The 72,089-nt window shown below is 38.4% G+C and overlaps 1 long non-coding RNA gene across 1 annotated transcript; it reads left to right on the forward strand.

The window, feature by feature from the left end:
- Positions 1–9,109: 9,109 nt before the first annotated feature.
- Positions 9,110–45,004, forward strand: LOC120100982 (uncharacterized). Its single transcript, XR_005501435.2, has 4 exons — positions 9,110–13,515; positions 31,753–31,891; positions 42,641–42,697; positions 43,134–45,004. It is a non-coding gene; the product is annotated as an uncharacterized LOC120100982 (long non-coding RNA).
- Positions 45,005–72,089: the final 27,085 nt, after the last annotated feature.

Consider the following 72,089-nt stretch of genomic DNA (forward strand, 5'->3'; position numbering starts at 1 on the left):
GCCATGAAAGCACAGGACTATTTTTTCCCAGTTTATCTTTTAATGTTTTACTGATACCTATTTCTGTGTAGTCACTGCCCTTCAGATCTGGGGAGTTGGTTTCCACTCTGTCCTGTAGATTTTATCCTCTTAGTGTAGATTTTTGTCCTCTTACTGTTTGTAGTTCTTAGAGAATAAATCTATCTCTATTATCTCATTGCTGAGTTCATTGTTGTCATCTTTCTAGGTAGGTCTCATGTGAAAGTATACTACTCTCAGTAGGGTCTCACATGGAGACAAACTCCTTAGTACATGAGTATCATCAATTGTACCATTTTCTCCATGAGAACATTAAATCCAGCTTCAATGCAAATTCCCATTGGATAGTTTTCCATTGCCTTTCTCCCTGAAGCTTCTACCCAATGCATAAACAAAATTTCCTTCCTTCGAATGGTTTAGATGACACAGTGTATAGCTTCTCACACAAACCTTCTGTAGGATAGAAAGACAAATGTATCAATTGAAAGCTAAGTGGTGATGGGTCTTCATAGGACTCTCTTCATATGTCATGGAATTGAATCTTGACCTATGTCAGATAAACTACTGGCTACCCCACCCATCCTTGCAGAAGGAAACAATCTCTATGGATTATTGTCCAAGGGCAATCTCTTTCAGTCTCTGAGAAAGTTACCAATAAGTTGACTTTTATTTGTGGCTGAGAACCTTTCCCCAACCTGCCTTACTGCCATGATTCAAATAGAAAGCCGGAGTATATGCCTGCTTCTTCACATTCCTTTGAGACAAATACATCACAGTATGATAAACAGAAGACTTCCATGATGGTTTTGTTTGCTTACTACCAACACTGGCCAACTGCCCTTTCATTCCCCTCCACATACCCACAGAAAGACTATGGTGCCTACTGAAACTATGGTAAGAATTTTTCTTCAACTACCTTTATGTATTCTGATAAAAGGTATTTGTGATTTTTAGATTATATTCCCCACTTTAGTATCCATTTCATCATTCTTTAATACAATGGTAGCAAATTAAATACTGAAGGGATAACTAGACATTTTAATGAATAAGGAACATTCCGTTACGAGCAGTACTGATTTTCTGTTCCTATGCTTTCCTTAAGCAAATGCCTGTCCTGATGGTCCATTATTGGAAAAGTATATCCTCCTTATCTCAATTTCCCCCGAGGATGAACCATTTGCACTGTTGAAGAGTCACATGTTCAATGTTATTGACTCACAGTTGGCATTCAGTATCCTCTATGCACCATACCACTGTTGGTTGGGTGTCCTTTCATTCTCCAATGCTATAGGAATGCTCCATTTTCTGTAGACAGATCTAGTCAGATCCATCCTGCTTGCTCAGCATGTCCCCTTTCAGCTGTGTAAGTCTCTGCAGCCTTCACTGCAGCTCCTTTCCACATCTTCCCCCTTTCTTCCTCAATGGGTTCCTACTGAAAGTTTGCTGTCTTGCAGAACTTCTACATGTTCTCGACTGTTCATTGCCTCTCTCATCCTCCCATCAACTTCATATCATTTTTTTCCTTTAAAATGAGTACAAATGTTGTATTTCAGAAGAAGAAAGTATTGAAAAGATTATTAAATAAGTATTCTTATTTCAATGTCTTTGTCTTTCCCTATGAGACCCATTAAAGACAGATTTTAATTTTTGTAATTAACTTTTCAAAATATTAATCTGATACTGAGAGAGCAGTCATAATTTCTACACAGAACAATGATGGCAATTTGCTTTCTGATATTGCATCTTATTTTTATTCTTAATCAGAGTAATAACATCAAAAAGGAAACTTTGTAGCCAAAAGTTGCTTGTTTAAATGAATGTAGTTAAAAGATTTAAATAGTCGAAATTTACTTGGCCCATCCCTGATACACACTGTTCAGTGATCAACACATGTGAAAAACCATGCATGCTATTAAGTATTTCATGTTCTGCCTTGCATCCAATGACAGGAAGTACTAACGCAAATCTGCTCAACAACCAAGCATTCTTCATCACATGATGCTTCTGTTTTCAATTTTCTTTTAACCAAAGTTATGAGAGATAGGCTTGGCTAGGATGTGAAGCCAATCCTCGTTCAGTAAATATTTTCTTTGGCACAGGATCTTATGTATCCTAGTCTAGACGTAGGATAAGGATGGAGTTGAACTACCAAATACTCTGCTTCTACCTCTAGGTGCTGGGTTATAGGAGTATATTAGTATATTACCCCAGGATTTGTTATAATATTAATTTGTTGTTTAAATGTTTAGCGATATTATCGCTCATATGAATGCCTTCCACAGTAATCTGTCATAATCATAATTCTGGTCACAAGATAAAACAGTCTCTCTTTTTTTTTTTTGAGTGAGAGTTTATTTTCCTAGAGATCATAAAATGGAATCAGAAGCTGATCCTGTAGGAAATGAGGACACACTGTGAAGCCAGCCAACCCTCTGAGTTTCCCCTTAATGATATTTGCTCTTTTCTATCTCTAAATCGATGTAGATGATTGCTATAAACCAGGATTGTTATCCAGATAAGATGATATATGCCACTTTAATTGAGATAAGAAAAGACACAATCAACTAAGGTTACTTTAAGCCCATTTGTCATATTTATCATTAAAGGATCCTCCAAATGTACATTAAATAGCTCAAAGACAAAGAAATTCATTGTACATAGGTATGAATTCCCAGCACAATGCATTAAACACCTGCTATCTTGGTGTCAGCAGGAAATGATTATGAAGTACTAACAATAGAGTTTGTTACAACTAGACATTATACATACCCTTACTAAAATATCAATAAAGGAAAAATATATTAAATAATTCACTTTGCACTGGTATTAGCCAGCAAAAGAATAAGTAAGTCAAGATTCAAATAATTAGATATCTAAGTTTAAGAAAACTATTGTAAAGCTTAGATCATATTCACTGAACTAAAAATCAATATGTATCATTGTGTGTGTGTGTGTGTGTGTGTGTGTGTGTGTGTGTGTGTGTGTGTGTGTATGATTCATACCAATCTAAGAAAATAAATATTTCTGGTATCAACAATCTCATTAGAAAACTGGTATTTTAAAGAAAGTCTGAAGCCATTTGCCTGTAAAGAATAGGCTAGCTTTTAAAATTATTTCCTTACTTCACACTCTGGGCAGATAGAACCTACTATGAAGTTGGCATCATAAGGAATGAATAACTAAGCCAAAAGGTAAACAAAAAAGTTCCTCATTTTGTGTTGACCTTTATAATGAAAGATATTTTCTCATGAAAAGATCAAGATGTGTTTAGGCTTAGTCCTGGTGTGGGATTTTAAGGATGTGCTCAACGCAACTCGGTGATTATTCATACACATTCCCAAATGTCACTCACTGAAGGATCAGAAACTGTGAAGAAAGGGAGACACCATCCTTTAAACAGTGAGGTTTCAGTCTGATTTCACCCTCCATGAGTTCCCATTCTTCCAGGTAATGCTCGAATAATTTTATGCACAGCACTGCAAATAAAGGTAGAAAATTCTTGAAGTCTGTTTGACTCTGGGCTTAATTGAAATGCCTCTTCCACAATCATGGCTGCCAATTCAACCAGCAAGATGATGTGCTTCTAAATGATACGAAACCAGATAGTACATTGCATCTTGTAAACGATACATCACAGTGGTAAGAAAAAAATCTGTGTATCTTTAACCAATCCAACAGCTTCAGCCTCCGTAAATCTCTTTTATCTGCACCAATAATTACTACACTTCAGCAAGGCAGTTTTAATTAAATGTCATCCTTTAAAATCAAGAAACACTTACAAGGTCAAGTAGGTCTGGGATAAGAGTAAAGTTTGCTCTCAAATTATGAATCATTTGATACTCCGCTATAAAGAAAAATTGTAAATGGGGCATACATAATTTTCCTCACACAACTTTAATGAGATTTTGACCATTCTGTAATTGTTTTCAGGATGTAATTTTACATTTGTTAAAGGATAATGCTTTTATACTTTAGATTATAAAACACGTTTCTCCCAGAAATGTATTTCATGCAAGAAATAGGAGACATCCTAGTTGAGTTTCATGGCTATGAGTATGTATTGCACGGATAAAGAAAAGAACTTCATTTTTTTTTAGCTGCTTTGTAGAAGTTCAAGGTAATTTTGTTGACTTTTTCAACATGAGTGAATTACACATTCAAATGAATGTATAGTTCAACATTTTTAGTAACAAAGATACGTTGAAAACATTCATAAAAAAGAAACACCTAGATTAAATATTGTTTTGACTGTTTTTAAAATTTTCAAAATTTGGAAAAAATCTCAGAAAGTTAAATTCGTGGACTGGACAAAATAGGATTTCAGAGGCATTTGACATGAAACTTGATGTATGCACAGCAGTGCTGTCTGCTTGGGCAGTTAGTACTTCTGTCTTTCCTAAACTTTGAAGCTATAGCTTTGAGTTTCAGAAAGGAAGAAGACCTTTTCTTCTCTATCTTTTTCATATGACGTCAGATCTAAGTGAAAACCCACCCCAGACTCTAGAGTCTCTGTTTTCTTTAAACTCGGTTCAGCTGACACTTCTGTTTTCAATTTGTCTCTGAACCTTCTGTCTCTTTGTCCCCTTTTAGTAGCCAGGAATGTATGCAACTCAGTGCTCTGCCTTTGATAATGACCTGTCATCTCACAGGATAACTAATATACAATCATCTACTAGCAAAATGCCACTGAATTAATTCAAAATGGTGTATGGTCATTGTCCTTCCATTGATGCCATCCCAATCTTGCATGGTGCCTGGTGTGGGGAAAGAAGTTAGTCCATTCCAGTCTAACTTGGGGAATGATCAAGTAGTATTTTACTTCCTATTTGATATATGCCTGATAATAATCGAGAGAGCTAGTCCTGACTATGAGGCCCTTTGTGCCACTTTTATTCTTATTCTATTATTCTAGATGATCAGTCCTCTGGGGTAGTAGAAAAGTTAAAAAAAAAAAAGGAGCCAACTTTTCTAGTGGTTAATATGGAGACAGGCAAGCCGTGCAAAAGTATGAAACACAGGATTCAAGGAAGAATCATTATGTTAATGAACAAGGTTCTATTGGACCTAGTGGTTATAATTACAGCTATATAGTCATGAATTATCCTAAGCATTCATATTTTTAACTTCTTGAGCATTCCTGTGTTGAATCTTCAATGGCATTATAGTAAGATACTGAGTCAAAAACCATGATTAAACTTATCCTAGTGCAAAAAAGAAACTGTAGAAATCAAAATAAATGCTTGAATTAAAATGAGTATTTTGAAAAACATGGAACACTACTTTGACTATTACAAGCAATACCAAACTGACTGTTTCCAAAGAGAGCCAGGAAGATTCTTTTCACATAGGTCTGATCTAACCCAAACATAAATGGAAAGTACCAACTCCAGTGAGTTGCCCTCTGACCTCCACACACATGCCATTACATGCATGTGCCCACATTCACAAAGGCACTGACACTCACTAACAATAGTAAATAGGAATCTAAATGCTAAAAGGCTGTCAGAGAGACATTAATGTCCCTACCATAATGAAATGAAAGATAACAGAGGTTATAGGATGTGGCAAATAGTCTGGTTTTATTAATATGCAATATGTACAATTCTAAAATTATCATACATTACTCAATGTGCAAAACTACTGTACCAAAATCATAATAATATGCATATAAAATATATATATAATTACATTGACACATAAACATATTGTGAAGGCATTTTATAATATAACTACAGAAAATTGCAAGCTGACTACATTTTAACATGTTTCAAATTGTTCAGCTATCCACTGATGCTCATTTTCTGAGGACCACTCCATGACTCCTCAGCTCTTGGGAAAAGTCACTGAAATTTCCACTTCATTATGTATACTGCCTTTGAGAGACCATCAGATCTCCTAAAGAGACATGCAATCTATGAGTGAGAGCATTTCGACCACTCACAGATTGAAATGGGTCATTTTATGGAAATTGAGACATTCCTGTAAATGTTAAAGACCCTTTAAAGACTTTTGAGAATATCTTTAGGTTATTCGTATCTCTCTAGTTGTGTGACTTTAAATCAGGGCAGACAGTAACTCACTCAGCAGTGGACAAAGCGTTACCAGAACTGAACTCCAGACAAGTTAAACCTTTCATGAAACTAGAACAGTCCAGATCAAAGTTTTGCAGCACTTGCTCTTTATGTGAATTCAATACTGTTTATTCAACCTAAAGTCAAGGAAGAATTACATTTTATTATAAACTACATCTCTATGTTTTCCAGCATCCACACATGATATAATTTTTATTCTTAAGTGTTCTTTATTTTACAGTAAAACAAATATGTATGACACACAAGAAAAGTGGGTGCTATAGATGCTACTGGTTGTTCACCTGTTTTTAAGGAAAACTTTTTTAACCTTTTAAAGAACAAGAAAAAACACCAAAGAAGGCTAAGAATAAATCCTGGCAAGTACCCAGTAGGAGGAAGGAGAAGAAGAGGAGGAGGAAGCTGAGGAGGAGTCTGAGGAGGAAGAGGAGAAGGAGGAGCAGGAGCAGAAGGAGGAGATGATAGGGGAGGAGGAAGAAGAAAAGGAGGAAGAGGAGGAGGAAGAGGAGGAGGAGGGAGTCATGCTGTTTGAGTAAAGTGTGCCCACATAATTTGCCACATTGGAGGTTGTTAGTCATATAGTAGGAAAGGGAGTTAACTGTCTTAAGGTTTACACCACTGGGGTGAAACACCAAAAACAAGTTCAGGAAGAAAGGGTTTTATTTTGCTTATGCTTCCACATCACTGTTCATCACTGAGGAAGTAAGGGCAGGAACTCAAACAGGGCAGGAACTTGAAATCAGGAGCTGATGTAAAGGCCATGGAGTGGTACTGCTTACTGACTTTCCCCACATGGCCTGCTCATTCTGCTTTCTTATAGAACCCAGGACCACAAGCTCAGAAGTAGCACCATTCACCATAGACTAGGTTTTTGAACATCAATCACATGTCAAAGAAATGCCTGACAGGCTTGATTACAGCGAGATCTAATGGAATAAATTTTGTAATCAAGTTTCCTTCCCTCAGATGACTGTAGCTTGGGTTACACTGACAGAAAACTATCTAGAACAGGAGCTTTAGAGACTGTGGAAATATGGTTTTTGTGGTTTCTGGCTTTTAAGAGAGAGGATGGAGACATCATCTAGTGCTTTTTACATGCTAGGCAATCAATTATGATTTTCTTTCTTAAATTTTGAGTTAAGATCTTGCTAGGTTGCCCAAGGAAGCTTTGCACAAGCAGTCCTTCTGTTTCAGCTCACCACCTGGTCAGTGTCATAGGTCTGAGCTAGGCTAGGCTAAAGAACATATTTTATACATTAATTTAATTAGAATTGCACATGGCGAGCATATTTTTTAATTTTAAAAATGTAGCTGCCAAAAATATTCAAATCAGTAAAGCGAAATGAAATGATGCATTAATTTCCTTATTTTTCATAATTAATTTAAAAAAATACTGACAAGTATGGATAAGGACATTTTCGTGTGCATTTTAAGAACCCACTGATAACACTTTAATTTAATAAATATTATTCAACATCATTTTAATTTTATATTTGGAATTCTAATGTGGAAGTCATATTTCTTTTACTTTATATTAAATGCATGCCACTCAAGGTTCCATGTGCATCAAAGCCTGTACTCCGGAGAGTGTAAGAAATTCTTTATTCGGAGGCAAGTATTAGAGACCGTGGCCACATAGCATAGTTTTGAGGTTACCATGGAGGACATGTATCCCCAGGAGATAGATGATACAGAGGTTGGTAGCAAATGAATATTAAAAGGAATGAGAGAAAAAAAGTTTTGTTTTTGTTTTTTGTTTTTTGTTTTTTTTTTTTAGGTTTTGAGGTATGACCACCTGTAACCCAGGCTGGCCTTGAATTCACTGTACAGTCCAGTCAGATTTGGGTATCCTGATTCTCCTGGATCTCCATCCCAAGTGTTGAGATTACAGGTGTGCTTACCATGTCTGTTCTTTTGTCTCTTAATAACAAAAAATCCTTCTCTCTATAGTAGTAAACCATTAAATAGTCAATCATTTACAGTGCTCAGCATGGATGCTGCTCCCATGGAAACCCTCAGTTCAGGGTATGTGGAAAATGCACTGACCCTGTCTAAACTTAGATCGGTTGCCTGCTGGAGCTTTTTTCCAAATTTCTCTCCATTAAATGTTTTCCCACTAAAGGGTATATAGTTTTTCAACTTAGAAATAACTCTGCGATGAAATTATATTGATATCTATTTTTGATAGATCAATTAATTCCAACATCTTGTAAGATTTTACAATATGGAAATAATACTTCTCACCTACTAGAATGCTACTTTAAAAAAAACTGCAGTATAGGTGTCATAAATATTACTGTAAGAAGGACTTGTATTATAGAAGTACACTAAGAAAGAGAATGAGGGCTGGAGAGATAGCTCAGAGGTCAAGAGCACTGACTTCTCTTCCAGAGGTCCTAAGTTCAAATCCCAGCAACCACATGGTGGCTCACAACCATCTGTAATGAGGTTTGATGCCCTCTTCTGGTGTGTCTGAAGACAGCTACAATGTGCTCATACATACAATAAATAAATTTAAAAAAAGAAAGAGAATGAAAGAATAAGGCATCTTTAGAGGGAAGGGATTACTTCCCGTCTTACTAGAACAATTGTCACTAAAACAGTGCCATTTGTGCAGACACTCTCAGGCTCAGTGTGAAACCAGGAGAACGTAATTCTAAACAAAGGGAATGTCTATCTTCAGAGCAATGCCATGAGCAGATATGGGGAGAGTGTGCAGATTAGAGGAGTCATCTCCAGAATGGCTGTCTTGTCTCCTTAGCTTCTTTATCTTATCCTTTTTAAAAAATGTTTCCTATGCTCAGATTCAAAGCTGGGACCCACCTATGAGAGAGGCAATGTAGTATTTGCCTAATCTAATCCTTTCCAGATCCAGGCATTCTCTTGCAAAATGTGCACTTCCTTACTGTTGAATAAAGCTGTGCTGTGTTTGTGTGCCAGGCTTTCCTTACTTGGTGCCTATCTATGCTGATTTCATTTCCTTCCTGCTGTGAATACAGAAGCAGAGGAACAGGGATGAGGAGTCTCTGTGAGTGTGGCAGGATCCACTTTTGACTTTCTGAGGAACCTGCATACGATTTCCACAGTGGTTGCAGTACTCCCATCTCCAGTGAGTTTCTTGTCAACCATCTTCTTGCAAGCATTTGTTGTTATATGTTTTCTCCATCAGAGCCTTTCTGGCCAGGGAGAGATGAAATATCAAATTAGTTTTAATTTGTATGGTTCTGATGTCTGAGAATGTTGAATCTTTAAATTTTTACTGTCTTTTGTTTCTTATCTATAAAAATATCTGCTCACCTTGCTCTTTCATTAATGGGTGGTTTCCTGTTGGAGTATCTAATTTTGCAAATGAGGGGAGAGTTGGGTGTATATATGAGATGTCAGGAAGATAAAGTGGAACATACTAAAAACAGAGCTACCACGTGGCCCTGCTATACTACTTCAGGACATAGACACAAAGACAAAGGGACTCTTCTCATGAAGAGTAGGCAGCAAAGTTTATATTAGTCACGTTGTGACATTATCGACTTTTCATGGTCTTGAATAGAGATTAATTTTGATTCTTTGACCAGTAGGCTATGACTTAAGAGCCTTATAAAGCTCTGTATCAAGAAGTCAAAATCTGTCTGCCTTCATCTTTATTTCTGGGAGCCAAATTATCTTGTGTGTGCCCAAGTATTTTTGCAAGAAAGGCCACTTTAAAGTTGAGAGATTCACTTTTCTTACTTTAGATTACTATGGCTAGAGTAAAACAATCCCTGTAGGATCTGGTAAACAGCTGGCTAATTTGACCCAACCATTGTCCCATTGTCCTTTCTGGTATATTGAACATACCATTGTTTCATTGTGGACTCAGTTTATTTAATTGTTTGTATTTGTTGTCTTGGGGTTTTGGCTCATTTCCCCCTTTATTCTACTTTATTTAAGTAGTCAAAGAATTTTTTCATTGATATTTGATATTTTTATCTAGGACTTCTTGCTCCAGTAGTTCTCCCACTGCTCCTGCAGGAAGTGACTCACCACAGTCCAGTTCTCTATCTTCATCAAAAATACTTCACATTCTCAAGCGAGGACATGTTTTGAGCAACATAGGTTCAGCTCTAAAGAGCAACTTATTGCCTTTCTTTATCATGGACTTGTGAATGTGTTTTGTCACAACACTCTGAAAGAATACTCTGATGAATTTTAAATAGAGCAGGAACACAGGAATAATGATTAATTGTGTATCTGAAGTCGAAAACCTTTCTAAATATTCAGGTCACATTTTCAAATATGTTTTTCTTCCTATTATCAAATTATATGATATTTGATTAGCCCCAGGCCCAACCTCAGCTTAGAGAGGGGTTCCTGAGAGAGAAGATGTTTGGGAGAGGTGAAGTAAATGACTAAATGTCACAGCATGGGTCCAAACTGATGGCCTATGATCTGCTTGAGACAGCTTTCCAAATTGCACACTCTTTGTGTGGGTGTTCTACTTGAAACATCTTTCTCTTGCTATTCTAAAAACTCTCTTGGCAGTGCATTTCTTGAAGATCAAAAGCCCAGTCAAATGAGTCATTACCCTTTTGATTATACTATGAAAGAACAACCCACAGCCCCTTGGTTCTTAGAAAGAGAAAGCAAACAAAAACACAGACAATAAGATAGCTGGGTGGGACCCCACCTGGAAATTACCATTCCTACCTTACTGGAGACTACCTGTCCCAGGCTGACCTTGAACTGAGGAATCTGCCCGCCTTTCTAGCATAAACAACAACAACAAGAGCAGCAGCAGCAAAAACAAAACAGTTGAGTGGGATCTTGCCCTGTGATCACCCCTTCCTAAATTTCTATGTCCTTCCTTAGTATATTTTTAACAAGCTGGCTTACAATGTAGCTGCCTTTGTTCCTTTAGATCTGTTAAGCTCTTTATACGAATCATGTTGCATTCTTGCATTTTGTATAATTGAGAAATATATTTGTTAACTCGTGTTTTCAGAGTTCTTTCTTACAGCCTTAGGGGTGTCCTGAAGGTTACAGCATTCTACCACTTTGCAGATACATTAGACACACCCTCAGCTCCCAGACTAGTTCTGTCTTTGATTATCATGGTGCCATTAACCTTGGCACAGTGATATTCCTTGAAGAATCATGAAAATGTGTACATTATTATACAAATAATCTTTAAGCCCACAGTGACCATCAATATCTATGAAGACCCATGTCCTGCTGACTCTGTTCTAGAGACAGGAACCACATCATTCTATTCTTTATATCCAAGCAGGCATGATTGAGTTACACAAACAAAAAGGATGGAAAACAAACCCAAACAAACAGTTTTCTAAATCATACTCTAGATTCCAGGTAGAAACACAGATTTTATGGCTCTCATCTCTCCTTGCAACTAAGATTTCTCTCACATCCTGTTTGCCTTTCCTCTGTGTTTGCTTGCTCCTTCATCAAATTTGAAATACCTACCTTGTGGTAAACGAATAGCTTGCCTCATTTCTTCTGAGATTCTGTTTAGCTCAACTGCAATCTGTCTTAGTGTGTTTTCTTTAAAGTTGGGTCTGACTTATAATGAGTTTTAATCTACCAGGCTGAATATTTTACGTTTTTCTCTCCCATCCTGGGTTAAATCTGAGAACTGAGTGGAAGACCACAGAAAACCCCACTGTAATTAAGAGGGAAAACAGCACATAGACTTGACTTTCACATCTTTCCATCAAGGCAGTAATGATGTTGCCAACCCTTAGGTGGGCATGTGTTGCCCTAAAAGGTTTCCAGTAATGAAATTAATATCTCAAAGCTAAGGAGATGTTCTAGAGTTTAATAATAGTATTGTCAATTATTCTTCAAGTCTCAGCCCTACAAAATGAGTGGGAGGCAACCTGGTAAGACAAAGAAAGTCTCCCTGCCTAGTTATGAAGACATTTTTAAATCAATGATTGAACCGGATTTTCAGAGCGGTAAATATCTAGTGTGTTTCTCTGCTTTTTACATTAATGTAACAATTTGGCAGTCATAAAGCAATCTTGGCCATGTATCTGAAAGCATAAAACCCAAACACTTGTAGCTGCCAGGTGTGTAATTTTCTGCTGTTCACACTGAGGTGTATAAACTGGGAAGATAGTCTATTTTGTGTAACTCCAGCCAGCCACATCAGCTAAGGTGGAATTTTTATGTGACCTATTCCTATTTATAGACTCCCATCAGCTTCCTACTTTTATATGTACTATAAGGAACCAAAATACCCATAATCTGGCAAGAGAAAAAACACCAGAACCTTACCTGGAGAATGAATGAGTCTCCTCATAAATTTTATAGATTAAAAAATGATTCATTTGATAAAAGTTGTAATAATTTTTAAATGTAATCCTTTATGCGGCAATTAAAGTATTGTGTTGATTTGCAATCAATTTGGTATATTTAGAAATACATCACGAGCTAAAGAGACCATACCATCAAGTACTGTGTGCCAAGCTACAGCAGCACTCTCTGTCCTCTCTGAAGAGCAGAGTTGGGTTCTCATGCTTTGTGATTCACACACTGATAAAAGTCAGTGGACAAAAATGTGGACCTGCTCCCTCAATTGCAAGTTACATATATGCTACCATGTCAGCTGCCTCTTATAAGATTGTATAATGCATCATCACAGAAAAAATTCATAATGCCTGTGAAAGTTGATCCATAAAAGCATTGCAATGGAGTCTCAAGGGAGGAGGAGAAATTGTGCTCAACTTCAACAAGACCCATATCAACAAATGCTTCGTAGGTAGAAGTAGCAATGGGTTGGAAAGTTGCTAGGGCAAATAGCAGGGGTAAAGGAAATCTCTGATAGGCATACTCCACTCAGTTGTGCTGAGAAGACAAAGTTAGAAGTGGATGATAAAACTCAGACACAGAAGATGGACAGAAACAAAGAAAGATGAGCTCTGGTCCACTGACCTTAATTCTACAAGGAAACTGACAGTGAAACAAAGTTTAGGCTAGGCCAGTAGCAGGCTTAACCCTAATCAAAGCTGGATCAAAACCAATATCTATCAGATATCATAAACTTAGTGACATATATGATTAAGCTGAGGGTCTTCAGAATAGCCTGTATTTAGTAACTGATGGGGTTAAAATCAATGTCCAAATCCCTTTCTTTGCTCCTTGGTTTTGATCTGATTTTGGGCTATACAGAAAGAAAAATACCTCCACATTCCTTAAGGATGATGGCGGTATCTGTAACAGCTAAAGGGCATAAAAGATAACAGTTCCTAAAGAAAGACATCATTTGAGTAAATGTCTGAAACATCTAACAATTATTCTCTGAGTTTACATGTCTTGAAGGAGAAAAGTGAGCAAACCAGATCTTGGCTGTTGTTCCCGTACCAACTCTACTGGAAGTTTGAGTGGACCACAGTTTACCAACATTTTCAAAGCCGTGAGTAAATAAGGACAAATGAGATTAATAATGAATTTGCAGTTGACGAAAATCATTAGTCTACAGAGATGTTTCTGTGAATTCAGATCCCACCTGACATCCACCATATTAGTGCTCATGCCAACGTAGATGCCGGCAATTAGCTGTGAGCTGCTGTGGCCCTGTTAGCCGAAATACAGATCAATGCTGCTATTATGAAGACAAAATCAGGACACCAAAATGCTTTCCTCACGCTGTCTAACATCATCCATATTGATGTTTTCTGTCAATATATAATAATACACTGTCACACTTGATGGGACAGGAGGAACCGATTACACAGAAATTGTACTGGAATATGTTTTTAGACATTGTTTCTCAGCAACAGTGTAATCAAAGTGCTTATTGATTCAGAAACTGACTGCCTGTCCCCACACAACGCAGGAGGCAGCAGCACATGCTACTTATTCCTATTCATTTCACAGTTGTGTTTAAAGGTGTTGGTAAAAGGAAAAAATATGTAATTCATTCTTGTATTCCTCTCTTGTCTTTACTTCTTTGGCAAAAATCCATAATATTGTCCAAGATTCTTTATCCTCTCTCTGTAAACCTGAGAGTTTTGGGTTTTGCAATTCAGCTATGAATGATCCCATTTTCTTACCTGTTTTCCTCACCCTAGTCTGAAATATTATCTTTCTTATCAAGAGCTATGTTGCTGATATGTGCTTGCTACCAATGTTCATGTGGTCTCACTGAATTTACCAAACCCAGTATCTAGATGCTACACTTCTGTTCAGAATGTGTGAGCTGTACATACATACATACATACATGTATATATATACACATACATACCTATGTTCATACGTACATAGGTGTGTGTGTGTGTGTGTGTGTGTGTGTGTGTGTGTGTGTGTGTGTTTACAGTGGGGAATTCCATAATGGGTTCCAAAGCTCAATTCTTTACCATTCTCTGAATCACTTCCACCCCAGCATGTTTCATCATCATCCAAGCCCTGTCTTCTGTGACTTTCCTGTCTTTGAGTGACCATTTGACATTTTAAGACCCTCAAGGATACTCACTTCTCCCCTATATTTTTTGGTGCCTCCTACATACTTTAAAGTCAATTTTCTATTTGTCTGTGACAGTTAAGGTTAGGTGTCACCTCAGCCAGATGCTAAAATTACTTGGAATGTGGGTCTCTATGCATGACTATCAAGGATTTTCTTAACTGGGCTGATTGAGGTATGTCAAACTATCATGGAGTGGGTAGAAAGAAAACATGAAGCTGTACATGACATAGGTACCCATCCTCTGCTTTCTGCTCTTTAATGCCTTGGCTGCTGGCCCATGAGACTTCCCCTCAACGATGGACTAGAGCTTAGAATTTGATCTGAAATCATTGTCATCATCATTTTATCACAGCAACAGCAGTAGTAGCCAAGACTGTCTTTAAGTACACTGTTGTAAACTTCACTGATGTGTTCTACATTTTATTTCCTTCGTAGCAATTATGAAAATAAGGAAGAATATCATGTATGTAGAAGTTTTAGTCTTATGAATTATTCAGCTTTAAAGTCATAGCTGATTGGAGTTTTTGATGCTGACATGGTATGTCAACCCAGATCCATGAGCAGTTGTTCATGTACTACAAGTCCTCAGAACATGCATCATCTTAGTGACTTAACAAGTACTCAGTCAATAAAACACACATTGAAGTCTGTTTCAGTCTCCTCTCAGCACCATGAGAAATACTCTTGAAAACACCTTAAAGGGAGAGAAGCTCTATTTCTTTTTTTATATTTCAAATGTTAACCTCTTTCCTGATTTCCCCTCCAGAAACTCCCTATCCCATTTGCTTCTGTGAGCTTGTTCCTCCACCCACCCATTCCCTCCTGCCTCCCTGCCTTGGCATTCCCCTACACTGGGGCATTGAACCTTCACAGGACTAAAGGCTTCCCTCCCATTGAAGGCCATCCTCTGCTACTTATGCAGTTGGAGCAATGGCTCCTTCCATGTGTATTCTTTGGTGGGTGGTTTAGTCCCTGGGAGCTCTGGGGGCCCACCCACCCTTCTCACACAATTTTAACCCAGAATTGCTTTTCTTGAAAGGAAATACAGGGACAAAGAATAGAGCAGAGACTGAAGGAAAGGCCATCCAGAGATTGCCCCACATAGGGATCCATCCCATATGCATACAGGAAACCCAGAAATTATTGCTGATGTCAAGAAATGCTTCTTGACAGGAGCCTGAGATAGGTGTCTTTGGAGAGACTCTTCCAGAGCCTGACCAATACAGAGAAGCTGTATTTCTATTCATGCCTTCAGAGTTTCAGTGTATGGTAACTTAGCTTTGTTGGCTCCAGCACCATAGTAGAAGTTCATGGTTGGGAATATGTGGTGATGTAAAGTGGTTTGCTTTATGGGGACCAGAATTCAGGAGGAAGAGAATGAAAAATAAGTAGTACCTTGGAATAAGTGAAAACCCTCAAAGATGTACGAACCCACCAACTGCAATCAGGTACTACCTGTTCTGACCCTATTGGTGGGTTTTTCTCATCTCCATATAGCTAGAAGCTAGGGACTATATTCTTTTTTTTTTATTAACTTGAGTATTTCTTATATACATTTCAAGTGTTATTCCCTTTCCCGGTTTCCGGGCAAACATCCCCCTCCCCCCTCCCCTTTCTTATGGGTGTTCCCCTCCCAACCCTCCCCCCATTGCCGCCCTCCCCCCATAGTCTAGTTCACTGGGGGTTCAGTCTTAGCAGGACCCAGGGCTTCCCCTTCCACTGGTGCTCTTACTAGGATATTCATTGCTACCTATGGGGTCAGAGTCCAGGGTCAGTCCATGTATAGTCTTTAGGTAGTGGCTTAGTCCCTGGAAGCTCTGGTTGCTTGACATTGTTGTACTTTTGGGGTCTCGAGCCCCTTCAAGCTCTTCCAGTTCTTTCCCTGATTCCTTCAACGGGGGACCTATTCTCAGTTCAGTGGTTTGCTGCTGGCATTCGCCTCTGTATTTGCTGTATTCTGGCTGTGTCTCTCAGGAGCGATCTACATCCGGCTCCTGTCGGTCTGCACTTCTTTGCTTCATCCATCTTGTCTAATTGGGTGGCTGTATATGTATGGGCCACATGTGGGGCAGGCTCTGAATGGGTGTTCCTTCAGTCTCTGTTTTAGTCTTTGCCTCTCCCTTCCCTGCCAAGGGTATTCTTTTTCCTCATTTAAAGAAGGAGTGAAGCATTCACATTTTGATCATCCGTCTTGAGTTTCGTTTGTTCTAGGGATCTAGGGTAATTCAAGCATTTGGGCTAATAGCCACTTATCAATGAGTGCATACCATGTATGTCTTTCTGTGATTGGGTTAGCTCACTCAGGATGATATTTTCCAGTTCCAACCATTTGCCTACGAATTTCATAAACTCGTTGTTTTTGATAGCTGAGTAATATTCCATTGTGTAGATGTACCACATTTTCTGCATCCATTCCTCTGTTGAAGGGCATCTGGGTTCTTTCCAGTTTCTGGCTATTATAAATAAGGCTGCGATGAGCATAGTGGAGCACGTGTCTCTTTTATATGTTGAGGAATCTTTTGGGTATATGCCCAAGAGAGGTATAGCTGGATCCTCAGGCAGTTCAATGTCCAATTTTCTGAGGAACCTCCAGACAGATTTCCAGAATGGTTTTATCGGACTATATTCTTAATACAGGAGATTTGGGTCAGTCCATGTGTAGTCTTTAGGTAGTGGCTTAGTCCCTGGAAGCTCTGGTTGGTTGGCATTGTTGTTCATATGGGGTCTTAAGCCCCTTCAGCTCTTTCAGTCATTTCTCTGATTCCTTCAACAGGGGTCCCGTTTTTCAGTTCAATGGTTTGTTGCTGGCATTTGACAATGTATTTGCTGTATTCTGGCTATGTCTCACAGGAGAGATCTACATCTGATTCCTCTCAGCCTGCACTTCTTTGCTTCATCCATCTTATCTACTTTGGTGGCTATATATGTATGGGCCACATGTGGGGCAGGCTCTGAATGGGCGTTACTTCAGCATCTGTTCTAAACATTGCCTCCCTATTTAAAGAAGGAGTGAGGCATCTGCATTTTGGTCATCCTTCTTGAGTTTCATGTGTTCCGTGCCTCTAGGGTAATTCAAGCATTTGGGCTAATATCCACTTATCAATGAGTGCATACCATGTGTGTTTTTCTGTGATTGGGCTACCTCAATAAGGATGTTATTTTCTAGTTCCATCTACTTGTCTATGAATTTCATGAAGTCGTTGTTTTTGATAGCTGAGTAATATTCCATTGTGTAGATGTAGCACATTTTCTGTATCCATTCCTCTGTTGAAGGGCATCTGGGTTCTTTTCAGCTACTGGCTATTATAAATAAGGCTGCGATGAACATAGTGGAGCACGTGTCTTTTTTATATGTTGGGGCATCTTGTGGGTATATGCCCAAGAGAGGTATAGCTGGGTCCTCAGGCAGTTCAATGTCCAATTTTCTGAGGATCCTCCAGACTGATTTCCAGAATGGTTGTACCAGTCTGCAATCCCACCAACAATGGAGGAGTGTTCCTCTTTCTCCACATCCTCGCCAGCATCTGCTGTCACCTGAGTTTTTGACCTTAGCCATTCTCACTGGTGTGAGGTGAAATCTCAGGGTTGTTTTGATTTGCATTCCCCTTATGACTAAAGATGTTGAACATTTCTTTAGGTGTTTCTCAGCCATTCAGCATTCCTCAGCTGTGAATTCTTTGTTTAGCTCTGAGCCCCATTTTTAATAGGGTTATTCGTCTCCCTGAAGTTTAACTTCGTGAGTTCTTTGTATATTTTGATATAAGCCCTCTATCAGTTGTAGGATTGGTAAAGATCTTTTCCCGATCTGTTTGTTGACATTTTGTCCTAACGACAGTGTCCTTTGCCTTACAGAAGCTTTGTAGCTTTATGAGATCCCATTTGTCTGTTCTAGATCTTAGAGCATAAGCGATTGGTATCTTGATCAGGAAATTTTCTCCAGTGCCCATGTGTTTGAGATTCTTCTCTACTATTTCTACTATTAGTTTGAGTGTATCTTGTTTGATGTGGAGGTCTTTGATCCACTTGGACTTAAGCTTTGTACAGGGTGATAAGAATGGATCGATCTGCATTTTTCTACTTGCTGACCTCCAGTTGAACCAGTACCATTTGCTGAAAATGCTATCTTTTTTCCATTGGATGGTTTTGGCTCCTTTGTCAAATCAAGTGACCATAGCTGTGTGGGTTCATTTTTGCGTCTTCAATTCTATTCCATTGTTCTATCTATCTGACTCTGTACCAATACCATGTAGTTTTTATCACTATTGCTCTGTAATACTGCTTGAGTTCAGGGATAGTGATTCCCCTGGAACTCCTTTTATTGTTGATAGTTTTAGCGATCTTGGTTTTTTGTTGTTCCAGATGAATTTGCAAATTGTTCTGTCTAACACTATGAAGCATTGGATTGGGATTTTGAGGGAGATTGCATTGAATTTGTAGATCGCTTTTGGTAAAATGGCCATTTTTACTATATTAATCCTGCCAATCCATGAGCATGGGAGATCTTTCCATCTCCTGAGATCTTCTTCAATTTCTTTCTTCAGAGGCTTGAAAATCTTACCATATGGATCTTTGACTTGCTGGGTTAAAGTCACACCGAGGTATTTTATATTATTTGGGACTATTGTGAAGGGTGTCTTTTCCCTAATTTCTTTCTCGGCTTGTTTCTCTTTTGTATAGAAGAAGGCTAATGATTTATTTGAGTTAATTTTATACCCAGTCACTTTGCTGAAGGTGTTTATCAGGTTTAGTAGTTCTCTGGTGAAACTTTTGGGATCACTTAAATATACTATCATATCATCTGCAAATAGCGATATTTTGACCTCTTCCTTTCCAATCTGTATCCCTTTGATCTCCTTTTGTTGTCTGATTGCTCTGGCTAGGACTTCAAGAACTATATTGAATAAGTAGGAAGAGAGTGGGCAGCCTTGTCTAGTCCCTGATTTTAGTTGGGTTGCTTCAAGTTTCTCTTCATTTAGTTTAATGTTAGCTACTGGTTTACTGTACATGGCTTTTACTATGTTTAGGTATGGGCCTTGAATTCCTGTTCTTTCCAGGATTTTTATCATGAGGAGGTGCTGAATTTTGTCAAATGCTTTCTCAGCATCTAATGAAATGATCATGTGTTTCTTATCTTTCAATTTGTTTATATAGTGGATTGCATTGATGGTTTTCCATATATATATATATATTTTTTGGTTCTTTTTTTCGGAGTTGGGGACTGAACCCAGGGCCTTGCGCTTCCTAGGTAAGCGCTCTACTACTGAGCTAAATCCCCAGCCCCGGTTTTCCATATATTAAACCATCCCTGCATGGTTTAATGGGATGACGCCTACTTGATCATGACAGATGATTGTTTTGATGTGTTCTTGGATTCAGTTTGCAAGATTTTATTAAGTATTTGTGCATCGATATTCATAAGGGAAATTGGTCTGAAGTTTTCTTTCTTTGTTGGGTCTTTGTGTAGTTTAGGTGTAAGAGTAATTGTGGCTTCATAGAAGGAATTCGGTAGCACTCCCTCTGTTTCACTTTCGTGGAATAATTTGGGTAGTATTGGTATGAGGTCTTCTATGAAGTTCTGATAGAATTCTACACTGAACCCATCTGGACCTGGGCTCTTTTTGGTTGGAAGATTTAAATGATTACTTCTATTTCTTTAGGAGTTATGTGGTTGTTTAAATGCTTTATCTGTTCCTGATTTAATTTCAGTATCTGGTCTAGGAAATTGTTCCTGATTTAATTTCAGTATCTGGTCTAGGAAATTGTTCCTGATTTAATTTCAGTACCCAGTCTAGGAAATTGTCCATTTCCTCCAGATTCTCAAATTTTCTTGAATATAGGCTTTTGTAGTAGGTTCTGATGATTTTTTGAATTTCCTCTGATTCTGTTGTTATGTCTACCTTTTCATTTCTGATTTTGTTAATTTGGACGCACTCTCTGTGTCCTCTCGTTAGTCTGGCTAAAGGTTTATCTATCTTGTTGATTTTCTTAAAGATCCTCCTTTTGGTTTTGTTGATTCTTTGTATAATCCTTTTTGTTTCTCCTTGGTTGATTTCAGCTCTGAGTTTGATTATTTTCTGCCTTCTACTACTCCTGGGTGTATTTGCTTCCTTTTGTTCTAGAGATTTTACATGTGCTGTCCAGCTGCTGATATATGCTCTCTCCTGTTTCTTTCTGCAGGCACTCAGCACTATGAGTTTTCCTCCTAGCACAGCTTTCATTGTGTCCCATAAGTTTGGGTATGTTGTACCTTCATTTTCATTAAATTCTAAGAAGTCTTTAATTTCTTTCTTATTTCTTCCTTGACCAGGTTATCATTGAGTCGAGCATTGTTCAACTTCCATGTATATGTGGGCATTCTTCCCTTATTGTTATTGAAGACCAGCTTTAGCCCATGGTGGTCTGATAGGACGCATGGGATTATTTCTATCTTTCTGTATCTGTTGAGGCCTGTTTTGTGCTCGATTATATGGTCAATTTTGGAGAAAGTACCATGAGGTGGTGAGAAGAAGGTATATCCTTTTGTTTTAGGATAGAATGCTCTATAAATATCTGTTATGTCCATTTGGTTCATAACTTCTGTTAGTCTGTGTATGTTTCTGTTTAATTTCTGTTTCCATGATCTGTCCATTGTTGAGAGTGGGGTGTTGAAGTCTCCTACTCTTATTGTGTGAGGTGCAATGTGTACTTTGAGCTTTAGTAAGGTTACTTTTCCATATGTAGGTGCCCTTGTATTTGGGGCATAGATATTTAGGATTGAGAGTTAATCTTGGTGGATTTTTTCTTTGATGAATATGAAGTGTCCTTCTTTATCTTTTTTGATGACTTTTGGTTAAAAATCAATTTTATTTTATATTAGAATGGTTACTCCAGCTTGCTTCTTCAGACCATTTGCTTGGAAAGTTGTTTTCCAGCCTTTTACTCTGAGGTAGTGTCTCTGAGGTGTGTTTCCTGTAGGCAGCAAAATGCTGGGTCTTCATTATGTATCCAGTTTGTTATTCTGGGTCTTTATATTGGGCAATTGAGTCCATTGGTGTTGAGAGATATTAAGGAGTAGTGATTGTTGCTTCCTGTTATCTTCATATTTGAGGGTGATATGTTTGTGTGCTTGTCTTCTCTTTGTTTTGTTATTAATTGCAAGACTATTACTTTCTTCCTTTTTCTAGGGTGTAGCTTGCCTCCTTATGTTGGGCTTTACCATTTATTATCCTTTGTAGGGCTGGATTTGTAGAAAGATATTGTGTAAATTTGGTTTTGTCATGGAATATCTTTTTTTCATCTATGTTAATTGAGAGTTTTGCAGGATACAGTAACCTGGGCTGGCATTTATGTTCTCTAGGGTCTGTTTGACATCTGTTCAGGATCTTCTGGCTTTCCTAGTCTCTGGTGAGAAGCTTGGTGTAATTCTGATAGGTCTGCCTTTATATGTTACTTGACCTTTTTCCCTTACTGCTTTTAATATTCTTTCTTTGTTTTGTGCATTTGGTGTTTTTACTATTATGTGACAGGAGGAGTTTCTTTTCTGGCCCAATCTATTTGGAGTTCTGTAGGCTACTTGTATGTTCATGGGCACCTCTTTCTTTAGGTTAGGGAAATTTTCTTCTATGTTTGTCGAAGATATTTACTGGTGCTTTGAGTTGGGAATCTTCACTCTCTTCTATACCTATTATCCTTAGGTTTGATGTTATTATGTCCTGGATTTCCTGTATGTTTTGAGCTGTAGCTTTTTCAGCTTTATATTATCTTTGACAATTGTTTCAATGATTTCTATGGAATTGTCTGCTCCTGAGATTCTCTCTTCTATCTCTTGTATTGTGTTGGTGATGCTTGTATCAACAGCTCCTTGTCCCTTCTTTGGATTTCTTTTTTTTTTTTAATTTTTTTTTATTAACTTGAGTATTTCTTATATACATTTCAAGTGTTATTCCCTTTCCCGGTTTCTGGGCAAACATCCCCTCCCCCATCCCCTTTCTTATGGGTGTTCCCCTCCCAACCCTCCCCCCATTGCCGCCCTCCCCCCATAGTCTAGTTCACTGGGGGTTCAGTCTTAGCAGTACCCAGGGCTTCCCCTTCCACTGGTGCTCTTACTAGGATATTCATTGCTACCTATGGGGTCAGAGTCCAGGGTCAGTCCATGTATAGTCTTTAGGTAGTGGCTTAGTCCCTGGAAGCTCTGGTTGCTTGACATTGTTGTACTTTTGGGGTCTCGAGCCCCTTCAAGCTCTTCCAGTTCTTTCTCTGATTCCTTCAACGGGGGACCTATTCTCAGTTCAGTGGTTTGCTGCTGGCATTCGCCTCTGTATTTGCTGTATTCTGGCTGTGTCTCTCAGGAGCGATCTACATCCGGCTCCTGTCGGTCTGCACTTCTTTGCTTCATCCATCTTGTCTAATTGGGTGGCTGTATATGTATGGGCCACATGTGGGGCAGGCTCTGAATGGGTGTTCCTTCAGTCTCTGTTTTAGTCTTTGCCTCTCCCTTCCCTGCCAAGGGTATTCTTTTTCCTCATTTAAAGAAGGAGTGAAGCATTCACATTTTGATCATCCGTCTTGAGTTTCGTTTGTTCTAGGGATCTAGGGTAATTCAAGCATTTGGGCTAATAGCCACTTATCAATGAGTGCATACCATGTATGTCTTTCTGTGATTGGGTTAGCTCACTCAGGATGATATTTTCCAGTTCCAACCATTTGCCTACGAATTTCATAAACTCGTTGTTTTTGATAGCTGAGTAATATTCCATTGTGTAGATATACCACATTTTCTGTATCCATTCCTCTGTTGAAGGGCATCTGGGTTCTTTCCAGCTTCTGGCTATTATAAATAAGGCTGCGATGAACATAGTGGAGCACGTGTCTTTTTTATATGTTGGGGCATCTTTTGGGTATATGCCAAAGAGAGGTATAGCTGGATCCTCAGGCAGTTCAATGTCCAAGTTTCTGAGGATCCTCCAGACTGATTTCCAGAATGGTTGTACCAGTATGCAATCCCACCAACAATGGAGGAGTGTTCCTCTTTCTCCACATCCTCGCCAGCATCTGCTGTCACCTGAGTTTTTGATCTTAGCCATTCCCACTGGTGTGAGGTGAAATCTCAGGGTTGTTTTGATTTGCATTTCCCTTATGACTAAAGATGTTGAACATTTCTTTAGGTGTTTCTCAGCCATTCGGCATTCCTCAGCTGTGAATTATTTGTTTAGCTCTGAACCCCATTTTTAATAGGGTTATTTGTTTCCCTGCGGTCCAACTTCTTGAGTTCTTTGTATATTTTGGATATAAGGCCTCTACCTGTTGTAGGATTGGTAAAGATCTTTTCCCAATCTGTTGGTTGCCGTTTTGTCCTAACCCCAGTGTCCTTTGCCTTACAGAAGCTTTGCAGTTTTATGAGATCCCATTTGTCGATTCTTGATCTTAGAGCATAAGCCATTGGTGTTTTGTTCAGGAAATTTTTTCCAGTGCCCATGTGTTCCAGATGCTTCCCTAGTTTTTCTTCTATTAGTTTGAGTGTGTCTGGTTTGATGTGGAGGTCCTTGATCCACTTGGACTTCAGCTTTGTACAAGGTGATAAGGATGGATCGATCTGCATTCTTCTACATGTTGCCCTCCAGTTGAACCAGCACCATTTGCTGAAAATGCTATCTTTTTTCCATTGGATGGTTTTGGCTCCTTTGTCAAAAATCAAGTGACCATAGGTGTGTGGGTTCATTTCTGGGTCTTCAATTCTATTCCATTGGTCTATCTGTCTGTCTCTGTACCAATACCATCCAGTTTTTATCACTATTGCTCTGTAATACTGCTTGAGTTCAGGGATAGTGATTCCCCCTGAAGTCCTTTTATTGTTGAGGATAGCTTTAGCTGTCCTGGGTTTTTTGTTATTCCAGATGAATTTGCAAATTGTTCTGTCTAACTCTTTGAAGAATTGGATTGGTATTTTGATGGGGATTGCATTGAATCTGTAGATTGCTTTTGGTAAAATGGCCATTTTTACTATATTAATCCTGCCAATCCATGAGCATGGGAGATCTTTCCATCTTCTGAGGTCTTCTTCAATTTCTTTCCTCAGTGTCTTGAAGTTCTTATTGTACAGATCTTTTACTTGCTTGGTTAAAGTCACACCGAGGTACTTTATATTATTTGGGTCTATTATGAAGGGTGTCGTTTCCCTAATTTCTTTCTCGGCTTGTTTCTCTTTTGTGTAGAGGAAGGCTACTGATTTATTTGAGTTAATTTTATACCCAGCCACTTTGCTGAAGTTGTTTATCAGCTTTAGTAGTTCTCTGGTGGAACTTTTGGGATCACTTAAATATACTATCATATCGTCTGCAAACAGTGATATTTTGACTTCTTTTCCGATCTGTATCCCCTTGACCTCCTTTTGTTGTCTGATTGCTTTGGCTAGAACTTCAAGAACTATATTGAATAAGTAGAGAGAGAGTGGGCAGCCTTGTCTAGTCCCTGATTTTAGTGGGATTGCTTCGAGTTTCTCTCCATTTAGTTTAATGTTAGCAACTGGTTTGCTGTATATGACTTTTACTATGTTTAGGTATGGGACTTGAATTCCTATTCTTTCCAGGACTTTATCATGAAGGGGTGATGAATTTTGTCAAATGCTTTCTCAGCGTCTAATGAAATGATCATGTGGTTTTGTTCTTTCAGTTTGTTTATATAATGGATCACGTTGATGGTTTTCCGTATATTAAACCATCCCTGCATGCCTGGGATGAAGCCTACTTGGTCATGGTGGATGATTGTTTTGATGTGCTCTTGGATTCGGTTTGCCAGAATGTTGTTGAGTATTTTTGCGTCGATATTCATAAGGGAAATTGGTCTGAAGTTCTCTTTCTTTGTTGTGTCTTTGTGTGGTTTAGGTATAAGAGTAATTGTGGCTTCGTAGAAGGTAATCGGTAGTGATCCATCTGTTTCAATTTTGTGGAATAGTTTGGATAACATTGGTATGAGGTCTTCTCTGAAGGTTTGGTAGAATTCTGCACTAAACCCGTCTGGACCTGGGCTCTTTTTGGTTGGGAGACCTTTAATGACTGCTTCTATTTCCTTAGGAGTTATGGGGTTGTTTAACTGGTTTATCTGTTCCTGATTTAACTTCGGTACCTGGTATCTGTCTAGGAAATTGTCCATTTCCTGAAGATTTTCAAGTTTTGTTGAATATAGGTTTTTATAGTAAGATCTGATGATTTTTTGAATTTCCTCTGAATCTGTTGTTATATCTCCCTTTTCATTTCTGATTTTGTTAATTTGGACGCACTCTCTGTGTCCTCTCGTTAGTCTGGCTAAGGGTTTATCTATATTGTTGATTTTCTCAAAGAACCAACTTTTGGTTCTGTTGATTCTTTCTATGGTCCTTTTTGTTTCTACTTGGTTGATTTCTGCTCTGAGTTTGATTATTTCCTGCCTTCTACTCCTCCTGGGTGTATGTGCTTCTTTTTGTTCTAGAGCTTTTAGGTGTGCTGTCAAGCTGCTGATATATGCTCTTTCCTGTTTCTTTCTGCAGGCACTCAGCGCTATGAGTTTTCCTCTTAGCACAGCTTTCATTGTGTCCCATAAGTTTGGGTATGTTGTACCTTCATTTTCATTAAATTCTAAAAAGTTTTTAATTTCTTTCTTTATTTCTTCCTTGACCAGGTTATCATTGAGTAGAGCATTGTTCAATTTCCACGTATATGTGGGCATTCTTCCCTTATTGTTATTGAAGACCAGTTTTAGGCCGTGGTGGTCCGATAGCACGCATGGGATTATTTCTATCTTTCTGTACCTGTTGAGGCCCGTTTTTTGACCAATTATATGGTCGATTTTGGAGAAAGTACCATGAGGAGCTGAGAAGAAGGTATATCCTTTTGCTTTAGGATAGAATGTTCTATAAATATCCGTTAAGTCCATTTGGCTCATGGCTTCTCTTAGTCTGTCTACATCTCTGTTCAATTTCTGTTTCCATGATCTGTCCATTGATGAGAGTGGGGTGTTGAAATCTCCCACTATTATTGTGTGAGGTGCAATGTGTGTTTTGAGCTTCAGTAAGGTTTCTTTTACATATGTAGGTGCCCTTGTATTTGGGGCATAGATATTTAGGATTGAGAGTTCATCTTGGTGGATTTTTCCTTTGATGAATATGAAGTGTCCTTCCTTATCTTTTTTGATGACTTTTAATTGAAAATCGATTTTATTCGATATTAGAATGGCTACTCCAGCTTGCTTCTTCTGACCATTTGCTTGGAAAATTGTTTTCCAGCCTTTCACTCTGAGGTAATGTCTGTCTTTGTCTCTGAGGTGTGTTTCCTGTAGGCAGCAGAATGCAGGGTCTTCGTTGTGTATCCAGTTTGTTAATCTATGTCTTTTTATTGGGGAGTTGAGGCCATTGATGTTGAGAGATATTAAGGAATAGTGATTATTGCTTCCCGTTATATTCATATTTGGATGTGAGGTTATGTTTGTGTGCTTTCATTCTCTTTGTTTTGTTGCCAAGACGATTAGTTTCTTCCTTCTTCTAGGTTATAGCTTGCCTCCTTATGTTGGGCTTTACCCTTTATTATCCTTTGTAGTGCTGGATTTGTAGAAAGATATTGTGTAAATTTGGTTTTGTCATGGAATATCTTGGTTTCTCCATCTATGTTAATTGAGAGTTTTGCAGGATACAGTAACCTGGGCTGGCATTTGTGTTCTCTTAGGTTCTGTATGACATCAGTCCAGGATCTTCTTGCCTTCATAGTTTCTGGTGAGAAGTCTGGTGTGATTCTGATAGGTCTGCCTTTATATGTTACTTGACCTTTTTCCCTTACTGCTTTTAATATTCTTTCTTTATTTTGTGCGTTTGGTGTTTTGACTATTATGTGACGGGAGGTGTTTCTTTTCTGGTGCAATCTATTTGGAGTTCTTCTTGTATGCCTATGGGTATCTCTTTTTTTAGATTAGGGAAGTTTTCTTCTATGATTTTGTTGAAGATATTTACTGGTCCTTTGAGCTGGAAGTCTTCACTCTCTTCTATACCTATTATCCTTAGGTTTGATCTTCTCATTGAGTCCTGGATTTCCTGTATGTTTTGGACCAGTAGCTTTTTCCGCTTTACATTATCTTTGACAGTTGAGTCAATGATTTCTATGGAATCTTCTGCTCCTGAGATTCTCTCTTCCATCTCTTGTATTCTGTTGGTGATGCTTGTATCTACGGCTCCTTGTCTCTTCCTTTGGTTTTCTATATCCAGGGTTGTTTCCATGTGTTCTTTCTTGATTGCTTCTATTTCCATTTTTAATTCCTTCAACTGTTTGATTGTGTTTTCCTGGAATTCTTTCAGGGATTTTTGCGATTCCTCTCTGTAGGCTTCTACTTGTTCTCTAAGGGAGTTCTTCACGTCTTTCTTGAAGTCCTCCAGCATCATGATCAAATATGATTTTGAAACTAGATCTTGCTTTTCTGGTGTGTTTGGATATTCCATGTTTGTTTTGGTGGGAGAATTGGGCTCCGATGATGCCAAGTAGTCTTGGTTTCTGTTGCTTGGGTTCCTGCGCTTGCCTCTCGCCATCAGATTATCTCTAGTGTTACTTTGTTCTGCTATTTCTGACAGTGGCTAGACTGTCCTATAAGCCTGTGTGTCAGGAGTGCTGTAGACCTGTTTTCCTCTCTTTCAGTCAGTTATGGGGACAGAGTGTTCTGCTTTCCGGCGTGTAGTTTTTCCTCTCTACAGGTCTTCAGCTGTTCCTGTGGGCCTGTGTCTTGAGTTCACCAGGCAGCTTTCTTGCAGCAGAAAAGTTGGTCTTACCTGTGGTCCCGAGGCTCAAGTTCGCTCGTGGGGTGCTGCCCACGGGCTCTCTGCGGCGGCAGAAACCAGGAATACCTGTGCCGCCCCTTCCAGGAGCTTCAGTGCACCAGGGTTCCAGATGGCCTTTGGTGTTTTCCTCTGGCGTCCGAGATGTATGTACAGAGAGCAGTCTCTTCTGGTTTCCCAGGCTTGTCTGCCTCTCTGAAGGTTTAGCTCTCCCTCCCACGAGATTTGGGTGCAGAGAACTGTTTATCCGGTCTGTTTCCTTCAGGTTCTGGCGGTGTCTCAGGCAGGGGTCCTGCCGCTCCTGGGCCCTCCCCTACGGGAGCCCAGAGGCCTTATACAGTTTCCTCTTGGGCCAGGGATGTGGGCAGGGGTGAGCAGTGTTGGTGGTCTCTTCAGCTCTGCAGCCTCAGGAGTGCCCACATGACCAGGCGGTTGGGTCTCTCTCTCACAGGGTCTGGGAGCAGAGAGCTGCTGCGGGCCGGGATCCGCGGGTGTGGGACTTCCCCTTCTTTGGATTTCTATATCCAGGTTTGTTTCCCTTTGTAATTTCTTTATTGTTTCTATTTCTATTTTCCATTCGTTTAACTGTTTGATTGTGCTTTCCTGTAATTCTTTCAAGGATTTTTGTGTTTCCTCTCTAAGGGTTTCTACTTGTGTTTTCCTGCAATTTTCAAAGGGAGTTCTTTATATCCTTCTTAAAGTCCTCCATCATCATGATCAAATGTGGTTTTAAATCTAGATCTTGCTTTTCTGGTGTGTTTGGATATTCAGTGTTTGCTTTGGTGGGAGAATTGGGCTCTGATTATGCCATGTAGTCTTGGTTTCTGTTGCTTGGGCTCCTGCACTTGCCTCTCGCCATCAGGTTGACTCTGGTGTTACCTTGTTCTGTTATTTCTGACAGTGACTTGACTGTCCTATAGGCCTGTGTGTCAGGAGTGCTGTAGACCTGGTTTCCTGTTTTCTTTCAGCCAGTTATGGGAACAGAGTGTTCTGCTTTTAGGTGTGTAGTTGTTTCTGTTCACTTGCTTCCAGCTGTTCCTGTGGGCATGTGTCCTGAGTCCACCAGGCAGGTCACTTGGAGCAGAAAAGTTGGTCTTACCTTTGGTCTCAGGTCTGAAGTCTCTCCTCGGGCTTAGGTTTCAGCTCTCCATGAGTGCAGCAACCAGAAGGGTCTGCCCCTCATTCTCCTGTGTCCCTGTGCACAGGGGGCCCAGATGGCACTAGGCGTTTTCCTCTAGAGTCAGAAATGTGGGCAGAAAGTAGTCTCCTCTGTATTCCCAGGTGTGTCTGCCCCTCTGAAGGTCTAGCTATCCCTCCCACAGGATTTGAGTGCAGGGAGCTGTTTGACCAGGTCCGTTCAGATCCAGGCACATTCTGGGCCACAGGGCTCTGGCAGCTTGACTGCTGCTATCTTCCTATTCCCAGAGGCCCTATACAGTTTCCTCTTGGACCAGGGATGTGGGCAAAGGTGGGCAGAAGTGGCAATCTTTCCTGCCCTGCAGTCTCAGTATTGCCCACACATCTGGGCAATGAGCTTTCTCTCCCATGGGGTTTGGGAGCAGGGAGCTGTGGGCTGGGGTCAGTGAAGTTTGGGCACCAACTAGAAACCAGCGCCCATGTGTTTTCTAATCTTCATCTATTAGCTAATCATATGTAGAGTATACATCCATCATTTTTGATCTGAGAATACATTGATAAGATTTTATTTTCCATTATAATTTTATAAGTTAATGTTAAAATATTCTCTAGTTACAGGTCTCTTAAGAAAACATGTACTTCTAGTTTGGTGGGCTTTCAAACTTCAATGTATAACAGCTGTAACAGATCATGATAATCAAAGGCATGACATGTTTCTGCCTCACCTCATATACTCTCATATACTGCCTATTTACAGGCAAGTTCTCTGAATAAATGCTCATTCGGGGAATAAATGATCTTTGTTTGCACCATTTGAAAATGTATTACAATTATATTATTGCAAGTTTTAGTTAGTTAATGGAGTTAATTCCTATAATATCTGAATGAAGAAACATGAGTGAAGTCAATTTTCAATTGAGGTCTCCTCATTTTAATACTAATTCATATATAATGATGTCGCTCATAATATTTGGGCACATTTTCCCTGACTAATCCTTCAATCTTGTCTCTGTCATATGCCAGAATTAGTTTTCTTAAATTTACTTTCTTAATGATCCAAACTAATTGATTAACATTCACTATACTTAGGTGATGGAAATATTAAATGAAGTTTTAAGTACAGGTACTTGTTTCTCTACACATGTTTAGGAGTTCCAGTCATTGATAATTTCTAGTGGGAACCTTAAATCTATTATGCCATCTCTAGGATTCTTCCAGTAGAGGCTCTAGATTTGTGTGTATTAAAGTTTAGTTAAGTAGGTTTTTTTTCTTCTTTTAATTAAAATATAGCCATGGCCAGATGGTTGAGTAAAGAAAGTCTGCATTCACATTAATAAGGGCAGATCTAGCAAAAAACTCATCGGCTAGGCTGGCTGTCCTGTGATATTAACATATTTTCTCTCATGAATGTAAGTTCACCAGAATCACCATCAAGATGTTCCTAGGTTAAGATGCAAAGACATGTACATTCTATTTTTGAAAATCCTGCTTTTTATGACTTATGTGAAAGAAACACACATTAAAACAATTGAACAAACCTGTTCTGCATAATGCGAACACATTTTTCTCATCTTCTATGTGTTTACAGTCTCTTATTAAACGTATATGTCTTTCAAGTGGGATTGGCACACATTTTTGTTTATGCCCTCAGGCCAGATGTTGACTAACAACTTTAATTTTATTCCACTGTATCTGTTCGTTGGAATTCACATGTGCTGTGGATCCCTGGAATTCACAAGCACAAAATCTGACTTCACCCTTAGCAGACTATAAAGCTGGCATCACCTTTTCCCAGGTACTAGTCAAACCTGGTATTTTTATCATAGCTATGGAAAGTCTGTTTTGAACCTTTCTAAGAAGAGTGATGTGTGTGCTACTGTGAAGGCTCAGGTATTCATCCTACAGGCTAACAAATTACCCTGTCACATTTGTTCATATTTTATTAGAAAGCACAGGATTCTAGGGTAGAGGCCAAGAATGCATTACTCACTATACCAAAAAAAATTATAAATATATTTCCTTCATTTTTCTGCCAAAATGTCACGGAAGGGGTTTAAGAGAATAGCCATGACCCCTGGCTTAGGTCCCTGACCTTCCTTATGGAAGCTAAAATGGCTGCTTTCTCACCCAAGAGCAGTGGCTCTGTCTTTCATAAAAGGATGATGTTGAAGTGTGACTGAAAATGGAGTCCAAATCAATGAACAGCTAGCTTATTTGAGACCTGTAAGATGTGCAGAAAAGGCAATTAAGATTTGTCCCAATAAAATCTATCCCTATTTCTTAGCCTAGTTTCTGAAGAAGTTCTTGTCTACCACTCAACCGTGTTGCTGACTACCCTGATACATCTGTCTGACAGAGCCTGGAACCACATCTGTTCAATTTTGTACTTTGAGCCATTCATCCACTTTCTAATCAATAAAGTTGTAAGTATTAAACTCAGTCATAGCTAGACCTCAAAAGGAGCGGGCTAAGCAATTCCCAAGTGACCATGGTTTATTGTCAAATGACAGGAGATGTTCTTCCTAAGTTTCAACCTCATTGTTAAAGTTGTCCCAGGTGAAACAGGATGCATCAGTGAATTTGAAAAAAATGAGTCCAATTGTGGGGAATTTCCTGGCTGCATCTGCGTGTGCCTGTGCTGTAGCTGCTTTGCTTAGGCCTTAATGCTTTCTTCACAACCTTTGTTACAAGTGCTAACTTTGGGAAATGTGCAATTCCATCACTGACTGCTTGCATTTACCAAGCGTTCACACAAAAAATTTAGGTGGCTTTTGAATAAGAACATTTATCAGAAACCAACAAACAAACAGCAGGAAAGAATTGCTTCCAATTTAAGGCTCTCCAAATCCATCTAAAAATGTTTTTATTAGCAATGTATCACATGAGGGAAATGCACATTTGGATAATTTTAATTTAGTTATCACAAATTTTATTCTAAATTGGTGCCAGTTACTTCTACACTACCGCATTTGCCTTTATCAACAATTTTTTTCAGCCACATAGCACTGTACTTGACGTGTTTTTAAAAGCAGACTTCATTCGCTGCATCCCTGCTTAGGAAGTATTAAAAAAAAAAGACTTCGAGCAACAAAGATACCACATACAGCAAGAAATGAATCTGTACTCTCACACAAGGTCCCTGCAACACACATGACCATGTCCTAGTAGATGTAAGCTTTCTGTATCTTTCTTTAGCTCATGGATATATAGTCAGCTATTCACATAATACAATTTTTGTTACAAATACCCTCTGAAAACCCAAAATGAGCTCTTATGATATTGAAATCTACCTTTCCTGATATCTATAGCTTTCTGAAGCACATTTCCAAATCCTTATAGAATACAGCTATTACGAGTTCCTACTGAGAAACAAAATTGTGTATAATACAGCTCTCAGAGGTTTTGTCATTATTACAATAAGCACTAGGTAGGTGGCACTAGTATTTTTATCACTAAATGAGAGACGAGCACTAACACTAAAATAAAAATACTTGATAGGAAATAAAAACAACATGGCTTGAGCAGCTGGCTTGATGATTTCTCTTCTAACATGTAAACAGATTTGGGTTTGAGCTCCAATATGACACTTTGTAATAATAGTAATAAAGTTAAATGATATCATACTAAAGTTTATATTGTATTAAATAATAATAATAATACAATTATAACTAAAAGCTAATAACATTGAGTGATTTCATTCTAACATTGGTGTCCTTGCACTTGTGAGCCAGCTATATGACACTTATTATGATGCTTTCTACATAATGTTTTGGGGGGGAATTAAAGTTCGAGTTATCCCACACATACAGAAATGCATGAGGTCATCTTGGTATTTTTCTCTAGTTTCATTTCTTCTGATCATACATGCATACTTGTTGAAACTACATTAGGGGTATTCAAATGCTCTATATTGTGCATTCTAGAGAGAGGGACAAAGTAAAACAAAACTTATTTCTTGTGGCAGGTTAAATCACCACATTTATATGTTACTTTCACTGAAATTATGTGGTATCTTTGCTGCTTAAAATCTGTTTTCTCAATACTTCCCAAACAGGAACACATTGAATAAAGTCTATTTTTAAACGCATGCCAAGTACAGTGCTATGTGGCTGAATAAAATTGTTGATAAAGACAAATGTAGTGGAGAAATAAGTGGGACTGATTTAGAGTGAAATTTGTGATAACTCAATTAAAATTACCGAAATATGCATTTACCTTACATGATACATTGCTAATAAAAAACATTTTAGGGGAATTTGGAGAGCCTTAAATTGGAAGATGACAAAATTTCTATTCCATGTAACTCAGTGAAATCTGACCTAGTATTCTTCATGCTTTGCCTCAGTCTCAGACAGCTTCCGTTACTATGAGTAATTGTAACCACGGCAACATGACAGGGAATAATTAATGAAGGAAATTCAACTTCAAAATCTGTAACACATTTTAAATTACAAATATTAGAATAATAACAATGCTGCACACCTCTTCCCACGTTCAACTTGACTGAAATAATCTTATTTATAATTGTAATCTCTCTCACACACACACACAAACACACACACAACATATATATATACATATATATATATGCATGTGTATGAGAGAGAAAAAAGTAAGATACTGTGTCATTTTAATAAATCTATACTGCCTAAGTATCTGCACATATAAAATGTATCCTCCTTTTTACATCTTCCACATCCATCAAGGGTTCTGGTTTGTGAATTAGTCTATCAGAGTGATAGATCAACTTGGCTTCAGAGCCTGTATCTGCTAAGCACTAATTTTATGGTCTTGGTCACTCATTAACTATTCAAACATTGAATTTTCCAGAAAAATGACATTGCTGTTAATGCTGCAATTATTATAGAGAAAACAATCTAGAAGTAACTACTTTGGTGACCACAAAGCAAAGAATAAATTCTCAACAAATGTCAACAGGCCCACTAACAAACAAACAACTTTCCAACATATCTGGCATTCTTCTAGCTTTGTGGGGCAGGGGCAACAATTATTTCCCAAGAGAAATGTAAGTTTTGTATAAATAATAAATATGTATGACAGAAATGCAATTTCTGGATGGGCTGAGTGCAACAAAGATAAAGTACGTGTTAAATGTGGTGCTGTGGATGAAAAGCTGTGTTTAGGATTGTGGAGAAGTGGCTTTCTGGGAGCTGATCTTTACATTTTAATCATGAGAAGGAGGAAGCAATGTGCAGAATAGGGGTCAAGGTATGTGTCTGGTAAACAGTCGAACTCCAGTTCACTCTGGTCACCTAATGGCTGTTCCAACTATAGTTTCATGAAGGTCCAATACCATCACAGGATTTCCCATTGGACAATCAACCATTAAACATGTCTGGAAGGACTTGTTTTTTTCTGATACAGAGAAGAAAATAAGTACCAGGGGCAGGTGGCAAGTATAGAAAATGAAAGGTTCTGTCAATTCATGTGAGGGTAGTGTTCCTCAGGAAGAATTACTTCTGCTACCCTTTGCAATGTCAAGGTGACTACAGTGAACACTATATACATGAACCAGCTAAGAAAGCTTTCTATGTGAGCACAAAGAATTGCAATATTTGCTATAATGCATATGATAATTATTATTATTTAACCAATCTTCTAGTGATTATTATTTAAACAATCTTCAGTATTTGTATAGAATATTTGTATTCTATAAATATATGCAACTGTGTTGTGGTGATTTGAATATGTTTGACCCAGGGGAAATAGCACTAGTAGGAGTTGTGGCCATGTCGGAATGGGCGTGGCTTTATCACTGTTTAGAATATTTAATGCCTTGATGCCTTTGGATCTAGAAATAGAACTCTCAGTTACTTCTCCAGTACTAGTATTTCTGCCTAGACTCTGCCATGTTATCTGCCTGCTTGGATTAAGTGTGTTAGATTTTTAAAAATAGTTACCTATCAGAAATCAAAGTTCCAGAGGCAGTAGAAATGCTAGTGCTCTCCATAAATACCTGACTATAGAGAAAAATGACCCTTAACTAAGCTGTGGGGATGGAGGTACAAACCATGAGAAAATCAAGCAGTTGCACTTGAACTGTTATTTAAATATGAAAATAGGAAATTGAACAGCTTGTAAATTTGGCGTCATTTGACCCTCAAAGTTAATACATTTAACAACTAGGTAAGGGCTGGAGAGATAGCTACACAGTTAAGAGAATGCAGTGTACTCTTTATGAAGTTATGAGTTTGGTTGGCTTAAAGCACTGACATAAAGTAGCACACACTCACCTGTAACTCTAGTTCCAAGGAAACTGAGTCTTCTGTTCTCTGCAGGCACCTGAACTTATATTTGCATATTTACACGTAGTCAGACATCCACACACATACTCTTATTTTAATATAAAAAAATATTTAAAAAACAATTAGTTAATAAGAGTAATATTATCAACCAATTCCAGAGAAGCATACTGGCCATAACTTTGCCCATGTTTCTCAGTAGTTCACAGATTCTGCGATTTTTCCCCAAGACAGTGCAGTAACTATGCCAGGGAAGAGGGAGGGACACATTGCTCACTAGTCTTAATGTTTTTACCTGTTTGCATCCCCACTTCATCTTCCTTCAAAATCTTCAAGACCCCAGTAATACTTCTTCAGTCAGGGAACCAGACAGAATGGGGCTTGGTGAAGCTTCTAATGAGTAAGATGTAGCCCAGAGTTACTCTGTGGATGTGTGGATACTGTCTGAAACTAACAATCAGGCATTTCTAAGGTTTCTACAAACACATACACCACAGGTAACGTGAAAGATTAAGTAGCACATTCTACTGGCTATGCCGTAGGTTTTCCAAAATATTTCAGAACAATATAACTTATCTCAGTCCCGCCTTCGTGCAAACTTCTAAACACAAAATCCACAAAAACAGGGAAAGATCCTCATTGAGTTCAGAATTACAGAAAAGTAGCTCAGTTGTTCACTTGCAGAAACCAATTGCTGAAAACATGGGAAGGGATAAACTTAAACTTAATAAAAATTAAAAGTGTTTAAAAATGTAGTCTTTAAATGTTAAAGTAGTATTTGAAGAAGCAAACAAGTGGCATTATCTATGGATTTTAGTATGCCTTATTCATTTTCTATATGGCCAATTTATGTTTCTTTTTTAGCAACTGATTCCTAAATATTGCCTTCTTTCTGTCTTCCTGATGTAAGATAAGTGGTGTGGACACCCCTATTTCCCCAGAGCCTATTGTCCAGGGAAAGGGGGATCCATAGATAGTACCTGAACAAAGACCCTTGAAATGTTTAGAGTTTGCGGTATGACCTCAAAAAACAGTGTCAGTTTAGGATAGGTCATTGCCTTCCCTTTCTTTGCTTTCCTTTGGGATTGTGCCTTCCTGTGGTTCTGGATATCTTTTGCAGAAAACCTGATGGTATTGGCCAAAGATTCCCCTACTCTTTCTACAACCCAGGGCGTAAGCAATAACTGTTTATCCTTTCATAAAAAATAAAACAAAACAAACAAACAACAAAACTGGTGATGCCAAAGCCCATTCAAAGGTCATTAGCCATTGGAATGGCTGTCAGTTTCTTCAATCTGAAGGAAGACTGAGCCATGTAAAATCCCCTGGGGGGAGAATTGCCTAGGGAATAGTGAGCATCCCTGACACCCCTTCTTCTCTTTTCTATCATGAGGAATATTTCATCATTTAAAACAACCCCTCAGATTAGAAAACTATGGGTCCTCAACCCCACTGCTTCCCTTCCCTTCACCCAGCAATTCTGCCCTCTACACGAATCTATCACAAAAATATGTTCATCCCAAAAACCAGCAGAGCTGTGCTCCTGAGGACCTTAACAAAAAAATATGGAGGAAGATCCTCTTAAAGCCCTGGCCCCCTCAACACAGGCAAGAGCACAGAGGCATCTGTCATTCCCTTGGCTGGCTCCTCTCCTTCTCTGCTTGTGTACCAACGGTGAGTTTCCAGCTCTGGGCATTCATGGTTGATGACCTCCCCACCAGGACTGGAAACCACCAAAGACAGACTGCTGTTTTAGGCAAACAGTTTAAACTTTAAATTTCCCCATAGTAAAACTCACCAAAAAAGTCCCTGTCTTTCAGCCCAATGAGGCAATCCACCTCTTCCTAAAGCTAAATTCTACACTGTTGATAACCAAATAAGCTACAATATAATTTATTACCTTGTGATAACACCTCTCTCAGCTAAGGTACATGCCATTGCCCCGCCCCCACCCCAACCCACACACACATTAGCCCTTCTCTGTTTTGACATTGTTTTACCTGTATATTATCCTCTCTCTTAATTGTGGACTTTTGTTTTTATCTTTTTGCAATGTTTACACTGTATGATATCAGGATGGCAAAGACTTAATATATTCTAGAGTATTGAAAGAAGAGAAGAATTTTGATTGAAGCTTTTATGTTGTCTGGGAAGCAGGAGACGGGGATAATGAAGAGAAGGGAAGAGTGGCTTATCTAAAATTATCTAAAATCTCTGAGGCAGGTTATAAGGCCTTTGAAGCTCACGATGACACCTCCAAAATAAAGCAGTCCCCTATGACTGGATGGCTTTCGGAACTTGGTGCAAAATTGGGTATATAAGGGCCAGTTTTAGGGGTACAGATACAAATGTTTAATAGATCATGGCATCAAGTAAGCAGGAAGGGCTGATTGGTTGTAGTACAGCACCTCATTATCATGCAGGCATGAAGCCAGAGTAAGGTGTGTGCTCAGTTATGCAGCCTTGTAGAGAGCCCTAGTCCAAGCACCGAGTTTAGGGACAGTCCAGAATAAAACAGGCCCCCCAGAGAAAGACATCCCCCATTTTGTGCTAAGCTCAGAAAGCCATCCATTCATGGGGACTGTTACCTTAATAGCAAGGTTCCCCAATAGAATAGTATTATAATAAAGGTCTCTTTTTATTTGTTTTGTTCTTTGTTTGGATCAAAATGGGGCCTCCTGTCAGGGAGACAACCAGAGTGTTGTGCTTATAAAAATATAAAAATAGAGAGAGAGAACAAATATGTTTGGTGGGTGCTTAGATAGGTGTGGGAAAGGAGGTGCCTCCACAGGCACATGCTGAGGCATTCTTCCCCCTGAGGGACGAGTCATATGATGACAAAGGCTCATATAGTATAGTATAGAATGAAAAAGCTTATTTCAGAGCACTGGGAGGGGGTTGAGAGGGTAGTAGAGGCAGAGAAAGGCAGATAGAGAGGGAGAGAGAGAGAGAGAGAGAGAGAGAGAGAGAGAGAGAGAGAGAGAGAGAGAGAGAGAGACTAGCCATGAGCATGTGGAGAGAGAGGAGGGAGGGGAATGAGAAGAGATGGGGGAAGGGATGAGAGGACAGAGCAGGAGTAAAAAGGTAAGAGCAAGAGAGAGCAGGGGTGGGGTTGGGGGAGCAGCCCCTTTTATAGTGAGTAAGGCACACCTGGCTGTTGGTAGGTAACTGTGGTGCAGAACATAGACAAAATGTTAACACAGATTATCTGGTGACTGAAAGTAAGCATAAATTGCTTGGAGTCTGTGACTTCTATAAACTTCTGTAAAGCTATGGCATATAGAATACGTGCTGAAGGTGTAAAGGTAGGGATGAGGAAGCTTCCTTGTGTGACAGGAAAAAAAAAATATATATATATATCTCCAATCCTGTACCATCCAAAGGAAGAAAGGAGGAGCTCAGAATCAAGTGTCTTACATTGCCCTCACACGAGCGACTACAGTCTTTCTCGGACTATTCTAATTCTTTCCATTATATCTTCTACAAATGGCAACATATTCTTTTATACATTGACCTATTCCTTCTGACTTCTGTCTTAGTGGGCTGGTTTCCATGGCAACTTAACATAACCTAGAATTACAGTCTTAATAATAGATTTGTGTTTGTTTTTAGATCAGATTGGATTGTCTTAATTGTGAAATGATAAAAGATGCAGCAAATTATGGACATCACCATTCCCTAGGCTAGGCTCTGAGCTATTGCTGAGTGAAGAAGCAGGTACCCAAGCACCAATCTCTGAGAGTTCTCCACAAGGATAAACTGTAATCTGTTATCTTATTTGTAAGCCAAAACCAACCCATTTCCACTAAATTTCTTTCAGTGAAGCATTTTATCACAGTACCAGAAATAAAATTAGAATATTTATTTAAGGTTACATCTTGTTGGTTTATACAGTAAATTATCCATTCCTTTCTGATTTATGGTCTCACTCTGTAGCTCAAGATTGCCCAGAATTCAATATTTAGCTCAGAATGGCCTCGAACTGATACCAATTATCATGTCTCAATCTGCCCAGTACTGCAATTACAGACATTCTCCAACACGTGTGGTATATATGTATTGACATTTACCTTTCATTTTGGTCTTTGTGTCTCTTATTTTCCAGGTGTCTATCATGTTGCTTTGGCATTAACTTTAATTGACATTGTTATTTCCCATAAAATTAATAATGATAATATACATATATTAGATAACCGTATATTTTCTTGACATTTCTATAAAAGTTAAATGCAGTTATTTAGTTTAAACCATCATTCAAATACCCGGGAAGTATAACTAGTAAAAGAATAATATCCCCTGCTGGCAAGTTGACTCAGTGTTTACAAGATGCTGTCTACGAGGCTGGACAAGCTAAGTTCAATCCTACAGGCATTCCAGACATTCACGGTAGGAGAAGAAAAGTAAGTTTCTCTTATTGTACCTTCCAAAGGGAGAAAGGAGGAACTTGGAATCAACAGTGTCTTATATGGCCCTCACACCAGCGACTACAGTCCTTCTCAGATGATTCTATTTGTTTCTTTCCATTATATCGTCTACAAACAGCAACATATTCTTTTATACATTGATCTATTCCTTCTGACTTGTGTCTTAGTGGGCTTAGTGTCCTATGGAGGTTTTATTTTTTGACCTCCACACAAATACCATTACACACACACACACACACACACACACACACACGGAGTGAGAAGGAGAGAAAGAGAGAGAGAAGGAAACACATTCACATGAAATAAATAAGACCTGAAAGAATAATTCCTTCACTGTGTCACATTTTAAAGGAAGAGAAAAATTAAACAGTGAAAAACTGAAGATGTCATAAGAAAACAGATTATGATAGACATGTATATAATAATTACATATACATGTATATGTATATACTACATATTATATATATTATATATGCATATATGTATGTGTTTATATGATGCTTGAATACATAAATACATATTTCTACATAAGTGTGTACATATATGTGAACAAAACAGTATACATATATATGTATATACTATAATGATGGACATGTATGCTATATAATAATTACAATGATTATAAAGTCCTCTCTGCTATCATTAAAATATGAATTGATATCTACACAACGGTAGTAAACATGGGTTTTGTGCTCTGGTTGACATTTTGAAGAAGACTTTGTGCAGAGCTTGCATAGTGCTGGCATTTAGTTATAGGGGAGGCTTGCTTGCTTATGATTGAGACAAATCCCATATGGCTAGAGTATGAGTGAGGAGAGAGTGATCATGAAGGTCTAGAACCCTTGGATGTTAAAGGGAGAGAGAGACATTCACCTGAACAGTGTGATGAACTGTTAGTACAGCCACTATTCTTTTTAATTTTGGTTTTATTGTATATTTTTTCCTGAGCTTGACTTTTGAGGCACTATCCTTTTACAGCATGAGTGCCTCTGTTTTTATGTATAAAACAATCCCCACCAATACATTTGTCTTTTTCTATACAGTGTACATTTTAAATAACTTCATATTTATTAAAACTGTTTTACTGTAGGCTTGTATTTTTCAAAACATACCTCATGAAGTATACTTAAATGCTTTAACTTCCCTTCTAGCCTACCACCCACCAAAGGTAGTGGAAAGGAAACATAAGTAGGGCAAAGTAGGATGGGAATCTGTTTAAAAGTAGTTCTTTGGGGTGAATCCAGTATGTATTGTTAGGATATTAGCGATTCAGTCAACACAAACCAGCAGTGGTTGCTTAATCCACTCACAGACACCATACCTGAATCAGCAATAGTAGTTCAATCCAGAGGAAACCTCAAGGATTTGCCAGTTCTCCCAGGTCTGTGGAAGTGGCAAGACACTGCCAGAAAACCACCATTTCTCTCTGTCAAGTCCAGACAAAGATGATCAACAAAGACTGACAAGGTGAACCAATACCACACAGTATTGTCAGTGATGACCAGCAAAGGACAACGCAGACCAGCCAAGAGCACCAAGGCAAACCAATGCCACACAACATAGTCCACTGTCTGCTGGGTTATATTTATACCCTTTTCAAATACCACGTGTTCTCTCAGGCATCTGCTCTAGCACAATATCAAATGCCCTTTTGCCAGACTGCTTCCAGAGAAAGCACCACATCAACAAAACATCCTCCCACATATCTACTTGAGGAAAAACATCCTCTCATAAGACAATTTCCAGAAATCTATCACATGACAAAACTGAGCCTGCTATGAAAGCAGAAATTTCCATTTCGTTTTTATCTACTTTGTTTTCCTGAGGTCAATTATGTTTGGATAAATTTTGTTTTGTTTTGTTTTTACATCAGTGGAGATTGAAAGATGACTTAATTGTCTTTTTTTGTTTCTGTTTTGTTTTTCCTTGGTGATAAGGGAATGTGTGATGCGTATTTTCTAACACTTAAGGAAAGGATTTTTCTGTTTAGTGAGATTTTAAATAAAGCATAGAGGTAAGCTTCTTTCTACTATTTATTTTGTTGCTCTTACAGTTGTTATTTGATTAGCACTTGCTAGATGCATCTACTATGTTTAGTTGAATGATAACTTGGAGAGAGAAAAGCATGTTTTGTGCCTTTGCTATTTTTACTTGTTGTAATCCTTCGAGCGATGTCCTAATTACTGCATACCCACTTCGTTTAGAAATGATTACAAAATATTTTGCTCAGGTTATTTTCAACCCTGGCTTCCAGTTGATTTTTTTTCTGTTTATTATCTTTTGTTGTTGCTAAACAGAAGTCTACTTAGGATTTATGAGAAATAACAACAGATACTATTATTAATGCCTGTACAAAGTTATGACAAGTGTGCTTTTGTTTGTTAGCTGAGAAGAATTAGACCTCATAAATTAGTCATGTGTTCAGGATGATCCTCATCCCATATTCACCTTACAACACAAGGAATTTTGCTTTTATTTTTACTAGGAAGGAATTGGTACAGGTCTGACAGATGAACTAACTTGGAACCCAGAGTCTGCTCATGTATGTATCACTGACTGTGGTGTTTGGTACCTTGTGGTTACTGTGATGTTTAATGCTTTTTCAGGAAAAAATAAGTAACCAGTTATACACTGATGTTTCACTGACATCTGACATTTTGTTTTTCCTCCTAACAAGTTCCTGTGAAGGTCTTATTTCAGATGCAGGAATATAGATATTGGGGCTTCTGTGGTCTGTTTATTGACAAAGAACCATTGTGATGGCAGGAACCCAACCAAACCCTTACTGAAGTTGTAGCCCTCTGGGGACCTTTATGAGTCCAACAGATCAGAGCTGATTATTTGTGCTCTTGCATGTCCTAGAGTGGAGGACAGAGTGGAAAGTTGGTCTACATGGTCATGTTGGGTGAATGCAGGAAGACTTTCAGTGACCACAGTGTCAGAGGGGATACTACAACCATTATTCTCTTGTATTTCAGATCTGGTTTTGCCCTTGGCTCTGGAAACGCTGTCACTGTCACCATCTGGGCAACAATCTCTTCCATGGGACAGGGTTGCTTCAAGACTGCTGCTCTGGAGGCTGCTGTCAATCATGACCCTTGCCCTCATCCTAGGAAGGATCTGCAAGCAAGGCTTGTGTTGCTTGAGGAAAGGTAAGGTGCCATAACATAAAGATATTCATCAATCGGTCTGGCCCTTTGTCAAACCCAGAGGTCTAGCAAAAAAGGGAGACTAAAGAGGATGCACTAAGGATGCAAAATAGTACCACATGGGGACAAAACAAACTTCTTTTTTATCCTGTCCTTTTCTTTATCCTGTTTCATATGAAAAAAATTACCAAAATAAAATTAATATATTCATTTTCTTTGTTCTTCACTCTTTTTCTGTAAATCCACTGAAAGAGGAAGTTTCTGGGTTCTTTTCTATATACGGCTGAGAGAAATTTAAAAATTCACCACTAATTAAATTTGCTTTTCTCTTGAAATAAAACTCACAAAATTAAGACAAAAGTATTCTATAATCATGTCTAAAAGAAAGATGCAGAGAATAATTAGGACATTACCTGAGGGATTATAAAAAATTAAGATAACAAAGTCTCAAAACAGACGAAATGTTTTTTTTCTCTTCATGTTATCAACCAACGAATCATGGTGGATGCATGATTATCTTCTGATCTATATAGCACTGCTCTCTGACCTGACAGTCTCTGCTATAGTTCTACCTTTTGTAACTGCACTGAATCAATCAGCAAGAGTTACTGGATAGTGGTGCTCATGAGGCTCCAAGTTCTTAGCAAGGAACTTAAATGCATCCCATGTATTTTACTCACATAGTTGAGTTATATGGTCATTAAAGAAAGAAATGTCTAGAAAAGACAACATTTATGTGGCTTTATGGGAACTTAGTCAAAGCGGTTTGTTGTATGTAAAAGAAGCACTGATGGTACATGTTATCAAATAAGCACCTTCATGTAGATTTTTGAACAGATTGAACCTACAATGAAATTCCATTTCTTTGTTATTTGATTAATAGATAGAACATATACCTGTGTCCACCCCCCACCAGAATCATAAGGGGACAAATGGAATGAAATTATATTTCTAGAATCCTTCAACATCTTTGAGAAAAAGATATTAACTACTATACTCTAGAGAAGGTAAAGTGAAGGCCCTGAAATCTTGACTTTAATTAAGGAAACTTTAGTCCATTAGGATTGGCAGTCGTGGTTGGTGCTAAGTCATGTTGTGTAGGTATTTTACCTTATTGCACAGACTTTATGCATATAGGTACAAATTCTTTACTTGCTTCACACACCAAGACATTTAGAACCACATGGCTCCTGAGATGTGTTTAGTGTTTATATCATCAGAGAGATAACTAACTCAAAAGTCTACTTATATGTTTATGAGTTGTTGATGTATGCAATGTGGTTTCAAGAAGGATGACATTGGGAAATATGAGAGATTGATGTTAATGTAATCTTTGACAAGAAATCATGAAGAAAATCACTGCATCGTACACAAGTTCCATATGTCCAGCTTGATACTGAAAACAGCCATAAAATAGGCACCTTCTTTGATGTACACTTCAAAGTACCCCAGCCTCACCATTACCACTGCCAATATACAAACACACACACACACACACACGCACGCACACACGCATGCATGCACGCACGCACACACATGCACACATACAGAACAGCACTGATATTGGCCTGTTAGTGACAGTGTGCCACCTAGTGTTTGTAGATATTGTCAATCACAGACAAATGTATGTTGTCAGCCTTAGTTAATAAGAAATTTACAAATGGACATGAGTTAGTTCTTCATCCTGTGGTACCATGTCAGAAGCATGTTTTTAAAGATTATATTAGTATTTAAATATAACTATTTCTACTGTAATATAATAAAAACATTTGTAAATACCAAGACAAATAGCAAGACTTTATAATTAGAATTTAATGGCAATCGTATGAGCATTGTTTAGTTTTTAGTAGAAAAAAGCATTTGGTTAAGATTTCTGGTTCAGAAATATTTAGATTTGTGAAGCATTTATGTACAACCATCCCCTTCTCCAGGAAGAACTGTGCCTAAGTTCCTGCAGATGTGAGTAAAGGTACCATGTGTGATGCAAAGGGCTAGATGCCTGCAGCAGGATGGTACATAATGGAGTTTAAAAACTGGGTCATATCAGCCTCACCACCTCCCCCTTTATTTGAAAGAATCTCTGTGCACAGCATTAATGCCTGGTGATAAAGAGATGTTTAAATGAAATGACTCAAAAACTGGGTTCAGTTAAAATACTGATATTCTAACCCACAGAAGTTTGCCAGTTCTTTAATATTCAAAGCTGGTGAGGACATAGATTCCCTTTTGTTCCAGTTCTATGTGAAATTATATTGATTCAGACATGTTCTCATTCTTCATTCAGTTAATCATTTATTCATTCACCAAATGGTGCCCATGAGCCCAGCACAGGCCAAGACCTTTCTCTAGACATGATAGATGACACCACTGTGTGCACATCCTTCATTTTTGCCACAATTCACATGTGTGTATTGTTTAGCCCAATCTGACTTATCCCATTCTGTGGACTGTAAGCATGGAAAAAGAATCTCCCCCCATATATGTGAGGCACATCCAAAGAGTAGGCACAGAGTGCAGTGAATGAATCTTGGAGGTCTTGATCACCTTCACTTGTCACTCAGACTGAGCCATACACCATTAAATTACTCTGTTATTCTCATTCAGGGTGCCCTTGGTGCTTACATCTTTGATAAAATGAGCTTATTTGTGCATTAGTTAGAGGTGCACAAGATAAATAAAATAGTCTCTGACCTACATACCATTATCCTCTCATGAATTAGCCAGAAACATCGGCCACTGTTGCTGTTGATGATTTATGTAACTGTACAACAAAATAACTGTTGAGAAGATGGGGCACCCAGAAAAGGTTGCATTGGATGACTCAGTACACCTTCAGATTGATAGCCTATTTAATCTTGATCTTGAACAGAGTAGGACAGTTTCATAAATGCAGAAGGGAAAGAATGCAAGAAACAGTTATGCACATCAAAGAGACCCTTCTTAAAAAAAGAACAAGCAAGATGTGCAGAGTGATGCAACAGCCTTCAAGAAAAGGTGAAATGAGGGAGTGTCAGAAGAGGAAGCCACTCTTATGATTGACAGGGTTGGTGTAACTTGTAAAACAATTCATGATCCTATGTTTCTCCACTGACTGAGCTTCTAGAACTACATAGCTTAAGTATGTATACTGTAGAACTTTCTAGCATGGATATACTATATGTGTGTGGTGGTTTGAATATGCTTGACCCAGTGAGCATCTATGTTAGGAGGTATGTCCTTGTTGGAGGAAGTGTGCCCCTATGGGTATGGGCTTTAAGATCCTTTTCCTAGCTGCGTGGAAGCCAGTCTTCCCCTGTTTTCCTTTGGAACAAGATACTGAACTCTCAGTTCCACCTGTGATGTGATGTGGCTGACTCATGCTGCCATATTTCTGCCTTGGTGATAATGGATTGAACCTCTGAACCTGCAAACCAGCCCCAGGTAAATGCCCTCATAAGAGTTGCCTTGGTAATGGTGTATGCTCACAGCAGTAAAACCCTAATTAAGACAATGTAGAATAAAGAATGGTGTGATTGTCTTTTGTTATGGCTTTCTTCTGCACTGGAACATGCTTCATTTATGATAAAATATAAGTGGTCACATCTATTTGAAGGGATAACCTCAAGAACAAAGAGGCATCATCATTCTGTAATAATAGACACAAGTAATCTTCCACTTAAGTCCAAATAGCAGGAATTACAGGCACAACCCGAAGAACTCTTACACTAATACATTTTTACTTTAGGTTATAGCATTCAGTGTAGTTGAAAGGCTGGGAAATTAATGTTGTCTTGCCTTGTACTATTTCAGTGTCCTGAGCAATGTGTCTTCTGGATACATCTGCATCTTCCTGGCTCAGGTTGCAGGGTACAAGGAGAGTCAAAACATAGAGACAAACTTCCTTAGACAACAGCAAAAGATTCATTACTATGTAGTTTCTGCAACACAAACTAAATATTCTTGTGTGAGACTGAAGGGGTTAATGCCTGATCCTCCTTTACATGACCTGGTGAGTGACAAAAAGGATAGTTTATTCATCTTTTCAGTTCTTGTATTCCTCTTCTACGTTACTCAAGTGAATCCAGAATGCTGGATTATGTGGGCTAGTTAGATTTTTTTATATCTGAGTTTGTGGCCAGAGGAGTTTATTAACATAGAATTAATGATTGTCCATCAGCAAGTTATTGTAATAAGTTAGGAAATAAGTTCAATGAGAATAGTATAAGATTCCTTCAAATCAATGGGTTCTTACAGTTAGAAATTTAATTGACTATCTGGCCAACATTTTTAGAAGTATCACATTATCAACGATAATACCAGGGTCTGCAAAGTTGTACATGGCAGCTAGACTGCAGTCACAGACAAAATAATTGGCAAAGAATACAGGCCAGCCATCAATGTATTCTTCATGTAGCCTGCTTTTTTGGGCTATAATTTTAGAGTTTCTGAAAGGATGGGTATATAGGTCATACAGTTTGAAGGTATTTCTTACCTCCTGAGATGGACTTTGGGAAATTCAAAGATACATTATAAGGAGGATATACTTTTGGAAGAACTCACCCTAAAAGCACTCTAATAACGTGTTCCTACTTTGAGGAAATTCAAAGTTATGGGCTCAAATCTAATCTCAACAAAGAAAACACAAATAGGTCAACATCTACACTTCTTCCTCTTCATTTCTAGAGACAATGAAGAAACAAAGATAATGTCCAAAGAGTTGTGTGTTTTGAAGAACAGCACCTATGAATAAAAGCTTTGCTAAACAGGAGTAAAAGTCAACCCTCTCCCTTGAGTGGGCTCCTGACTGAGAATGATTCTGCTTCATTATAAGAAGTAGCATAAACATTTTTGGCTCAACAAGAACACAGTTATATCCATATGTTTTCAACTTTGCAATTTCCAATTCTATACTAAAACAGATTGAACCAACATTTACAGTAATAAAATGGGAAAGCTGTTTTGTGAGACATAAGAGGAATACAATATTTACAAAACGATGTCCGAAGAACGGCACTGCCAAGGTTAACAAATGTTATGCTTTCATGGACTCAAGATACCAGTTTCATAATAACTGTAGCCTAGCACCTTACATGAGAGATAAACAACACTTACTTTCTTGGCTTATATTCAAGGTGCTCCTAGAGAGCTTGAGGCATTTGAATGTTCAATCATAATGAAACTTTCCAAAACTCAGCTATGAACTCAAAAGTCTCTGCATGGAGATATTAGGAGAAATTGCCATATTCCACCTCACAGTGTGGGCATGCTCATGAATAAAGCAGCTCGATTCATAATTGCATTGACTTAAATTAAGTCTTTAAGATGCCAAAAAGCAGAACTGTGACGCCAACAAAATAAACAAAAGTATAAAGAAAATGAAATTATTATCTGAAAGAATTCAGAAAGGATGTTAATGATTTTAACATATATACTTGTTAGCACTTAAAGCAAGAAGCTCTAGAAGTTTAAAGGAGAACTAGGAATCTTCTAAAATTCTGTCAACTCCTGATAAAGATAAAGACAGCATGTAAGAATATTCAATATAAAACCAACAATGTTTATGTACCTTTGGGTTCCAGATACAGTGACAAGTGATAATTGTGGTGGTAGTGATCTTGGTGTTGGTAATGACAGGGATTATGATACTGATGTTAGTTCTGGTGGTGATGGTGGTGATGTTGGTAATGGCGATGATGATTGTGATGATGATAGTGGCGAGGGTGGTGGTAGTGGTGATGGTGGTGATGGTGGTGGTGATGATGATCTCTTATGGGGTTTCAGTCTCTTCAAAGACTCAACTTAATCATCCACCATGCATACACCTGTATTTAGAATAAAGCCAAGAATTGTGTGGAGAAAGAAAATAATTTCATACACCTATCTACTATGATTGAATGAAGATGATTGTTACATTATTTTTTTATATTCCATAGCAAATTAGAACAGATGGAGGAGGTTAAGAACATACAAATTTCTATAAGTAGACTGAAAATGAAAGCCAAGGAATGGGTCTACAGCAAGTCCCATCTTCAAGTTTACCATGTTTGATATCAGACAAGGACCAGAGCAAGAACTCAGTTATGTATATTAAAAAATAGAACCCTTTCCAACTGCCGTTAGATCATTTGTTAATTTATATTAACTGGTTCATCTATAGTTGTCTTTAAGAAGGGGCGTGCTTGCTATTTGAAAGGTGTTGTGGAATCAGGCATGCTAGCATTGTGATACAAAGTCCTTTGAAAGATGCTTTGGCATCCAAGAATTTCATTCTTAAAAGCTAGAATACATTAAAAAACATAAAAACATGGAAAAAACAATGAAGACATAGAAAAAGATCTAATATATTTTGAGTTATGATCCTCACCCCTCTCCTACACTGTGGGTTGTGTGTGTATATGTGCATGTGTTAAGTTATAGACTTGTAATTATTAATGTTTGTAATTTAGAATATAGGCTTCTTTGAGGTCAGGACTTCCTACCTCAGACCCTCTATTTATATTTAGTAACCAGAACAGAGGAAGCACTGCAAGATATCCTATCCATATCCAATCAGAAAACCAAAGTTCTTTCACGGTATTGACTCAATTTAAAACCAAAAAAAAGTATAAAGTGGCAAAAAAGGAAACAATAATAAAATATTTTGTATTGTTTTTGTTGTTTTGAGACAAGGTATCTCTATATACCTTTTTGTGGCTTTGAAATCACTTAATTGACTAAGCTGACTAAACTCTAAAAGGCTCCCCTCTGCCTTGGGAGTGCATAGATTGTAAGCATGTATCATGCCTAATGGGCAAGAGTCAACTCTAAAGACAACAAAAAGAATGAAGTGCTATGGTCAACACATAGTAGGGCTATGGAAGTATGAAATGCCATGACTGACACAGAGCAGGACTGTGGTGGACACAGGTCAGTACTTGCTTCATGAGTAGATAGAGGTAAATACTTAATTATGCTATTGGCTGCATGTACCTTCAGTCATCTTTAACAACATATGGTGACTTGTGTATCTCTAGTTAGAAGTACTATCAAGCTGTAGCAATTTTCTTTGAGTATATGTGGTTCAGAAATTCCAAGAGAAGATTAGAAAAAAAAAAGCAAAAATCCTTTGAAATCAGTTTTTCAGAACAAAAAAAAATCACTTTGTTACAGTTACTTCCTTTGTTGAAGAACAACTTCTTAAACACTCAGACATTTTTTTTTTAAGTTTGAGGTCATTTGGAAAGAAAGCAATCTCCTTAGGGCTTGTCCCCTGCTTTATCCATTTGACATTATGTCCTCCCTCCCTCCAAGTGGCACTTGAGTAGAGGAAGCAGATGATAAAAGAGAGCATGTTCGGCGATAGCCAGGTCCTGACTAGGCTTCCTCCATGTGGTTTGCTTGGATATCCCTCTCCTGTGGGATGCTTTCAGCCTTTGGTGCTGTGATGAGACCAGTATTCCCAATGCAGCCCCTGCAGGACATGTGACCTCTCTGTCATCTGAGTTCTCTCCGAACTCAGAAAAGTTGCTTTCAAGTCATTTTACCTTGATGCATGGAGCCAGGACTTCCTCTCCAAAACATTTTTATGTACCTACCTGTACTTGATACTTAGCAGAGTTTAGTCCGTGTAGGCACTACTGGCAGCAGGGCAGATAGCCCTTAATACACACAGTATTCTGCATTTGATGGTAATTTAGGTGCAGGATTCTGTTTACTGGTTAAGAGTCATGTCTCAGGCAACTGCTCTCCCTCATAATATAACCATTTTCACCCTCTCCCCACCCCCCATGAACAGAATCCGGGTAGTTGTTTAAGCTTACTCTATATTCAGTTTATTGTGCTTGCCAGCATTCAGCTCAAAAGAGTTTTTTTTTGTAATGAGGGTAATACCAAACTGTTATCACATTAACAGTGGCTTTCCTGAGTGATGTGATATGCTTATTAGATATGCGATCATATTTGCCTGTAAGCATGACAAGTCAGTGCATATGTGCATGTCTGTATCATTTGGTACTGACTACCAATGGGGGGTTTTGATGCCCAATGCTCTAGAGCATTTATTCCAACAGAGCTAACAGTAAGGCATAGGAGGAACCCCTCTGTATGGCAGAGAGACAGAGAGATTCCAGGGATTTGTGGAAATGTTAATCCATCTGAAAGAATGGATTTCAAGTTCTATTAAGAGACCTTTATGACAAAATAACCAAGTGGAGAGTCACAGAAGAAGACATGTGACCTCTATCTGTGGTTTCCACACATGTGCATGTGTACAGCAAGCACACTCCCACACAAATGCACATATTAAATACATATATATATACATATATATACATATATGCATGCTACACACACACACAATTTTTTAAAAGTTCAGAAATAAAAAGTAGAAAAAGTTAATATTACAAAAATTACAAGGATGTGTCTGAAAAATATATCATGCTAATCATGGACCTGACCCTGTGATCAGTTTGGTTCTTTCTCCTTTTCCCATAGTGTTTCTGTGGACCAAAGCAGGTTTAACACTGTGCCCTGGTTATTTGGTTGCCTGGACCTTTATTTTCTTCAAGGAAAAAAATCTCTTGGTAGTTTGGTAAAATAGATGCATTGTATTTCATACAGACTCAGTATTAAAGCAAATGTGCTACATTGTTCTTTCATAATTATCTTCTAAACCCATAAGCATAGACATCAGTTTTCGCTGAACATGAAATAACATCAACAAATGGGGACTTACCAACAATGACGTGACTGACACATAACTGATGGGCTTTGGCCCAGGACAGGAAGTCTTTTTGGAATCGTGTGGTATTAATCAGCTTAATTAAATGAGATAATTAAATAAATAAAAATGACATTTAGGCATGAATATTTTCAACTCGATGACTTAGGAAGGAAATCGACTGCGTGTTGCCACCAAAGACAGAATTCTCTTTCTAGGTTTAAACAACATGCAGACAGTATCACTGGGTCACTAGGCATTTTCCCATTGAGCTGAAAATTATATTTTATAATATAGTCCTATTTTGAGGTAAAGATGAAGAAAAACAATGAACTTGCCTTAGCCCTGTGCAGACAATCTAGAAGTGTCAACAGTGAAAAGATGAGGTTGGTCTCTCTGTCTCTCAGCCAACCCTAATGCAGGAACCCAGGACAAGGTCAGCTGCACCTTCAACACAGACTTTCTCCTTTGCTGTCATGAAATGCCTCTGAGGAGAAACAACCACTTAAAGTAAAGATCCCTTCATTGTTGGGGTTGTAAGGCATATAAAAATGGTCCTGTGCCCTGTGCTGCAGGTGGGACCTAATTTATGATTGACACTCTGATGGAGAGCTCCTGCCTGTATCTCTATCTCTCTGTCTCAGTTGAGTTATTGGTGAGAGAACATCGCAATTGCAGTGGGTATGCCATTCCCATTTAGGCTGCCCAGACACAGGGCACACACTTATAATGATTAAACGGACAGTAGCTGGCAACTGTGGGCTGAACTTTCACTACTGAATCACAGAGAGGAGATGACAAAGCTTTTAATGGCACTGTCTCTCTCTTTCCTAGATATTTAGGTCATGAGTGAGTACAATTTTGGCAGCTGCAGCCTTATTCCCATTTAGACATAGAAACCGTGTCTAATTTGCCTCCCTGAAAGCTCGGTGGTGATTGGCAGCACTCCATCATACACCAAGCACCTTCCTGTGAGGCATACACAGCAAGTTCATGGTTCTTCCTCAAACACTGAGACATCTGCAGAGAATAAAATATTTTTAATTATTCTTTCACAGGAGGAAACAGGTCAGGAAGATTTTACCCAAGAGATGAGGAGAGTAGGACAAAGAAAGGCCATCGTCCTCTTCTATTACCAGTCTGATTTTGGTGCTGCTAAGTGCCTTCAGTCACGGACAAGACATATCTTGGCTCTAGATGGAGGAAATAGAGTTTAGGAGCACATGTCCATGGCAATTCAGTTTGATTGGACTCCAGTAAAGTTAATGCAATATGACTTGAAATCAGAGCAATTCAATTCCACAAAACAGATTCTCAGGTTTCTGGTGGCGTCTTGGTTTCCCCCACTCTTGATGGCTGCACAGGGAAGTTTTTCACACTTAACTTTTTGTAAATCTATTGAGACCTTGAACTATTTTTTTTTAGCTAACTGAACTACCAAATGATTTCTCTGTTAATTAAGCTCCAAAGACCTTTCCAAGTAGCTTTATTCTCTATATCATGGTACAGATGTTGAAAGAAAGCTGACGACTTTTAAATGAACAATATTCTTCTAATTATGCTTGTAATACACGATTCTGTTCAACCTGCCTCAATATCCACCTATTATGTAAAATTGTTCTAGGTTTTTTGCAAAAGGTTGATATCGAATTAAATGAATAGCCTTATTTATTTAACACAAGAGAATTAATACTAGTGAAAACTCTGTAAACATTTCCTACAAGGGACTTAGTAATCCGGTCAACAAGGCTTTGTCTTTGGTGTCTCTGGCCAGAAGGACCATTATATGTATATATATATACATTATATATATATATGTATATATATATATATATATATATATATATATATATATATATATAACCTGACATAGTTTAACTCCATTTTACATGAAGGAAGATTTTCTCAGGCTGTCTTGTTTCCTGGGTCTTTCCCAGTGAATGTTCTTGACATTTTGTGTGTGCACATAGGAAAGCACCAAGTGACCAAAGGAGCACTCAGGGGTGACATGACATGAACTGAATTAAGTCACACAATCACAATAGCTGGGGTGGGTGAGAAAACCTCTTTAAAGGCCCCTGTTGTAGAATTTTGGCGCCTTGGGAAAGTAGACTTCGCAATTGTATTGGAAATTTATGAACATTTGAGTCACTTGCTGAGAAGTTCTCCCACTTAATCCTTTGTTGAGTATGTAGATAAGATCCCTTTAGGGTGTTGTGACTAGAATGATCCACACAAGGAAGGATATGCATGCCAGGAACTGAAGCCAGGTCCTCTTAGAGTAGCAAGAACTCTTAACTAGTGAGCCTTCTGAGTGCCTGGTGCCTGGTCTTTTTTTGTTTCTTCCTTCCTTCCTTCCTTCCTTCCTTCCTTCCTTCCTTCCTTCCTTCCTTTCTCCCTTCCTTTCTTTCTTTCTTTCTTTCCTTCTTTCTTTCTTTCTTTCTTTCTTCCTTTCTTTCTTTCTATTGGATATTTTTTTTACTTACATTTCAAATGTTATCCTCTTTCCCGATTTCTGATTTCCCCTGTGGAGTTCCCCTATCCCTTCCCCCCTCCCCCTGCCTCTATGGGAGTGGCCTGGCCTCAAACTTATTACAAACGTGAAGCAATTACTTTCTTTTGAAAGAGAATGAAAGACGCTGGAAGCAATGGACCTCTGCTATTTCAGTAAAGTTGTTTTTTTTTTCTTTTTTTCCTGAGAGTTGGATTTTTTTTTCTTCGTAAAGGGATCACTTTATATCATGTCATGACAAGGACTTCTGTAAACACTTCAGCAACCTATATGACTAGTTGAAATAAAAATCTTAGAATGTAAAGACAGGAGGGAACAAATGCGGTCCATACTCAGATAGTGTGTGTGGTATGCTTCATGAAGCCCTGACAGGAGTTGTGGGGCTTCTACTTGGGGTCAAGAGCAGAAGAACACACCACAAGACAAAAATATACTGTGTAAGCAGTAGATAATGGCAGTGATTAAAACCAAATTGCCATTTGTTTACTTGAAAGAGTAAAATAAGAAAATTTTATCTGAGCTTTCTGTGTGTCAGTCCTGGAGCTCCGGGGTGCTCACCTCCATCGCACATTCCAGTTGTCATTTCTGTTTAAATCAACACCTGTACTACGGAAATATCCTAATTTTTAGCTTTTGTGATAAACTGTTTTGTTTTTTTATTAAATCCAAACAACGTCATGAATACGCTTTTGTTAAAAATTCAATGTTGCGAGGAAGGGGCGGCACAGGTCTTCCTGGTTGCTGCCGCTGCAGAGAGCCCGTGGGGAGCACCCCACGAGCGAACCTGAGCCTCGGGACCACAGGTAAGACCAAATTTTCTGCTGCAAGAAAGCTGCCTGGTGAGCTTGGGACACAGGAAAGCAGAATTTCTCTAGGACCGGGCACGTTCTGTGTTTACCGGAAGTCCCACACCCGCGGATCCCGGCCCACAGCAGCTCTCTGCTCCCAGACCCGGTGAGAGAGAGACCCAACCGCCTGGTCAGGTGGGCACTCCTGAGGCTGCAGAGCAGAAGAGACCACCAACTCTGCTCACCCCTGCCCACATCCCTGGCCCAAGAGGAAACTGTATAAGGCCTCTGGGCTCCCGTGGGGAAGGGCCCAGGAGCAGCAGGACCCCTGTGCCTGAGACACCGCCGGAACCTGAAAGAAACAGACCGGATAAACAGTTCTCTGCACCCAAATCCCGTGGGAGGGAGAGCTAAACCTTCAGAGAGGCAGACAAGCCTGGGAAACCAGAAGTGACTGCTCCCTGCACACACATCTCGGACGCCAGAGGAAAAAGCCAAAGACCATCTGGAACCCTGGTGCACTGAAGTTCCTGGAAGGGGCTGCACAGGTCTTCCTGGTTGCTGCCGCTGCAGAGAGCCCGTAAGCAGCACCCCACGAGCGAACCTGAGCCTCGGGACCACAGGTAAGACCAACTTTTCTGCTGCAAGAAAGCTGCCTGGTGAACTCAAGACACAGGCCCACAGGAACAGCTGAAGACCTGTAGAGAGGAAAAACTACACGCCAGAAAGCAGAACACTCTGTCCCCATAACTGACTGAAAGAGAGGAAAACAGGTCTACAGCACTCCTGTCACACAGGCTTATAGGACAGTCTAGCCACTGTCAGAAATAGCAGAACAAAGTAACACTAGAGATAATCTGATGGCGAGAGGCAAGCGCAGGAACCCAAGCAACAGAAACCAAGACTACATGCCATCATCGGAGCCCAATTCTCCCACCAAAACAAACATGGAATATCCAAACACACCAGAAAAGCAAGATCTAGTTACAAAATCATATTTGATCATGATGCTGGAGGACTTCAAGAAAGACATGAACACACTTAGGGAAGCACAGGAAAACATTAATAAACAAGTAAAAGCCTACAGAGAGGAATCGCAAAAATCCCTGAAAGAATTCCAGGAAAACACAATCAAACAGTTGAAGGAATTAAAAATGGAAATAGAAGCAATCAAGAAAGAACACATGGAAACAACCCTGGATATAGAAAACCAAAAGAAGAGACAAGGAGCTGTAGATACAAGCCTCACCAACAGAATTCAAGAGATGGAAGAGAGAATCTCAGGAGCAGAAGATTCCATAGAAATCATTGACTCAACTGTCAAAGATAATGTAAAGCGGAAAAAGCTACTGGTCCAAAACATACAGGAAATCCAGGACTCAATGAGAAGATCAAACCTAAGGATAATAGGTATAGAAGAGAGTGAAGACTCCCAGCTCAAAGGACCAGTAAATATCTTCAACAAAATCATAGAAGAAAACTTCCCTAACCTAAAAAAAGAGATACCCATAGACATACAAGAAGCCTACAGAACTCCAAATAGATTGGACCAGAAAAGAAACACCTCCCGTCACATAATTGTCAAAACACCAAACGCACAAAATAAAGAAAGAATATTAAAAGCAGTAAGGGAAAAAGGTCAAGTAACATATAAAGGGAGACCTATCAGAATCACACCAGACTTCTCGCCAGAAACTATGAAGGCCAGAAGATCCTGGACTGATGTCATGCAGACCCTAAGAGAACACAAATGCCAGCCCAGGTTACTGTATCCAGCAAAACTCTCAATTAACATTGATGGAGAAACCAAGATATTCCATGACAAAACCAAATTTACACAATATCTTTCTACAAATCCAGCACTACAAAGGATAATAAATGGTAAAGCCCAACATAAGGAGGCAAGCTATACCCTAGAAGAAGCAAGAAACTAATCGTCTTGGCAACAAAACAAAGAGAATGAAAGCACACAAACATAACCTCACATCCAAATATGAATATAAAGGGAAGCAATAATCACTATTCCTTAATATCTCTCAATATCAATGGCCTCAACTCCCCAATAAAAAGACATAGATTAACAAACTCGATACGCAATGAGGACCCTGCATTCTGCTGCCTACAGGAAACACACCTCAGAGACAAAGACAGACACTACCTCAGAGTGAAAGGCTGGAAAACAACTTTCCAAGCAAATGGTCAGAAGAAGCAAGCTGGAGTAGCCATTCTAATATCAAATAAAATCAATTTCCAACTAAAAGTCATCAAAAAAGATAAGGAAGGACACTTCATATTCATCAAAGGAAAAATCCACCAAGATGAACTCTCAATCCTAAATATCTATGCCCCAAATACAAGGGCACCTACATACGTAAAAGAAACCTTACTAAAGCTCAAAACACACATTGCACCTCACACAATAATAGTGGGAGACTTCAACACCCCACTCTCATCAATGGACAGATCATGGAAACAGAAATTAAACAGTGATGTCGAGAGACTAAGAGAAGTCATGAGCCAAATGGACTTAACGGATATTTATAGAACATTCTATCCTAAAGCAAAAGGATATACCTTCTTCTCAGCTCCTCATGGTACTTTCTCCAAAATTGACCATATAATTGGTCAAAAAACGGGCCTCAACAGGTACAGAAAGATAGAGATAATCCCATGCATGCTATCGGACCACCACGGCCTAAAACTGGTCTTCAATAACAATAAGGGAAGAATGCCCACATATACGTGAAAATTGAACAATGCTCTACTCAATGATAACCTGGTCAAGAAAGAAATAAAGAAAGAAATTAAAAACTTTTTAGAATTTAATGAAAATGAAGATACAACATACCCAAACTTATGGGACACAATGAAAGCTGTGCTAAGAGGAAAACTCATAGCGCTGAGTGCCTGCAGAAAGAAACAGGAAAGAGCATATGTCAGCAGCTTGACAGCACACCTAAAAGCTCTAGAACAAAAAGAAGCAAATACACCCAGGAGGAGTAGAAGGCAGGAAATAATCAAACTCAGAGCTGAAATCAACCAAGTAGAAACAAAAAGGACCATAGAAAGAATCAACAGAACCAAAAGTTGGTTTTTTGAGAAAATCAACAAGATAGATAAACCCTTAGCCAGACTAACGAGAGGACACAGAGAGTGCGTCCAAATTAACAAAATTAGAAATGAAAAGGGAGACATAACTACAGATTCAGAGGAAATTCAAAAAATCATCAGATCTTACTATAAAAACCTATATTCAACAAAATTTGAAAATCTTCAGGAAATGGACAATTTCCTAGACAGATACCAGGTATCGAAGTTAAATCAGGAACAGATAAACCAGTTAAACAACCCCATAACTCCTAAGGAAATAGAAGCAGTCATTAAAGGTCTTCCAACCAAAAAGAGCCCAGGTCCAGACGGGTTTAGTGCAGAATTCTATCAAACCTTCATAGAAGACCTCATACCAATATTATCCAAACTATTCCACAAAATTGAAACACATGGAGCACTACCGAATTCCTTCTACGAAGCCACAATTACTCTTATACCTAAACCACACAAAGACACAACAAAGAAAGAGAACTTCAGACCAATTTCCCTTATGAATATCGACGCAAAAATACTCAATAAAATTCTGGCAAACCGAATTCAAGAGCACATCAAAACAATCATCCACCATGATCAAGTAGGCTTCATCCCAGGCATGCAGGGATGTTTTAATATACGGAAAACCATCAACGTGATCCATCATATAAACAAACTGAAAGAACAAAACCACATGATCATTTCATTAGATGCTGAGAAAGCATTTGACAAAATTCAACACCCCTTCATGATAAAAGTCCTGGAAAGAATAGGAATTCAAGGCCCATACCTAAACATAGTAAAAGCCATATACAGCAAACCAGTTGCTAACATTAAACTAAATGGAGAGAAACTCGAAGCAATCCCACTAAAATCAGGGACTAGACAAGGCTGCCCACTCTCTCCCTACTTATTCAATATAGTTCTTGAAGTTCTAGCCAGAGCAATCAGACAACAAAAGGAGATCAAGGGGATACAGATCGGAAAAGAAGAAGTCAAAATATCACTATTTGCAGATGACATGATAGTATATTTAAGTGATCCCAAAAGTTCCACCAGAGAACTACTAAAGCTGATAAACAACTTCAGCAAATTGGCTGGGTATAAAATTAACTCAAATAAATCAGTTGCCTTCCTCTATACAAAAGAGAAACAAGCTGAGAAAGAAATTAGGGAAACGACACCCTTCATAATAGACCCAAATAATATAAAGTACCTCGGTGTGACTTTAACCAAGCAAGTAAAAGATCTGTACAATAAGAACTTCAAGACACTGAGGAAAGAAATTGAAGAAGACCTCAGAAGATGGAAAGATGTCCCATGCTCATGGATTGGCAGGATTAATATAGTAAAAATGGCCATTTTACCAAAAGCAATCTACAGATTCAATGCAATCCCCATCAAAATACCAATCCAATTCTTCAAAGAGTTAGACAGAACAATTTGCAAATTCATCTGGAATAACAAAAAACCCAGGATAGCTAAAGCTATCCTCAACAATAAAAGGACTTCAGGGGGAATCACTATCCCTGAACTCAAGCAGTATTACAGAGCAATAGTGATAAAAACTGCATGGTATTGGTACAGAGACAGACAGATAGACCAATGGAATAGAATTGAAGACCCAGAAATGAACCCACACACCTATGGTCACTTGATTTTTGTCAAAGGAGCCAAAACCATCCAATGGAAAAAAGATAGCATTTTCAGCAAATGGTGCTGGTTCAACTGGAGGGCAACATGTAGAAGAATGCAGATCGATCCATGCTTATCACCCTGTACAAAGCTTAAGTCCAAGTGGATCAAGGACCTCCACATCAAACCAGACACACTCAAACTAATAGAAGAAAAACTAGGGAAGCATCTGGAACACATGGGCACTGGAAAAAATTTCCTGAACAAAACACCAATGGCTTATGCTCTAAGATCAAGAATCGACAAATGGGATCTCATAAAACTGCAAAGCTTCTGTGAGGCAAAGGACACGGTGGTTAGGACAAAACGGCAACCAACAGATTGGGAAAAGATCTTTACCAATCCTACAACAGATAGAGGCCTTATATCCAAAATATACAAAGAACTCAAGAAGTTAGACCGCAGGGAAACAAATAACCCTATTAAAAAATGGGGTTCAGAGCTAAACAAAGAATTCACAGCTGAGGAATGCCGAATGGCTGAGAAACACCTAAAGAAATGTTCAACATCTTTAGTCATAAGGGAAATGCAAATCAAAACAACCCTGAGATTTCACCTCACACCAGTGAGAATGGCTAAGATCAAAAACTCAGGTGACAGCAGATGCTGGCGAGGATGTGGAGAAAGAGGAACACTCCTCCATTGTTGGTGGGATTGCAGACTGGTAAAACCATTCTGGAAATGAGTCTGGAGGTTCCTCAGAAAATTGGACATTGAACTGCCTGAGGATCCAGCTATACCTCTCTTGGGCATATACCCAAAAGATGCCTCAACATATAAAAGAGTCACGTGCTCCACTATGTTCATCGCAGCCTTATTTATAATAGCCAGAAGCTGGAAAGAACCCAGATGCCCTTCAACAGAGGAATGGATACAGAAAATGTGGTACATCTACACAATGGAATATTACTCAGCTATCAAAAACAACGAGTCTATGAAATTCGTAGGCAAATGGTTGGAACTGGAAAATATCATCCTGAGTGAGCTAACCCAATCACAGAAAGACATACATGGTATGCACTCATTGATAAGTGGCTATTAGCCCAAATGCTTGAATTACCCTAGATCCCTAGAACAAACGAAACTCAAGACGGATGATCAAAATGTGAATGCTTCACTCCTTCTTTAAATGAGGAAAAAGAATACCCTTGGCTGGGAAGGGAGAGGCAAAGATTAAAACAGAGACTGAAGGAACACCCATTCAGAGCCTGCCCCACAGGTGGCCCATACATATACAGCCACCCAATTGGACAAGATGGATGAAGCAAAGAAGTGCAGACCGACAGGAGCCGGATGTAGATCGCTCCTGAGAGACACAGCCAGAATACAGCAAATACAGAGGCGAATGCCAGCAGTAAACCACTGAGCTGAGAATAGGTCCCCCGTTGAAGGAATCAGAGAAAGAACTGGAAGAGCTTGAAGGGGCTCGAGACCCTAAAAGTACAACAATGTCAAGCAACCAGAGCTTCCAGGGACTAAGCCACTACCTAAAGACTATATATGGACTGACACTGGACTCTGACCCCATAGGTAGCAATGAATATCCTAATAAGAGCACCAGTGGAAGGGGAAGCCCTGGGTCCTGCTAAGACTGAACCCCCAGTGAACTAGACTATGGGGGGAGGGCGGCAATGGGGGGAGGGTTGGGAGGGGAACACCCATAAGGAAGGGGAGGGGGGAGGGGGATTTTGCCCGGAAACCGGGAAAGGGAATAACACTTGAAATGTATATAAGAAATACTCAAGTTAATAAAAAAAAAAAATTCAATGTTGCCATTTTCCTTATTCAGTTATAATATTGAGATTTTTCTTCACCTATTCTAATTTATCAGTGACCAGAATTAGGTTAAAAAAAGATGAACCTTGGCAATAAAATACAGTAATCGTGATTTAAGATTTGAATATTTGGATTTGTGTGGCCCTCATATCTTAAAATCTAGATTTTCATCATTTTCACCTGAAAAACACGTTTCCTTTTTTTTTTTTTTTCCAGAGCTGAGGACCGAACCCAGGGCCTTGCGCTTTCTAGGCAAGCGCTCTACCACTGAGCTAAATCCCCAACCCTGAGAAACACATTCCCTCAAGGGCAGGTATATTTAAAATTGAATGTCAGATGAATACTGCTTCTGTCTCCTCAACAGCTCAGTGTGTGGGGTGGCAATATTTCCAGGCCACACAAACAGCTTTAGATAAGTCTGCTGTGATGACAGATATATTGACTAAACCCGGGGTCTCTCTTGACATCACCAGCAAACCCCAGCCATTGAGACTGCAGCAACAGAGATCCAGTCTGACTCTCCACTTACCCATGGATAACTCAGCTGCACCAAAGGCCTCAACCACGAGTTCCTTCTCCATAATCTCATCGACCTGACGTGTGCCTCCTCATGAACCAGCCCCGGAATGGCAGTGACTCAGATTCTACTTAATTCTTCTCTGTTGCTCATATCTAAATGTATCCAGATTAGTCTTCCCCAGGTTAAAACTGGGTAGTTAATGTCCACTAAATTCCAGTAGTTCCTTAAAAATTTAGCATTTCACACATATACATATACACTCACATCCATACATTCACATATACACACATACACACAAATGAATACAATCTCCATACTATGAACTTTACATAAGCCAAATGTTGTCTTGTGCAAATTTCAACAGCTTAATTTTGAGGGTAAAGACTGTGTTTGTTAACTTATATGCATGTACAACTAAGTTTACTTTTCTTGCTATGTAGGAAAGATCATCTAACTGCTTTTTTTTCTTCTTTTATTGATTTTGCTTTTGGTCATCCACTCTTGTAGTTCTCAGTTCTCAGTTCTATGTGCTTGGGTGTGTGTGTGTGTGTGTGTGTGTGTGTGTGTGTGTGTGTGTGTGTGTGTTAGCTAATAAATTCATATGTTTTCATATGATTTCTTTTTAATACATTTCACCTTTGGGTTATCCTTTTGCCTCCTACCTATCCCATGCCCGCTTAAACATTTTCATAATGAGTATTTGACCCTCTATTTTCTTATTGTAATTTCCATTTCATTGAAATGTTTTCATAGTATATACTTTTATAATATTCTTTCTCATCCCCCAACTGCTTCCAGTTCCTTCCAATCTCTCTACAATCTAATTTCATGTTTTCTCTCTCCCTCCCTCCCTCTCTCTCTCTCTCTCTCTCTCTCTCTCTCTCTCTCTCTCTCAGGAAAAAAATGAAGTTTAAAGCAAACTAACAATAAGGAAAAGTAGAAAGAAAGAAAAAGGAAAGTTAATTAAGACAAAGATTTAAAAAAAGTACACAACACAATCATGGTTTTTATTTTGTGTTGTCAAACTATTCTTTGCAATGAAACCTGTTCTAGAATATGGTTGATATGTGGAGAAAACTCTTATTTTCCCTTTCCTAGCAGCTATCAGTTAGAAATAGTCTCTTAGTTTGAGTGTGACTTTGTGCTTCTCTATTCCCTCTTTTCAGTGCTGGAACCCTACATGTTTGAACCTGTGCAAGTCTTATGTGTGCTGTTACAATCTATGTGAGTTCATGTGGGCATTAGTACTTTGTGAAAAAAAGACACTGTTTCTTTGGACCATCCACAATATCTGGCTCTTAAAATATGTCCGCACCCCCTTGAAATAGTTCCTTCAGCCCTGAAAGTAAGGTTCTGATGAAGTCATTTCGTTACGGGCCAAGTGTGTTAAAGTCTCTGTTTATAATTTCTCAATGTGGTACTCTGTAATACTACAGTTTAATGTAGTAAGAAGTTTCTCTGATACATGCTAAGCTGGGCATTGAACTATAGGTATAACAGTCTGTCTTTAGGGGTTTGTGTTACTGCTATATTCCTTTAGCAGAATAGGAGGAGGAGGTTTTCCCCAAGGCCCTCGGCCTATCCAGTCGCAGGTTCCTGTCAGGTATGGGTTCCATCTCATGGAGTGGGCCTTAAATCTAACTTTAGAAAGTGGTTGGTTTCTCCCATAACATGTGTGTCATTACTTTACCAGTATATCTCACAGGCAGATTGCTGTGGTGACGAGCAGGGTCTGTAGCTACAAACAGTATATACTATATACTATAACAGTATATACTATAATTACAAACAGTATATACTAAATCAACTCTACCTCCTTCACTGTATTTCCCCACCGTGGCCTCCCACTGCTGCAGACATTCACTCGAACTTAGAATCAAATCTCAATTTTCAAAGCTAGAATCCACACAGGATAGAGAATAAGAGGTATTTATCTCTCCTGGGCTATCTAAAATGTAATATTTTCCAGTTTTATTTATAATCCTGCTATTTTCATTTTTTTCACAGCTTTATAAAATTCCTCATTATATACACGAAATACATTTCTCTTTACTCATTCCTTAGTTAATGAACATCTAGGCTGACTCCATTTCATGGTCATTGTGGATACAATAGCTCTGGGCATGGATAGTAGACATATGCAAATGTCTCTTTGTTAATAAATAAGAGTTCATTGGATGTGGAATAAGCCACGGTATTGCTAAAATGTGTGTGTGTGTGTGTGTGTGTGTGTGTGTGTGTGTGAGAGAGAGAGAGAGAGCTTGCAATTGTTTCTATGTTTTTATAAGTCTCTATGTGTGTCTCTTTGTCTGTATGTGTCTGTGTGTCTGTGTCTGTGTGTGCATGTATGCATCCATGCCTTCAAATGTGTCACATGCACTAACTGGATGAAATAGAATGGAATACTGTGAATCATTAATAATTTTATCATGAAAATCAATGTACACCAAGTGTCATAAAATCCTAGTAAAATGCTTAAATATTTAAATGATTATTTTTGTGAATTTTGAATAAATAAGAAAGGGAGATTATTTACAGTTTTAAAAGGCTGATGTCTGACTATTAATCTCCTCATTTATCTACACTAGCCATGGATCATTCTTCCTGAGGTAAAGTTTTATTGTAACATTTTTATATTTTACTGGGAGATCATTTTTCTATAAAGGAAAATACTCCAGGACGGAAATGGAGATTATCCTTCAGAGATCTAAGGCTGGATCACTAAACCTGCCTGATGTGCTCCCCGTCATGAATGGGTTATGGATGTTTATAAAGTGAGATATGAACATAAACACAGTGGGGTGTGCTTATTGCAATGAGCAGGACTATTGAGAGAGAGACCGGGCTGGTTGGAGGACAAGGACATTGGCTGTTTGTGACAGAATCGGGGCAGAGAAGAATGAGGCTCATTATTTTGTGCAATGAAAAGTAATGCTCAGCAAAATCTCCACAAAGTAATCAGATCAACTCTAACTAAACAAGGCTCAATAATATGTTATGTGTGTCCCTGTATCTCTACACATCTGTACACATGTAAAGTTAATCTTTTCAGATATCTGATACAGGCTATACAGTATTTAAAATGTGATTCACAGACAGAAAAATGCACTTCCAACTAAAAACACATTTATAGATACATACTATAAAATTGGTCGTGGAAATTTAACATTTTTTGCAATCATCAAGTTGCCTGGTGGGTTTCTGAGTTATATGCAGGAACAAAGTTTGTATTATGACTCCATCATCTACATTCCCGCTTTATGTAACATGTCAATAATGATTGGCCTACTGCACTGAACTTGTCTAGAAAAGCAAAAGTTGGTACTAGCCTCAACTTTTGAACATTCTAGGATAATGCCAAAAAAAAAATCATAGCATGTCAGAACAAACTAAGTATGATTTTGTTTCTGACACTGAAGTGAAATCAGAATTTCATGCTATTAGAGCAGATGACATTTCAATCCAGGGAGAGCAATGGCTCTAGAGAGTATTTAGATGTATGTATTATCTATTTTATATGAAATAGATGGGCTTTGGATGCACTAGAAGCACCCCCGCACCATATAATACTTTAAGAGTTAACTCTTGACATTATTGTTGAAATTATGAAGGGCAATTTCATGGTGACTCTATAAACATTGTTTAGTGATGCTATGACAGCTATGTTGTGTTATTTTATATATCACAAAGATAGTCATCTGACACAGCATGAAATAAAGTATTATTGCAGGGTCTGTGGCAATACACTATTATTTGTTTAAACTTCTTCTTGTAATTGTTATTTTAGAAGAAAGACCCATGACCTTCAGAGTCTAATGTTCTAGCTGTACTAATACTATGAGGCTGTGTGATTTTCAGCTGTTTTGATCATGTCTGGTACAAAAATATCAATAATATTTATCTTTCAGATTTATTGTTTTTATGGAAGTCAGTGTAAGGTAGGTTTTGCTAGCTAAAATGGTTCATTGGGGAGTGTTGAGGTCAACTGCCTCTTATTCCTGCCAGGAGATATCATGGAAGGACTAAACTACTAAAAATCAAGGAAAGAATGGTATTCTTAGCGGTGTGAATTTTTGTGCTAAATAAAAAAACAAATACATACTATTTTCTCATGGGAGCAAAACGAACATTATACACCTATTATGATTCTTTTAGCATTTGGAGAATATGCCAAAAACTATCTAAGAGGACCCTGCATCTGTCAGTAGGACATATAAGAAAACATAAAGTAAATTTAAAATTAAATAATAACTACATTGTAGAGAAGCTTCATATGGACTATTGTACACATTCAAAAGAATGTCAGCAGGAGTGGGGATCATATTGTCAATTCTCCATCCTCCCATGCCTACACATCCAAAACAAAGTAGTAGTGTTTGAAAAGGCTCTTGATATGTCCAGGAGCTTGAACTGTGTTTACGGCTTCAGGAAACACAGGCTAATAAAGTACAAACTGAGCACAAGTGTTGTGAGTTAACTGGAAGGATCCCTCTATCTGCTCCAACAGGGCAATGAATGCGTGACCCAGTGTATTTTAGTAACTGTTCCCTTGCTGTGAAAAGATGACATTACCAAGAAGACTCTTATGGGAGAAAACATTTAGTTTGAGGTTTGCTTGCCTTTTCAGAAGCTGAGTTCGTTACTATCATGATAGAAGACACGGTGACAAGCAAGGCAGGCATGGTGCTGGAGAAGTAGCCGAGAGCTAAATCCTAATTCACAGACACAAAGAGCAAGAGTGGACTTGGCATGGACTTTTAAAACCTCAAATCTACCCAGGCCACAACTCCTAATTATTCTCAAGCAATGCCACGATTTGATAATTACTCATTCAAATATATGAACCGATGGGCACCAACTTTATTGAAACCACTGTATTCTACACTCTTGCCCCCATAGGCTTGTAACCATATCATAAAGCAAAAGTGCATTCAATTCAACTTTTTTCTGTCCATTAATTAGTTTATTCACTTTAAACCCAAATCACAGCAACGCCCCTCCTCCTAACCCCCAAATAGCCCCTCCTCTTATCCACCTGCCTCTTTACCATTGAGAAAAGGAAGGTCTCCCCCTGGGTAGCCACACACCCAGGCACCTCAAGTCACTGCAGGACTAGGCATATCTTCTCTCACTGAGGCCATACAAGGGAAATACAAGAGGTCATACAGTTAGGGAAAGCAGGATCCACAGTCAGGTAGCAGAGTCAGGGTAAGTCCTCAACTTCTAAAGTCTTTATAGTCTTTCACAGTTTTAATACTGTTTAGAAAGACAAATTTTGGTGTCCCAGAATGGGCTGGAACCCAAGGGGGAGAGTTCCCCTTCTCAAGAGAGGGAGTAACGGTAGAAGGGAATGGTACTGGAAGGGGAGCTGTGACTGGGTTGTAAAGTAAATTAATTAGTTAATTAATTAATGAAAAAGCCTTTTTAAAAAGACAAATTTCAAGGACAACTTTATGAGAATCACAGCAAACTCTAAAACCCTTCAAAATTAAAATCAAAAGGCAGATTATATACTTCTAACACACAATGGCACAGAATATACATTACCATTCCTAAGAGAAAGGGAACATCATGAGGAAATAATGGACAAAAAGAAAAAGAAAATCCAAATTTGTTATCTCCATTCCTAATGTCAAAGGATTCCTCAGTGGAACTTAGGAGTTTGTCCACATGGTTCTGAATTTAGAGTCAAAGATACAAGAAGAGGTTGTAAGATCTCTCTCCTGCTTCACCCTCTTATTTTAGTAACATTTTTGTTTCATTTCCATCAGGTTTTGTTTTTGTTTTTGTTGTTGTTTTGTTTCTGTAGGGATTTTTTTTGTTTTCTTTCTTTCTTTGCTTCTTTCTTTGCTTAATGTTTCCCTTAATTCTTTTTCACAACTTTGAAGTTTAGCTTGGTGGGGTCTTTCCCTGAGTCCATAACTCCCTTTTTTCCACTTAGCATCAGGCTGTTCTTTAAATGTTTTATCTCCTTGAGTCCTAGACTCAGCTCCATTATACTTCCCAGTGCATCTTTTCTCTTCAAACTGTTCATTTTCCATTTGTCCCATATTCTTGTTTTCATATAACATCTGCATAAAAGTGACCACTAATAACCACAAAAAACAACCAATATTAGGCTATCTTGAAAAATCCTCTGTCAATGTCATTACTCCAAATTTCAATTCAGCCTCAGAAAGATTTTTAGGACAAGAGTAAAACGCAGCCACAATCTTTGCCAAAATATCACAAGAATGATCTGTAGGCCACTTATATCCATCCCTCTGTAGTGACTTAAGCTGTGTTCTTCTGATCTGAAATGTCCTAAGCTGCCCCACTGCTCTCTCCATTCTCATCTGGGCTCCTTCTAGGATATCTCATTAAGTCCTGCTAGAAACATCCAATCAATATTCTTCTCTAAAGTCTTAGCCTTCCATACTTCTCCAAAAATTATCATAATCAAGCCTATCATATAAATATCCTACCCCTAGTAACAATTTCTCTCTTATTTACTATTCTCTAGCTGTAAGAAGATGTCATGGTCAAGGCAACTTATTCAAGAGAAAAATTTAATTAGGGCTTGATTACAGTTTTACAGGATTCTTCCATTATCACCATGGTGAAGAACACGGAGGCAGACATAGCAGGCATAGTCCTGGAGAAGTAGTTGAGAGCTGCATTCTGATGAACAGGCAGAGAAATCAAGACTGGACCTACCATGTGCTTTTGAAACCTAAAGGCCACACAAGTGGTACAATACCTCCAACGAGGCCTCATCTCCTAATGCTTCTCAAGTAGTGTTACTCCCCGATGACTAAGGATTCAGTTATGTGAGCCTCTGGAGGCCATTTTCATTTAGACCACCACACAGTGTTTGTACAGAAAATATCACATATTTAGATTATGATGGGACTAGAGGTAGCAGAGAACACCTGAACAGTAGTAAAGACAGTAAATACCCAGATAAACCAAAAATGAACATCATCTCTATAAACAGAATCAAATATTTTTGAGAGGCATAACCATGAGCGGGTCAGTGAGAGTTATTTTCTTTTCATTATGAAGGGGAAAACTCAGCTCCGAATACTTTACAAATGCTATTTCTGTGTACATAAAGGAGGGGAAGGAGAAATAACAGATGTTCTGATTAGATTCACATTAAAATGCTGACAGTATTTCTATCAGAACTTCAACTAAGAGGCTTAATTTGACACTAGTGACATTTGCTTCTCCTCTATAGAACCCAACTCAAAAATGGACTTAAGTTAAACTACAGAGTGCATTCCAAACACATGCCCAAACAATTTTCTTGTCATTACGAGGATCTTGCTAGAAATTCTGTGAGACATTCTTTCTCGGTAGGTATACATGAAAAATAAGTATCTTACAAGAATCTACAAATTAATGATAAAGAAAAGTAAGGTTAAACACCAAAGAAAATATCACAAGAAGTATCACAGCTTAGAAAAACTTACACAGTTATCAGTTTTAAAGAAAAGATGTTGTCTGAAGCTTTGTAGGTAAGACAGGCCTGCTAGTCTCAGTGCCAGGCTGCATGTATCACTTCCTCTATAATAGAACATGGATGAGCAAAGTCATCATCTCTCCATTAGAAATGGTACAGATCCTTTAATGGTTAAAGGAGGAAATGTTTGCATATGTTGTGAGAAGAATACTGAAGGAATCCGCTAAGACTGAACAGAAGAATAGCTTATTTGCAATTCCAAAGAAGATCTCAAGTTACAGTTAGAATTTCTGGAAGAAGCTATAATTTAATGAGGCTTTAAAGATGCAGAGCATTTTAGAGAAATAGAATTGGTTTTGAAATGCAGTAAGTGTAGTTTTCTAAATATTACATGTAATTATGTGCAAAGATTTACAAAAAAAAATTTAGCAGAATAGCACACTGAATGATAATGCCATCATGAGATTCATACAACTAGTGTAAAAGAATGTGAAACTGTTAAAAGTATCCATTTTATAAACACTGGAAAGTTTTATAACTTATAAAAACAACTACAAGCAATGATCTGATAAGTGCTTTTTCATGGGTAATTGCAACTACATGGATGACACATTTAGTTTGTGGACATTATGGCCCTGTAAGAGAGGCAGCAGAAACCTATAGCTTCAGTGGCTGAAGATCAGAGGTTTCATCATTTCAGAAAGAAGATGAAAACTCACAAACTTAGAAAGACAACTTAAAAACAAAAGAGTCATAAATGTGTTGACAAAAACATGTCTCTTTTTTCTGCTAAATGGATATTCTTATAAACACTCTTACCCAAAAGAAAGAGATGGAGGATATTTAAAACTCTTCACAACTGGGTTGCTTTCCTCAACCCAGAGTTCCATTCCTGCAGAAGAAGGAAAGTTATAATGAAGTAGGTGGTTCCAGCTCTGTGAAAAGCATTGGCTGATGCACAGATGCTAGAGGAGAAGCTGTCCACTGTGTTGCCCAGTTTCACATTCCCCAGTCGAAATGAACTTCATAGTTTGACTTCAGATGACTTAATTTCCATCTACAAGAGAAATTAAGCAGACTTTTGAGGAACGATACAGAATCCAGTGTTGTTGCCCCTATTATCAGTAATATCCTTGCTTCATCCTAAAATAACTAGATATTATATATGTAATAGTAATATTAACTATGTAACTCCAACATTAAAGATTATTGTACATGAATTGATGTTCAAAACTTAATGAATTTATATTTTTTTAAAAAAAATTGATGATGTTTTAACATTATTATAAGAGAAAAATTATAGATGTGGAAATGATACTAATTTAAACAGAAAAATACCCAAACTTTATACATCAATCACATTATAATGATAAGGAACATTGTTAAGTAGATATGTGACAGAAAAATTATACTAGACCACTAACAACTGGCTTCAGGTATGAGGCTAGACCCAGAAGTACCAATGCCACGTGCTCTGCCTCATATGTGGACTCTGGCTTTGAGTCTTCAGATATGTGTGTTTTTAAATTAGTGTACAATGTAAGGTAGGAAACTGTTAGGGGCCATGCAGGTAGATTTGTGATAATTGGGATAGAATGTAAATGGTATAGGGTGGGAGATGAAAGCCAAACAGAGAAAGAACACAGGGAATGACAACTAAAGACATTTGAAATGGGTATAGAACTCACTGCTATAGAATCTTCCTAAAATAAATACATAGTCATATATAAAGGGGTGTAACTAGAGTCACATTATAATGGGGTAACAATGCCTCTCCTAGGCATCATAAGCTTTAAGATAAAAGTAATATGGATTGTTGGTAAATGACATCCCATAGATGCATTAAAATATTATAGGCTACTGTTGTTGCTTTTGTTTACTATCTAGAACCTGATATACATGTCGCAAGGGCTGAGACATAAGACCAGAAGAAATTAAGCTGGTAGTTTCTTCCATACTGGAAAAAAATCCATAATGCCAGAATGTCCTATGCACACTAGCAGGGAAGGAAAGTCAGTAACAGTCTTACTCTGTTATGAACCCGGTAGCAATAATAACCTCTGGACTGGTAGAAATCTGTCCACTGATGCAATAGTAACATTATGGAACTAACCGGCCACTTTCTGATTCGATTTAAATCTCTCTCAACAAGGAAAAACAAAAAAATAAAAAAATAAAAAAAAAACTAATGTTAACTAGACAAGAAAGTCCCTGGTTGGCTAGATCATAGGACTGAGGAGAGAATTTAGTGCTATTATTCTGCCAAGTGTCCACAGTAATGATGTATTC

Source organism: Rattus norvegicus, chromosome 2 (genome assembly GCF_036323735.1).
Source record: "Rattus norvegicus strain BN/NHsdMcwi chromosome 2, GRCr8, whole genome shotgun sequence".
NCBI lineage: Eukaryota > Metazoa > Chordata > Mammalia > Rodentia > Muridae > Rattus > Rattus norvegicus.